The sequence below is a fragment of the Aedes albopictus genome, chromosome 1 (assembly GCF_035046485.1).
Source record: "Aedes albopictus strain Foshan chromosome 1, AalbF5, whole genome shotgun sequence".
NCBI lineage: Eukaryota > Metazoa > Arthropoda > Insecta > Diptera > Culicidae > Aedes > Aedes albopictus.
Genome location: NC_085136.1, coordinates 249,455,500 through 249,520,751, shown reverse-complemented (window position 1 = coordinate 249,520,751; position 65,252 = coordinate 249,455,500). Strand labels below are relative to the sequence as shown.

At 46.3% G+C, this 65,252-nt stretch overlaps 2 protein-coding genes and 2 long non-coding RNA genes across 5 annotated transcripts; 2 read left to right on the top strand and 2 right to left on the bottom strand.

The window, feature by feature from the left end:
* Nucleotides 1–12,119: 12,119 nt before the first annotated feature.
* On the bottom strand, nt 12,120–29,767 carry LOC115257452 (uncharacterized). Its single transcript, XR_009996474.1, has 3 exons — nt 29,022–29,767; nt 26,267–28,949; nt 12,120–13,100 (listed from the first exon to the last, which is right to left on the bottom strand). It is a non-coding gene; the product is annotated as an uncharacterized LOC115257452 (long non-coding RNA).
* Nucleotides 29,768–30,709: 942 nt separating this feature from the next.
* On the top strand, nt 30,710–32,033 carry LOC115257629 (uncharacterized). Its single transcript, XR_003893244.2, has 2 exons — nt 30,710–31,438; nt 31,542–32,033. It is a non-coding gene; the product is annotated as an uncharacterized LOC115257629 (long non-coding RNA).
* A 7,955-nt stretch (nt 32,034–39,988) lies between these two features.
* On the top strand, nt 39,989–43,095 carry LOC109400411 (TATA box-binding protein-associated factor RNA polymerase I subunit B). Its single transcript, XM_019672925.3, has 3 exons — nt 39,989–40,563; nt 40,632–40,823; nt 40,879–43,095. Exons 1-3 carry the CDS (start codon nt 40,169–40,171, stop codon nt 42,842–42,844), a joined length of 2,553 nt encoding a protein of 850 aa, XP_019528470.3. The 5' UTR covers nt 39,989–40,168; the 3' UTR covers nt 42,845–43,095.
* A 17,640-nt stretch (nt 43,096–60,735) lies between these two features.
* Nucleotides 60,736–62,207, bottom strand: LOC109400419 (RISC-loading complex subunit tarbp2). 2 transcript variants are annotated; one of them, XM_029878527.2, is made up of 4 exons: nt 62,043–62,207; nt 61,397–61,970; nt 61,216–61,336; nt 60,736–61,148 (listed from the first exon to the last, which is right to left on the bottom strand). In XM_029878527.2, the coding sequence occupies exons 2-4, from the start codon at nt 61,968–61,970 to the stop codon at nt 60,950–60,952; spliced, it is 894 nt and encodes a 297-aa protein (XP_029734387.2). In that variant the 5' UTR covers nt 62,043–62,207; the 3' UTR covers nt 60,736–60,949. The 2 variants fall into 2 exon arrangements, with proteins under 2 accessions (XP_029734387.2, XP_019528476.3); XM_019672931.3 differs by having other exon boundaries at nt 61,418–61,970.
* Between the last annotated feature and the right edge of the window lie 3,045 nt (nt 62,208–65,252).

Sequence of the window (65,252 nt, the reverse complement as noted above, 5' to 3'; positions counted from 1 at the left end):
TATACTTCCAGGATTTTTTTCATGGATTCCTCCAGGAATTCCTCCGGTGATTTATCCAGGGATTTCTTCAGGAATTCCTTCAGGGAGTACTTCGGGAATTGTTCCAGAAATTCCTTAGGGAATTGCTCCAGAAATTCCTCCGGTATTCATCCAGAAATTCCTTCGGGAATTCCTCCGGGAGTTGCTCCGGGGATTCCTCCAGGGGTTCCTCCGGGGATTCCTCCAAGAGTTCCTCCGGGGATTCCTCTAGGAGTTCCTCCGGGGATTCCACCATGAGTTCCTCAGGGGATTCCTCCAGGAATTCCTCCGGGGATTCCTTCAGGAGTTCCACCGAGGATTCCTGCAGGAGTTGCTCCGGGAAATCTTCCAGAAGTTCCTCCAGGAGTTCCTCCGGGGATTCCTTCAGGAGTTCCACCGAGTAAACCTCCAGAAGTTGCTCCGAGAATTCCTCCAGGAATTCCTTCATGGATTTCTCTCCAGGAATTTATTCGGAGATTTCTCGGGGAATTCTATCCGGGATTTTTAGCAGGATTTACTTCGGGAATTCCTCTAGAAGTTTCTTCGATTCCTCTAAGAATTCCTTCGGGGATTCCTTCAGGCGCTCCTTCAGGGATTCCTCCAAGAATTCCTTCGGAGATTCTTCCGGAAATTCCTCCAGGGATTCCTCCAGGATATTTTTTCAGAGATTCTTCCAGAAATTTCTACAGCGATTCCTCCAGAAATTCCTTCAGGGATTCCTCAAGGATTTTTTTTTTCAGGGATTCCTCCAGGATTGCCTTCAAGGACAGGATTTTTTCAGGGATTCCTTCAATGATTTCTCGAGGAATTCCTTCAGGGATACCTCCGGGAATTCCTTCAGTAAATCTTTCAAGAATTCCTTCAGTGTTTCCTCCAGGAATTCAGGGATTCCTCCAGAAATTCCTTCAGGGATTCCTCCGGGATTTCCTTCAGGGATTGTTCCAGGAATTCCTTCAGGGATTCCACAGAAATTCAATCGCAGATTCCTCCAGAAATTTCTCCAGCAATTCATCCGTGGATTGCTCCAGAAATTTTTCCGGGAATTGCTCCAGAAATTCCATCGGGAATTGCTCCAGGAATTTCTCTGGGGATTCCTCCAGGAAATGCTCCGGGGATTCCTCCAGGAGTTGATCCGGGGATTCCTCCAGGAGTTGTTTCGGGGATTCCTCCAGGAGTTCCAGCGAGGATTCCTTCAGGAATTCTTCCGGGGATTCCTTAAGGAGTTCCTCCGGGGATTCTTTCAGGAGTTCCTCCGGGGATTAATCCAGGAATTCCTCCGGAGATTACTCGAGGAATTCAGGGATTCCTCCAGGAACTCCTCCACGAATTCCTTCAGGGATTTCTCCGAGATTTTCATCAGTGATTGCACCAGGAATTCAGGGAATCCTCCAGGAATTCCTTCAGAGGTTAATCCGGGAATTCCTTCAGGGATTGTTCCAAGAATTCAGGGATTGCTCCAGGAATTCCTTCACAGATTGCTACAAAAATTCCTTCAGAGATTGCTCCAGGAATTCCTTCACTGATTGATCCAGGAATTCCTTCAGAGATTTTCCAGGAATTCCTCCAGAAATTCATTCGGGGATACTTCCAGAAATTTCCTCAGGGACACCTGATTCTTCCAGAAATTCCTCCAGGAATTCTTCCAGAAATTCCTCCAGGAATTCTTCCAGAAATTCCTCCTGGAATTCTTCCAGAAATTCATCCAGGAATTCTTCCAGAAATTCCTCCAGGAATTCTTCCAGAAATTCCTCCACGAATTCTTCCAGAAATTCCTCCACGAATTCTTCCAGGAATTCCTCCAGGAACTCTTCCAACAATTCCTCCAGGAACTCTTCCAAGAATTCCTCCAGGAATTCTTTCAGGAATTCCTCCAGGAATTCATTCAGGAATTCCTCCAAGAATTTTTCCAAGAATTCCTCTTGGAATTCTTCCAGGAATTCCTCCAGGAATTCTTCCAGGAATTCCTCCAGGAATTCTTCCAGGAATTCCTCCAGGAATTCTTCCAGGAATTCCTCCAGGAATTCTTCCAGGAATTCCTCCAGGAATTCTTCCAGGAATTCTTCCAGGAATTCTTCCAGGAATTCCTCCAGGAATTCTTCCAGGAATTCCTCCAGGAATTCTTCCAGGAATTCCTCCAGGAATTCTTCCAGGAATTCCTCCAGGAATTCTTCCAGTAATTCCTCCAGGAATTCTTCCAGTAATTCCTCCAGGAATTCTTCCAGGAATTCCTCCAGGAATTCTTCCAGGAATTCCTCCAGGAACTCCTCCAGGAATTCCTCCAGGAATTCTTCCAGGAATTCCTCCAGGAATTCTTCCGGGAATTCCTCCAGGAATTCTTCAAGAAATTCCTCCAGGATGTCTTCCAGGAATTCCTCCAGGAATTCTTCCAGGAATTCCTCCAGGAATTCTTCCAGGAATTCCTCCAGGAATTCTTCCAGGAATTCTTCCAGGAATTCTTCCGGGAATTCCTCCAGGAATTCTTCAAGAAATTCCTCCAGGATGTCTTCCAGGAATTCCTCCAGGAACTCCTCCAGGAATTCTTCCAGGAATACCTCCAGGAATTCCTCCAGGAATTCTTCCAGGAATTCCTCCAGAACTTTCTCCAGGAATTCCTCCAGGAATTCCTCCAGGAATTCTTCCAGGAAATTCTCCAGGAATTCTTCCAGGAATTCCTCCTGGAATTCTTCCAGGAATTCCTCCAGGAATTCTTCCAGAAATTCGTCCAGGAATTCCTCCAGAAATTCCTCCAGGGATTCCTCTAGGAATTCTTCCAGGAATTCCTCTAGGAATTCTTCCATGAATTCCACCAGTAATTCTTCCAGGAATTCCTGTAGAAATTCCTCCAGGAATTGCTCCACGAATTCTTCCAGGAATTTCTTCAAGAATTCCTCCAGGGATACCTCCAGTAATTCGTTAAGGAATTCCTTCAGCAACTCTTCCAGCAATTCCTCCAGGAATTCTTCCAGATATTCCTCCAGGAACTCTTTCAAGAATTCCTCAAGGAGTTCTTTCAGGAATTTTTCCAGGTCTTCCTCCAGGAAATCTTTTAGGAATTCCTCCAAGAATTCTTCCAGGAATTCTTCCAGAAAATTCTCAAGGAATTCTTCTGGGAATTCCTCCAGGAATTGTTCCCGGAATTCCTCCAGGAATTCCTCCAGAAATTCCTCCAGGAATTCCTCCAGAAATTCCTCCAGGAATTCCTCCAGAAATTCCTCCAGGAATTCCTCCAGAAATTCTTCCAGGAACTCTTCCATGAAATCCACCAGTAATTTTTCCAGGAATTCCTCTAGAAATTCCTCCCTCCGTGAATTGCTCCTCGAATTCTTCCAGGAATTCCTCCAGGAATTCTACCAGAAATCTGTCCAGGAATTCCTCCAGGAATTCTTCAAGGAATTCCTGCAGGAGTTCTTCCAGGAATTCTTTAAAGAATTCCTCCAGGAATTCTTAGAGGAATTCCTCCAGGAATTCTTCCAGGAATTCCTCCAAGAATTCTTCCAGGAATTTTTCCATGAATTTCACCAGGAATTCTTTCAGGAATTCCTCTAGAAATTCCTCCAGAAATTCCTCCACGAATTCCTCCAGGAATTCCTCCAGGAATTCTTCCAAAAATTCCTCCACGAATTCTTCCAGGAATTCCTCCCAGAATTCCTCCAGGAATTCTTCCAGGAATTCTTCCAGGGATACCTCCAGTAATTCGTTAAGGAATTCCTCCAGGAATTCTTCCAGCAATTCCTCCAGGAATTCTTCCAGGTCCTCCTCCAGGAACTCTTTCAGGAATTCCTCCAGGAATTCTTCCAGGAAATTCTCCAGGAATTCTTCCAGGAATACCTCCAGGAATTCTTCCAGAAATTCGTCCAGGAATTCCTCCAGAAATTCCTCCAGGAATTCCTCTAGGAATTCTTCCAGGAATTACTCCATGAATTCCACCAGTAATTCTTCCAGGAATTCCTCTAGAAATTCCTCCGGGAATTGCTCCACGAATTCTTCCAGGAATTCATTCAAGAATTCCTCCAGGGATACCTCCAGTAATTCGTTTAGGAATTCCTTCAGCAATTCTTCCAGCAATTCCTCCAGGAATTCTTCCAGATATTCCTCCAGGAACTCTTCCAAGAATTCCTCAAGGAGTTCTTTCAGGAATTCCTTCAGGAATTTTTCCAGGTCTTCCTCCAGGAAATCTTTCAGGAATTCCTCCAAGAATTCTTCCAGGAATTCCTCCAGGAATTCTTCCAGGAAATTCTCCAGGAATTCTTCCAGAAATTCCTCCAGTAATTCTTCCAGAAATTCCTCCAGTAATTCCTCCAGGAATTCCTCTAGAAATTCCTCCAGGAATTCTTCCAGAAATTCCTCCAGGAATTCCTCCAGAAATTCCTCCAGGAATTCCTCCAGAAATTCCTCCAGGAATTCCTCCAGAAATTCCTCCAGGAAATCCTCCAGAAATTCCTCCAAGAATTCCTCTAGGAATTCCTCCAGGAATTTTTCCAGGAATTCCTCCAGGAATTCTTCTAAGAATTCCTCCAGAAACTCTTCCAGAAATTCCTCCAAGAATTCCTCCAGTAATTCTTCCATGAAATCCACCAGTAATTTTTCCAGGAATTCCTCTAGGAATTCTTCCAGGAATTACTCCATGAATTCCACCAGTAATTCTTCCAGCAATTCCTCTAGAAATTCCTCCGGGAATTGCTCCACGAATTCTTCCAGGAATTCATTCAAGAATTCCTCCAGGGATACCTCCAGTAATTCGTTTAGGAATTCCTTCAGCAATTCTTCCAGCAATTCCTCAAGGAATTCTTCCAGATATTCCTCCAGGAACTCTTCCAAGAATTCCTCAAGGAGTTCTTTCAGGAATTCCTTCAGGAATTTTTCCAGGTCTTCCTCCAGGAAATCTTTCAGGAATTCCTCCAAGAATTCTTCCAGGAATTCCTCCAGGAATTCTTCCAGGAAATTCTCCAGGAATTCTTCCAGAAATTCCTCCAGTAATTCCTCCAGGAATTCCTCTTGAAATTCCTCCAGGAATTCTTCCAGAAATTCCTCCAGGAATTCCTCCAGAAATTCCTCCAGGAATTCCTCCAGAAATTCCTCCAGGAATTCCTCCAGAAATTCCTCCAGGAAATCCTCCAGAAATTCCTCCAAGAATTCCTCTAGGAATTCCTCCAGGAATTCCTCCAGGAATTCCTCCAGAAATTCCTCCAGGAATTCCTCTAGGAATTCTTCCAGGAATTCCTCCAGGAATTCTTCTAAGAATTCCTCCAGAAACTCTTCCAGAAATTCCTCCAAGAATTCCTCCAGTAATTCTTCCATGAAATCCACCAGTAATTTTTCCAGGAATTCCTCTAGAAATTCCTCCCTCCGTGAATTGCTCCACGAATTCTTCCAGGAATTCCTCCAGGAATTCTTCCAGAAATCTCTCCAGGAATTCCTCCAGGAATTCTTCAAGGAATTCCTGCAGGAGTTCTCCCAGGAATTCCTTCAGGAATTCCTCCAGGGATACCTCCAGGAATTCCTCCAGGAATTCCTCCAGAAATTCCTCCAGGAATTCCTCTAGGAATTCTTCCAGGAATTCCTCCAGGAATTCTTTTCAAGGAATTCCTCCAGGAATTTCTCCAAGAATTCTTCCAGAAATTCCTCCACGAATTCCTCCCAGAATTCCTCCAGGAATTCTTCCAGTAATTCTTCCAGGAATTCCTCCAGGAATTCTTCCATTAAGGTTGAAGGATTCGTCATTGATATAACCGTCAACATTGATATTTTGGAAGCAGTTTTCTCGTTCAAAACACATAATATTCGTTATGAAAATGTATTCACTGTATTTCAGATGGAGAGTGGAATGCAGTGAATACATTTTCATAACGAATATTTGTGTTTTGAACGAGAAAACTGCTTTCGAAATATCAATGATGACGATGATATCAATGACGAATTCTTCAACCTTAATTTCTCCAGGAATTCTTCCAGGAAGTCCTCCAGGTATTCCTTCAGGCATTCTTCCAGGTCTTCCTCCAGGAACTCTTCCAGGAATTCTTCCACAAATCTCTCCAGGAATTCTTCCGGATATTCCTCCAGGAATTCTTCAAGGAATTTCTCCAGGAATTCTTCAAGGAATTCTTCCAGGGATACCTCCAGTAATTCGTTAAGGAATTCCACCAGCAATTCTTCCAGCAATTCCTCCAGGATTTCTTCCAGGTCTTCCTCCAGGAACTCTTTCAGGAATTCCTCCAAGAATTATTCCAGGGATATCGCCAGTAATTCGTTAAGGAATTCCTCCAGCAATTCTTCCAGCAATTCCTTCTGGAATTCTTCCAGGTCTTTTTCCAGGAACTCTTTCAGGAATTCCTCCAGGAATTCCTTCAGGAATTCTTCCAGGTCTTGCTCCAGGAACTCTTTCAAGAATTCCTCCAAGAATTCTTTCAGGAATTCTTCCAGGAAATTCTCCAGAAAATCCTCCAGGAATTCTTCCGGAAATTCCTCCAGGAATTCTTCCGAAAATTCCTCCCCCAATTCCTCCCGAAAATTTCTCCCGCAATTCCTCCAGGAATTCTACAAGGAATTCTTCCAGGAATTCTTCCAGGAATTCTTCCAGGAATTCCTCCAGGAATTCTTCTAGGAATTCCTCTAGGAATTCTTCCAGGAATTCCTCCAGGAATTCCTTCAAGAATTTTTCCAGGAATTCTTCCAGGAATTCCTCCAGGAATTCTATCGTTAATTCCTCCAGGAATTCTTCCAGGAATTCTTTCAGGTATTCTTCTAGGAATTCCTCCAGGTATTCTTCCATGAATTCCTTCAGGAATTCTTCCAGGTCTTCCTCCAGGAACTCTTCCAGGAATTCCTCCAGGAATTCTTCCAGAAATCTCTCCAGGAATTCTTCCGGAAATTCCTTCCGGAATTCCTCCAGGAATTCCTCCAGGAATTCTTCCAGGAATTCTTCAAGGAATTCCTCCAGGAATTCTTCCAGGAATTCTTCAAGGAATTCCTCCAGAAATTCCCCCTGGACTTTTCAAGAAGTATCTTCCTCGATGTCTCTAGGAATCCCTCTAGGAATTTCTGGAGAAATCTCCAAAGGAATTGCTGTATTAACAACCGAACGAATTCCTGGAGGAATCCCTGAAGAAATTCCTGGAGGAATCAGTGGAGGAATTCCTGGAGGAATCCCTGGAGGAATTCCTGGAGGAATTCCTGGAGGAATCCCTGGAGGAATTCCTGGAGGAATCCCTGGAGGAATTCCTGGAGGAATCCCTGGAGGAATCCCTGGAGGAATTCCTGGAGGAATCCCTGGAGAAATTCCTGGAGGAATCCCTGGAGGAATTCCTGGAGGAATCCCTGGAGGAATTCCTGGAGGAATCCCTGGAGGAATTCCTGGAGGAATCCCTGGAGGAATTCCTGGAGGAATCCCTGGAGAAATTCCTGGAAGAATCCCTAGAGGAATTCCTGGAGGAATCCCTGGAGGAATTCCTGGAGGAATCCCTGGAGGAATTCCTAGAGGAATTCCTGGAGGAATCCCTGGAGAAATTCCTGGAGGAATCAGTGGAGGAATTCCTGGAGGAATCCCTGAAGGAATTCCTGGGGGAATCCCTGGAGGAATTCCTGGAGAAATCCCTGCAGGAATTTCTGGAGGAATCCCTGCAGGAATTCCTCGAGGAATCCCTGGAGGAATTCCTGGAGGAATTCCTGGAGGAATCCCTGGAGGAATCCCTGGATTCCTGGAATTTCTGGAGAAATTTTGGAAAAATGCCTGCGGACATCCCGGGGGAGATTTCAGGAAAAAATCTCGAAGAAATTCCTTAAGGTATTCCTAAAGATATTCCGGAAGCATTCATGAATAAGCTCCTGAAGGAATTGCTAGAGAAATCTCAGAAAAAATCCCCGAAAGAATTCCTGGAAAAATTCCCGAAGAAATTCCTGGAGGAATCCTTGGAGAATTTCCTGGAGGAATCCCTGGAGGATTTCCTGGAGGAATCCCTGGAGGAATCCCTGGAGGAATTCCTGGTGGAATTCCTGGAGGAATCCTTGGAGGAGTTCCTAAGGAATTCCTGGAGGAATCCCTAGAGGAATTCCTGGAGGAATCCCTAGAGGAATTTCTGGAGGAATCCCTAGAGGAATCTCTGGAGGAATTCCTAAAGGAATTCCTGGAGGAATCCCTAGAGGAATTCCTGGAGGAATCCATGGAGGAATTCCTGGAGGAATACCTGGAGGAATTCCTGGAGGAATACCTGGAGGAATTCCTGGAGGAATCCCTGGAGGAATTCCTGGAGGAATCCCTGGAGGAATTCCTGGAGGAATTCCTGGAGGAATCCCTGGAGGAATTCCTGGAGGAATCCCTGGAGGAATCCCTGGAGGAATTCCTGGAGGAATCCCTGGAGGAATTCCTGGAGGAATTCCTGGAGGAATCCCTGGAGGAATTTCTGGAGGAATCCCTGGAGGAATCCCTGGAGGAATTCCTGGAGGAATTCCTGGAGGAATCCCTGGAGGAATTCCTGGAGGAATCCCTGGAGGAATTCCTGGAGGAATCCCTGGAGGAATCTCTGGAGGAATTCCTGGAGGAATCCCTGAAGGAATTCCTGGAGGAATCCCTGGAGCAGTTCCTGGAGGAATCCCTGGAGGAATTCCTGGAGGAATCCCTGGAGGATTTCCTGGAGGAATCCCTGGAGGAATCCCTGGAGGAATTCCTGGTGGAATTCCTGGAGGAATTCCTGGTGGAATTCCTGGAGGAATCCTTGGAGGAGTTCCTGGAAGAATCCCTAGAGGAATTTTTGGAGGAATCCCTGGAGGAATTCCTGGAGGAATCCCTGGAGGAATTCCTGGAGGAATTCCTGGAGGAATCCCTGGAGAAATTCCTGGAGGAATCAGTGGAGGAATTCCTGGAGGAATCCCTGAAGGAATTCCTGGAGGAATTCCTGGAGGATTCCCTGGAGGAATTCCTGGAGGAATCCCTGGAGGAATTCCTGGGGGAATCCCTGGAGGAATTCCTGGGGGAATCCCTGGAGGAATTCCTGGAGAAATCCCTGCAGGAATTTCTAGAGGAATCCCTGCAGGAATTCCTGGAGGAATCCCTGGAGGAATTCCTGGAGGAATTCCTGGAGGCATCCCTGGATTCCTGGAATTTCTGGAGAAATTTTGGAAAAATTCCTGCGGACATCCCGGGGGAGATTTCAGGAAAAATTCTCGAAGAAATTCCTTAAGGTATTCCTAAAGATATTCCGGAAGCATTCATGAATAAGCTCCTGAAGGAATTGCTAGAGAAATCTCAGAAGGAATCCCCGAAAGAATTCCTGGAAAAATTCCCGAAGAAATTCCTGGAGGAATCCTTGGAGAATTTCCTGGAGGAATCCCTGGAGGATTTCCTGGAGGAATCCCTGGAGGAATCCCTGGAGGAATTCCTGGTGGAATTCCTGGAGGAATCCTTGGAGGAGTTCCTAAGGAATTCCTGGAGGAATTCCTGGAGGAATCCCTAGAGGAATTCCTGGAGGAATCCCTAGAGGAATTCCTGGAGGAATCCCTAGAGGAATTTCTGGAGGAATCCCTAGAGGAATCTCTGGAGGAATTCCTAAAGGAATTCCTGGAGTAATCCTTAGTGGAATTCCTGGAGGTATCCCTAGAGGAATTCCTGGAGGAATCCCTAGAGGAATTCCTGGAGGAATCCATGGAGGAATTCCTGGAGGAATACCTGGAGGAATTCCTGGAGGAATCCCTAGAGGAATTCCTGGAGGAATCCCTAGAGGAATTCCTGGAGGAATCCCTGGAGGAATTCCTGGAGGAATCCCTGGAGGAATTCCTGGAGGAATCCCTGGAGGAATTCCTGGAGGAATTCCTGGAGGAATCCCTGGAGGAATTCCTGGAGGAATCTCTGGAGGAATTCCTGGAGGAATCCCTGGAGGAATTCCTGGAAGAATCCCTGGAGGAATTCCTGGAGGAATCCCTGGAGGATTTCCTGGAGGAATCCCTGGAGGAATTCCTGGAGGAATCCCTGGAGGATTTCCTGGAGGAATCCCTGGAGGAATCCCTGGAGGAATTCCTGGTGGAATTCCTGGAGGAATTCCTGGTGGAATTCCTGGAGGAATTCCTGGTGGAATTCCTGGAGGAATCCTTGGAGGAGTTCCTGGAGGAATCCCTAGAGGAATTCCTGGAGGAATCCCTAGAGGAATTCCTGGAGGAATCCCTAGAGGAATTCCTGGAGGAATCCCTAGAGGAATTCCTGGAGGAATCCCTAGAGGAATTCCTGGAGGAATCCCTAGAGGAATTCCTGGAGGAATCCCTAGAGGAATTCCTGGAGGAATCCCTAGAAGAATTCCTGGAGGAATCCCTAGAGGAATTCCTGGAGGAATCTTTGGAGGAATTCCTGGAGGAATCTCTGGAGGAATCCTGGAGGAATTCCTGGAGGAATCCCTGGAGGAATTCCTGGAGGAATGCCTGGAGGAATTCCTGGGGGAATCCCTGGAGGAATTCCTGGTGGAATTCCTGGAGGAATCCTTGGAGGAGTTCCTGGAGGAATCCCTAGAGGAATTCCTGGAGGAATCCCTAGAGGAATTCCTGGAGGAATCCATGGAGGAATTCCTGGAGGAATCCCTAGAGGAATTCCTGGAGGAATCCCTGGAGGAATTCCTGGAGGAACCCCTGGAGGAATTCCTGGAGGAATCCCTGGAGGAATTCCTGGAGGAATTCCTGGAGGAATCCCTGGAGGAATCCCTGGAGGAATTTCTGGAGGAATCCCTGGAGGAATCCCTGGAGGAATTCCTGGAGGAATCCCTGGAGGAATTCCTGGAGGAATCCCTGGAGGAATTCCTGGAGGAATGCCTGGAGGAATTCCTGGAGGAATCCCTGGAGGAATTCCTGGAGGAATCCCTGGAGGAATTCCTGGAGGAATCCCTGGAGGAATTCCTGGAGGAATCCCTGGAGGAATTCCTGGAGGAATCCCTGGAGGAATTCCTGGAGGAATCCCTGGAGGAATTCCTGGAGGAATCCCTGGAGGAATCCCTAGAGGAATTCCTGGAGGAATCCCTAGAGGAATTCCTGGAGGAATCCCTAGAGGAATTCCTGGAGGAATCCCTAGAGGAATTCCTGGAGGAATCCCTAGAGGAATTCCTGGAGGAATCCCTAGAGGAATTCCTGGAGGAATCCCTAGAGGAATTCCTGGAGGAATCCCTAGAGGAATTCCTGGAGGAATCCCTAGAGGAATTCCTGGAGGAATCCCTAGAGGAATTCCTGGAGGAATCCCTAGAGGAATTCCTGGAGGAAACCCTGGAGGAATTCCTGGAGGAATCCCTAGAGGAATTCGTGGAGGAATCCCTGGAGGAATTCCTAAAGGAATTCCTGGAGGAATCCTTAGAGGAATTCCTGGAGGAATCCCTAGAGGAATTCCTGGAAGAATCCCTGGAGGAATTCCTGGAGGAATCCCTGGAGGAATTCCTGGAAGAATCCCTGGAGGAATTCCTGGAGGAATCCCTGGAGGAATTCCTGGAGAAATTCCTGGAGGAATCCCTGGAGGAATTCCTGGAGGAATCCCTGGAGGAATTCCTGGAGGAATCCCTGGAGGAATTCCTGGAGGAATCCCTGGAGGAATTCCTGGAGGAATCCCTGGAGGAATTCCTGGAGGAATCCCTGGAGGAATTCCTGGAGGAATCCCTGGAGGAATTCCTGGAGGAATCCCTGGAGGAATTCCTGGAGGAATCCCTGGAGGAATTCCTGGAGGAATCCCTGGAGGAATTCCTGGAGGAATCCCTGGAGGAATCCCTGGAGGAATTCCTGGAGGAATCCCTGGAGGAATTCCTGGAGGAATCCCTGGAGGAATTCCTGGAGGAATCCCTGGAGGAATTCCTGGAGGAATCCCTGGAGGAATTCCTGGAGGAATCCCTGGAGGAATTCCTGGAGGAATCCCTGGAGGAATTCCTGGAGAAATCCCTGGAGGAATTCCTGGAGGAATCCCTGGAAGAATTCCTGGAGGAATCCCTGGAGGAATTCCTGGAGGAATCCCCGAAGGAATTCCTGGAGGAATCCCCGAAGGAATTCCTGGAGGAATCCCCGAAGGAATTCCTGGTAGAATTTCTGAAGGAATCTCCAGATAGATTTCCGAAGGAATCCTAGGAGGAATTCCCGGAAGAACTTCTGGAGGAATTCTAGCAGGACTTTAAAGATGAATCTCCGGAGGATATCCTGGAGTTATTTCTACACAAATTGCTGGAGGAATCACCGAAGAAATTTCTGGAGGAATCCTCGACGGAATTCCTGGAGGAACTCCTTAGGAATCCTTGGAGGAAGCGCCGGTGGATTTCCTGAATACCCGAAGCATTTCCTTTTCAAAATCGAAATCATACCATTTTCCAGCAGCTAGATGTTTTCAAAAACTTATCGTGTCCGGTTGCAGCAAACAGCTAGTTGGCCCGCTCAGATTATCACCGGTCAAATAGAGCTGGAGCGCCTCGGATTGCTGGTCAATCTTCCAGTTTGCTGCCGTCCAGATCAGTAGATTCATGCCTGCTCCTGGTAGGGGAGTTCGCTTGTTCTTGCCGATTGTCCCGGTTTCATTCCAAGTCAGTCAGATTGGTAAACAAAGAGTTTCGTCGATTTTTTTCTTTTTTTTCTCTCAAGATCGACTGTCAAAATTACTTTGGTAAAAATGCACTTTTTTCCTTGACCTCATTTCTTGCCATCTGAGTACTAGGCTTAAGGGGTGATACTCACTTCGTAAGTACTGTGTAAAAAGATAGGACAAGAAACGGTCAAGAAACGATTTTCTGTCGAAATTTCTTGAGCGGTACTCAGCTGGAACGGAAAAATCGACGAACTTGATGATCAATGATGATGGTGATGATTGTGTCGATCAAACCAGTTGTCACTTTTTCCTTGTGGGAATAATAGCCTGACCAATTATTCCGCAAGTTAAAGTGACATTTCAGTGACTTGACAGGCTCGCACTGTTCGCGGGTTGTGTACGAGATGTAAACAACATGCCGGCCGCAGCTGCTGTTAAATTTCTATTACTTAAAATTTCTGCCAGAATCTAATCATAACTTCCCGATGGTGATCAAAGGAGCAATCACAGGAACTCTGCCGTGAGCTGTTGCCGGAATCTACCGCTGTATCGGATGTCGGGACTTGTAACAATCAAGGAAAATAAGTGTGGAGAAAAATTGTTTTAGAAAGATGTCTAAATTTGTAAAATCGTGGATTCTCCAGGAATTCCTTCGGTGATTTTTCCAGCGATTCCTTCGGGGATTCCTCCAGGAAATCTTTCGGGGATTCTTCCAGGAATTCATTCGGTGATTTCTCCAGGAATTCCATCGGGATTCTTCCAGGATTTACTTAAGGAATTACTCTAGCAGATTTTTCGATTCCTCCATTATTTCCATCGGGGATTTCTGCAGGAATTCCTTCGACGAATCCTCCAGCAATTCGGGGATTCCTCCTGGAATTCCATCGGGGATTCTTCCAAGATTTCTTTCGGGAATTCCTCAAGCAGTTTCTTCGATTCATCCAGGATTTCAAGGATTACTCCAGGAATTTATTCGGGGATTCCTCCAGGTATTCCGTCGGGGATTCTTTCAGGATTTCCTTCGGGAATTTCTCTAGAAATTTCTTCGATTCCTCTTGGAATTCCTTCGGAGATTCCTTCAGGAGTTCCTTCGGGGATTCCTCCAGAAATTCCTTCGGAGATCCGGGAATTCCTCCAGGAATTCTATCAGGGATTCCTCCAGGATTTCTTACACAGATACCTCTAGATTTTTTTTCAGGGATTCTTTCAGCGTTTCCTTCAGTGATTCCTCGAGGAATTCAAGGATTCCTCCAGGAATTCCTCCAGGGATTCCTCCAAGAATCCCTTCAGGGATTCCTCCGAGAATTCCTTCAGTGATTCCACCAGGAATCAAGGGATTCCTTCAGTGACTCCTCCAGGAACTCCTTCAAGAATTGTTCCAGGAATTCCGTCAGGGATTCAATCGGAGATTCCTCCAGAAACTCCATCAGAAATACTTCCAGGATTTTTTTCATGGATTCCTCCAGGAATTCCTCCGGTGATTTATCCAGGGATTTCTTCAGGAATTCCTTCAGGGAGTACTTCGGGAATTGTTCCAGAAATTCCTTAGGGAATTGCTCCAGAAATTCCTCCGGGTATTCATCCAGAAATTCCTTCGGGAATTCCTCCGGGAGTTGCTCCGGGGATTCCTCCAGGGGTTCCTCCGGGGATTCCTCCAAGAGTTCCTCCGGGGATTCCTCTAGGAGTTCCTCCGGGGATTCCACCATGAGTTCCTCAGGGGATTCCTCCAGGAATTCCTCCGGGGATTCCTTCAGGAGTTCCACCGAGGATTCCTGCAGGAGTTGCTCCGGGAAATCTTCCAGAAGTTCCTCCAGGAGTTCCTCCGGGGATTCCTTCAGGAGTTCCACCGAGTAAACCTCCAGAAGTTGCTCCGAGAATTCCTCCAGGAATTCCTTCATGGATTTCTCTCCAGGAATTTATTCGGAGATTTCTCGGGGAATTCTATCCGGGATTTTTAGCAGGATTTACTTCGGGAATTCCTCTAGAAGTTTCTTCGATTCCTCTAAGAATTCCTTCGGGGATTCCTTCAGGCGCTCCTTCAGGGATTCCTCCAAGAATTCCTTCGGAGATTCTTCCGGAAATTCCTCCAGGGATTCCTCCAGGATATTTTTTCAGAGATTCTTCCAGAAATTTCTACAGCGATTCCTCCAGAAATTCCTTCAGGGATTCCTCAAGGATTTTTTTTTTCAGGGATTCCTCCAGGATTGCCTTCAAGGACAGGATTTTTTCAGGGATTCCTTCAATGATTTCTCGAGGAATTCCTTCAGGGATACCTCCGGGAATTCCTTCAGTAAATCTTTCAAGAATTCCTTCAGTGTTTCCTCCAGGAATTCAGGGATTCCTCCAGAAATTCCTTCAGGGATTCCTCCGGGATTTCCTTCAGGGATTGTTCCAGGAATTCCTTCAGGGATTCCACAGAAATTCAATCGCAGATTCCTCCAGAAATTTCTCCAGCAATTCATCCGTGGATTGCTCCAGAAATTTTTCCGGGAATTGCTCCAGAAATTCCATCGGGAATTGCTCCAGGAATTTCTCTGGGGATTCCTCCAGGAAATGCTCCGGGGATTCCTCCAGGAGTTGATCCGGGGATTCCTCCAGGAGTTGTTTCGGGGATTCCTCCAGGAGTTCCAGCGAGGATTCCTTCAGGAATTCTTCCGGGGATTCCTTAAGGAGTTCCTCCGGGGATTCTTTCAGGAGTTCCTCCGGGGATTAATCCAGGAATTCCTCCGGAGATTACTCGAGGAATTCAGGGATTCCTCCAGGAACTCCTCCACGAATTCCTTCAGGGATTTCTCCGAGATTTTCATCAGTGATTGCACCAGGAATTCAGGGAATCCTCCAGGAATTCCTTCAGAGGTTAATCCGGGAATTCCTTCAGGGATTGTTCCAAGAATTCAGGGATTGCTCCAGGAATTCCTTCACAGATTGCTACAAAAATTCCTTCAGAGATTGCTCCAGGAATTCCTTCACTGATTGATCCAGGAATTCCTTCAGAGATTTTCCAGGAATTCCTCCAGAAATTCATTCGGGGATACTTCCAGAAATTTCCTCAGGGACACCTGATTCTTCCAGAAATTCCTCCAGGAATTCTTCCAGAAATTCCTCCAGGAATTCTTCCAGAAATTCCTCCTGGAATTCTTCCAGAAATTCATCCAGGAATTCTTCCAGAAATTCCTCCAGGAATTCTTCCAGAAATTCCTCCACGAATTCTTCCAGAAATTCCTCCACGAATTCTTCCAGGAATTCCTCCAGGAACTCTTCCAACAATTCCTCCAGGAACTCTTCCAAGAATTCCTCCAGGAATTCTTTCAGGAATTCCTCCAGGAATTCATTCAGGAATTCCTCCAAGAATTTTTCCAAGAATTCCTCTTGGAATTCTTCCAGGAATTCCTCCAGGAATTCTTCCAGGAATTCCTCCAGGAATTCTTCCAGGAATTCCTCCAGGAATTCTTCCAGGAATTCCTCCAGGAATTCTTCCAGGAATTCCTCCAGGAATTCTTCCAGGAATTCTTCCAGGAATTCTTCCAGGAATTCCTCCAGGAATTCTTCCAGGAATTCCTCCAGGAATTCTTCCAGGAATTCCTCCAGGAATTCTTCCAGGAATTCCTCCAGGAATTCTTCCAGTAATTCCTCCAGGAATTCTTCCAGTAATTCCTCCAGGAATTCTTCCAGGAATTCCTCCAGGAATTCTTCCAGGAATTCCTCCAGGAACTCCTCCAGGAATTCCTCCAGGAATTCTTCCAGGAATTCCTCCAGGAATTCTTCCGGGAATTCCTCCAGGAATTCTTCAAGAAATTCCTCCAGGATGTCTTCCAGGAATTCCTCCAGGAATTCTTCCAGGAATTCCTCCAGGAATTCTTCCAGGAATTCCTCCAGGAATTCTTCCAGGAATTCTTCCAGGAATTCTTCCGGGAATTCCTCCAGGAATTCTTCAAGAAATTCCTCCAGGATGTCTTCCAGGAATTCCTCCAGGAACTCCTCCAGGAATTCTTCCAGGAATACCTCCAGGAATTCCTCCAGGAATTCTTCCAGGAATTCCTCCAGAACTTTCTCCAGGAATTCCTCCAGGAATTCCTCCAGGAATTCTTCCAGGAAATTCTCCAGGAATTCTTCCAGGAATTCCTCCTGGAATTCTTCCAGGAATTCCTCCAGGAATTCTTCCAGAAATTCGTCCAGGAATTCCTCCAGAAATTCCTCCAGGGATTCCTCTAGGAATTCTTCCAGGAATTCCTCTAGGAATTCTTCCATGAATTCCACCAGTAATTCTTCCAGGAATTCCTGTAGAAATTCCTCCAGGAATTGCTCCACGAATTCTTCCAGGAATTTCTTCAAGAATTCCTCCAGGGATACCTCCAGTAATTCGTTAAGGAATTCCTTCAGCAACTCTTCCAGCAATTCCTCCAGGAATTCTTCCAGATATTCCTCCAGGAACTCTTTCAAGAATTCCTCAAGGAGTTCTTTCAGGAATTTTTCCAGGTCTTCCTCCAGGAAATCTTTTAGGAATTCCTCCAAGAATTCTTCCAGGAATTCTTCCAGAAAATTCTCAAGGAATTCTTCTGGGAATTCCTCCAGGAATTGTTCCCGGAATTCCTCCAGGAATTCCTCCAGAAATTCCTCCAGGAATTCCTCCAGAAATTCCTCCAGGAATTCCTCCAGAAATTCCTCCAGGAATTCCTCCAGAAATTCTTCCAGGAACTCTTCCATGAAATCCACCAGTAATTTTTCCAGGAATTCCTCTAGAAATTCCTCCCTCCGTGAATTGCTCCTCGAATTCTTCCAGGAATTCCTCCAGGAATTCTACCAGAAATCTGTCCAGGAATTCCTCCAGGAATTCTTCAAGGAATTCCTGCAGGAGTTCTTCCAGGAATTCTTTAAAGAATTCCTCCAGGAATTCTTAGAGGAATTCCTCCAGGAATTCTTCCAGGAATTCCTCCAAGAATTCTTCCAGGAATTTTTCCATGAATTTCACCAGGAATTCTTTCAGGAATTCCTCTAGAAATTCCTCCAGAAATTCCTCCACGAATTCCTCCAGGAATTCCTCCAGGAATTCTTCCAAAAATTCCTCCACGAATTCTTCCAGGAATTCCTCCCAGAATTCCTCCAGGAATTCTTCCAGGAATTCTTCCAGGGATACCTCCAGTAATTCGTTAAGGAATTCCTCCAGGAATTCTTCCAGCAATTCCTCCAGGAATTCTTCCAGGTCCTCCTCCAGGAACTCTTTCAGGAATTCCTCCAGGAATTCTTCCAGGAAATTCTCCAGGAATTCTTCCAGGAATACCTCCAGGAATTCTTCCAGAAATTCGTCCAGGAATTCCTCCAGAAATTCCTCCAGGAATTCCTCTAGGAATTCTTCCAGGAATTACTCCATGAATTCCACCAGTAATTCTTCCAGGAATTCCTCTAGAAATTCCTCCGGGAATTGCTCCACGAATTCTTCCAGGAATTCATTCAAGAATTCCTCCAGGGATACCTCCAGTAATTCGTTTAGGAATTCCTTCAGCAATTCTTCCAGCAATTCCTCCAGGAATTCTTCCAGATATTCCTCCAGGAACTCTTCCAAGAATTCCTCAAGGAGTTCTTTCAGGAATTCCTTCAGGAATTTTTCCAGGTCTTCCTCCAGGAAATCTTTCAGGAATTCCTCCAAGAATTCTTCCAGGAATTCCTCCAGGAATTCTTCCAGGAAATTCTCCAGGAATTCTTCCAGAAATTCCTCCAGTAATTCTTCCAGAAATTCCTCCAGTAATTCCTCCAGGAATTCCTCTAGAAATTCCTCCAGGAATTCTTCCAGAAATTCCTCCAGGAATTCCTCCAGAAATTCCTCCAGGAATTCCTCCAGAAATTCCTCCAGGAATTCCTCCAGAAATTCCTCCAGGAAATCCTCCAGAAATTCCTCCAAGAATTCCTCTAGGAATTCCTCCAGGAATTTTTCCAGGAATTCCTCCAGGAATTCTTCTAAGAATTCCTCCAGAAACTCTTCCAGAAATTCCTCCAAGAATTCCTCCAGTAATTCTTCCATGAAATCCACCAGTAATTTTTCCAGGAATTCCTCTAGGAATTCTTCCAGGAATTACTCCATGAATTCCACCAGTAATTCTTCCAGCAATTCCTCTAGAAATTCCTCCGGGAATTGCTCCACGAATTCTTCCAGGAATTCATTCAAGAATTCCTCCAGGGATACCTCCAGTAATTCGTTTAGGAATTCCTTCAGCAATTCTTCCAGCAATTCCTCAAGGAATTCTTCCAGATATTCCTCCAGGAACTCTTCCAAGAATTCCTCAAGGAGTTCTTTCAGGAATTCCTTCAGGAATTTTTCCAGGTCTTCCTCCAGGAAATCTTTCAGGAATTCCTCCAAGAATTCTTCCAGGAATTCCTCCAGGAATTCTTCCAGGAAATTCTCCAGGAATTCTTCCAGAAATTCCTCCAGTAATTCCTCCAGGAATTCCTCTTGAAATTCCTCCAGGAATTCTTCCAGAAATTCCTCCAGGAATTCCTCCAGAAATTCCTCCAGGAATTCCTCCAGAAATTCCTCCAGGAATTCCTCCAGAAATTCCTCCAGGAAATCCTCCAGAAATTCCTCCAAGAATTCCTCTAGGAATTCCTCCAGGAATTCCTCCAGGAATTCCTCCAGAAATTCCTCCAGGAATTCCTCTAGGAATTCTTCCAGGAATTCCTCCAGGAATTCTTCTAAGAATTCCTCCAGAAACTCTTCCAGAAATTCCTCCAAGAATTCCTCCAGTAATTCTTCCATGAAATCCACCAGTAATTTTTCCAGGAATTCCTCTAGAAATTCCTCCCTCCGTGAATTGCTCCACGAATTCTTCCAGGAATTCCTCCAGGAATTCTTCCAGAAATCTCTCCAGGAATTCCTCCAGGAATTCTTCAAGGAATTCCTGCAGGAGTTCTCCCAGGAATTCCTTCAGGAATTCCTCCAGGGATACCTCCAGGAATTCCTCCAGGAATTCCTCCAGAAATTCCTCCAGGAATTCCTCTAGGAATTCTTCCAGGAATTCCTCCAGGAATTCTTTTCAAGGAATTCCTCCAGGAATTTCTCCAAGAATTCTTCCAGAAATTCCTCCACGAATTCCTCCCAGAATTCCTCCAGGAATTCTTCCAGTAATTCTTCCAGGAATTCCTCCAGGAATTCTTCCATTAAGGTTGAAGGATTCGTCATTGATATAACCGTCAACATTGATATTTTGGAAGCAGTTTTCTCGTTCAAAACACATAATATTCGTTATGAAAATGTATTCACTGTATTTCAGATGGAGAGTGGAATGCAGTGAATACATTTTCATAACGAATATTTGTGTTTTGAACGAGAAAACTGCTTTCGAAATATCAATGATGACGATGATATCAATGACGAATTCTTCAACCTTAATTTCTCCAGGAATTCTTCCAGGAAGTCCTCCAGGTATTCCTTCAGGCATTCTTCCAGGTCTTCCTCCAGGAACTCTTCCAGGAATTCTTCCACAAATCTCTCCAGGAATTCTTCCGGATATTCCTCCAGGAATTCTTCAAGGAATTTCTCCAGGAATTCTTCAAGGAATTCTTCCAGGGATACCTCCAGTAATTCGTTAAGGAATTCCACCAGCAATTCTTCCAGCAATTCCTCCAGGATTTCTTCCAGGTCTTCCTCCAGGAACTCTTTCAGGAATTCCTCCAAGAATTATTCCAGGGATATCGCCAGTAATTCGTTAAGGAATTCCTCCAGCAATTCTTCCAGCAATTCCTTCTGGAATTCTTCCAGGTCTTTTTCCAGGAACTCTTTCAGGAATTCCTCCAGGAATTCCTTCAGGAATTCTTCCAGGTCTTGCTCCAGGAACTCTTTCAAGAATTCCTCCAAGAATTCTTTCAGGAATTCTTCCAGGAAATTCTCCAGAAAATCCTCCAGGAATTCTTCCGGAAATTCCTCCAGGAATTCTTCCGAAAATTCCTCCCCCAATTCCTCCCGAAAATTTCTCCCGCAATTCCTCCAGGAATTCTACAAGGAATTCTTCCAGGAATTCTTCCAGGAATTCTTCCAGGAATTCCTCCAGGAATTCTTCTAGGAATTCCTCTAGGAATTCTTCCAGGAATTCCTCCAGGAATTCCTTCAAGAATTTTTCCAGGAATTCTTCCAGGAATTCCTCCAGGAATTCTATCGTTAATTCCTCCAGGAATTCTTCCAGGAATTCTTTCAGGTATTCTTCTAGGAATTCCTCCAGGTATTCTTCCATGAATTCCTTCAGGAATTCTTCCAGGTCTTCCTCCAGGAACTCTTCCAGGAATTCCTCCAGGAATTCTTCCAGAAATCTCTCCAGGAATTCTTCCGGAAATTCCTTCCGGAATTCCTCCAGGAATTCCTCCAGGAATTCTTCCAGGAATTCTTCAAGGAATTCCTCCAGGAATTCTTCCAGGAATTCTTCAAGGAATTCCTCCAGAAATTCCCCCTGGACTTTTCAAGAAGTATCTTCCTCGATGTCTCTAGGAATCCCTCTAGGAATTTCTGGAGAAATCTCCAAAGGAATTGCTGTATTAACAACCGAACGAATTCCTGGAGGAATCCCTGAAGAAATTCCTGGAGGAATCAGTGGAGGAATTCCTGGAGGAATCCCTGGAGGAATTCCTGGAGGAATTCCTGGAGGAATCCCTGGAGGAATTCCTGGAGGAATCCCTGGAGGAATTCCTGGAGGAATCCCTGGAGGAATCCCTGGAGGAATTCCTGGAGGAATCCCTGGAGAAATTCCTGGAGGAATCCCTGGAGGAATTCCTGGAGGAATCCCTGGAGGAATTCCTGGAGGAATCCCTGGAGGAATTCCTGGAGGAATCCCTGGAGGAATTCCTGGAGGAATCCCTGGAGAAATTCCTGGAAGAATCCCTAGAGGAATTCCTGGAGGAATCCCTGGAGGAATTCCTGGAGGAATCCCTGGAGGAATTCCTAGAGGAATTCCTGGAGGAATCCCTGGAGAAATTCCTGGAGGAATCAGTGGAGGAATTCCTGGAGGAATCCCTGAAGGAATTCCTGGGGGAATCCCTGGAGGAATTCCTGGAGAAATCCCTGCAGGAATTTCTGGAGGAATCCCTGCAGGAATTCCTCGAGGAATCCCTGGAGGAATTCCTGGAGGAATTCCTGGAGGAATCCCTGGAGGAATCCCTGGATTCCTGGAATTTCTGGAGAAATTTTGGAAAAATGCCTGCGGACATCCCGGGGGAGATTTCAGGAAAAAATCTCGAAGAAATTCCTTAAGGTATTCCTAAAGATATTCCGGAAGCATTCATGAATAAGCTCCTGAAGGAATTGCTAGAGAAATCTCAGAAAAAATCCCCGAAAGAATTCCTGGAAAAATTCCCGAAGAAATTCCTGGAGGAATCCTTGGAGAATTTCCTGGAGGAATCCCTGGAGGATTTCCTGGAGGAATCCCTGGAGGAATCCCTGGAGGAATTCCTGGTGGAATTCCTGGAGGAATCCTTGGAGGAGTTCCTAAGGAATTCCTGGAGGAATCCCTAGAGGAATTCCTGGAGGAATCCCTAGAGGAATTTCTGGAGGAATCCCTAGAGGAATCTCTGGAGGAATTCCTAAAGGAATTCCTGGAGGAATCCCTAGAGGAATTCCTGGAGGAATCCATGGAGGAATTCCTGGAGGAATACCTGGAGGAATTCCTGGAGGAATACCTGGAGGAATTCCTGGAGGAATCCCTGGAGGAATTCCTGGAGGAATCCCTGGAGGAATTCCTGGAGGAATTCCTGGAGGAATCCCTGGAGGAATTCCTGGAGGAATCCCTGGAGGAATCCCTGGAGGAATTCCTGGAGGAATCCCTGGAGGAATTCCTGGAGGAATTCCTGGAGGAATCCCTGGAGGAATTTCTGGAGGAATCCCTGGAGGAATCCCTGGAGGAATTCCTGGAGGAATTCCTGGAGGAATCCCTGGAGGAATTCCTGGAGGAATCCCTGGAGGAATTCCTGGAGGAATCCCTGGAGGAATCTCTGGAGGAATTCCTGGAGGAATCCCTGAAGGAATTCCTGGAGGAATCCCTGGAGCAGTTCCTGGAGGAATCCCTGGAGGAATTCCTGGAGGAATCCCTGGAGGATTTCCTGGAGGAATCCCTGGAGGAATCCCTGGAGGAATTCCTGGTGGAATTCCTGGAGGAATTCCTGGTGGAATTCCTGGAGGAATCCTTGGAGGAGTTCCTGGAAGAATCCCTAGAGGAATTTTTGGAGGAATCCCTGGAGGAATTCCTGGAGGAATCCCTGGAGGAATTCCTGGAGGAATTCCTGGAGGAATCCCTGGAGAAATTCCTGGAGGAATCAGTGGAGGAATTCCTGGAGGAATCCCTGAAGGAATTCCTGGAGGAATTCCTGGAGGATTCCCTGGAGGAATTCCTGGAGGAATCCCTGGAGGAATTCCTGGGGGAATCCCTGGAGGAATTCCTGGGGGAATCCCTGGAGGAATTCCTGGAGAAATCCCTGCAGGAATTTCTAGAGGAATCCCTGCAGGAATTCCTGGAGGAATCCCTGGAGGAATTCCTGGAGGAATTCCTGGAGGCATCCCTGGATTCCTGGAATTTCTGGAGAAATTTTGGAAAAATTCCTGCGGACATCCCGGGGGAGATTTCAGGAAAAATTCTCGAAGAAATTCCTTAAGGTATTCCTAAAGATATTCCGGAAGCATTCATGAATAAGCTCCTGAAGGAATTGCTAGAGAAATCTCAGAAGGAATCCCCGAAAGAATTCCTGGAAAAATTCCCGAAGAAATTCCTGGAGGAATCCTTGGAGAATTTCCTGGAGGAATCCCTGGAGGATTTCCTGGAGGAATCCCTGGAGGAATCCCTGGAGGAATTCCTGGTGGAATTCCTGGAGGAATCCTTGGAGGAGTTCCTAAGGAATTCCTGGAGGAATTCCTGGAGGAATCCCTAGAGGAATTCCTGGAGGAATCCCTAGAGGAATTCCTGGAGGAATCCCTAGAGGAATTTCTGGAGGAATCCCTAGAGGAATCTCTGGAGGAATTCCTAAAGGAATTCCTGGAGTAATCCTTAGTGGAATTCCTGGAGGTATCCCTAGAGGAATTCCTGGAGGAATCCCTAGAGGAATTCCTGGAGGAATCCATGGAGGAATTCCTGGAGGAATACCTGGAGGAATTCCTGGAGGAATCCCTAGAGGAATTCCTGGAGGAATCCCTAGAGGAATTCCTGGAGGAATCCCTGGAGGAATTCCTGGAGGAATCCCTGGAGGAATTCCTGGAGGAATCCCTGGAGGAATTCCTGGAGGAATTCCTGGAGGAATCCCTGGAGGAATTCCTGGAGGAATCTCTGGAGGAATTCCTGGAGGAATCCCTGGAGGAATTCCTGGAAGAATCCCTGGAGGAATTCCTGGAGGAATCCCTGGAGGATTTCCTGGAGGAATCCCTGGAGGAATTCCTGGAGGAATCCCTGGAGGATTTCCTGGAGGAATCCCTGGAGGAATCCCTGGAGGAATTCCTGGTGGAATTCCTGGAGGAATTCCTGGTGGAATTCCTGGAGGAATTCCTGGTGGAATTCCTGGAGGAATCCTTGGAGGAGTTCCTGGAGGAATCCCTAGAGGAATTCCTGGAGGAATCCCTAGAGGAATTCCTGGAGGAATCCCTAGAGGAATTCCTGGAGGAATCCCTAGAGGAATTCCTGGAGGAATCCCTAGAGGAATTCCTGGAGGAATCCCTAGAGGAATTCCTGGAGGAATCCCTAGAGGAATTCCTGGAGGAATCCCTAGAAGAATTCCTGGAGGAATCCCTAGAGGAATTCCTGGAGGAATCTTTGGAGGAATTCCTGGAGGAATCTCTGGAGGAATCCTGGAGGAATTCCTGGAGGAATCCCTGGAGGAATTCCTGGAGGAATGCCTGGAGGAATTCCTGGGGGAATCCCTGGAGGAATTCCTGGTGGAATTCCTGGAGGAATCCTTGGAGGAGTTCCTGGAGGAATCCCTAGAGGAATTCCTGGAGGAATCCCTAGAGGAATTCCTGGAGGAATCCATGGAGGAATTCCTGGAGGAATCCCTAGAGGAATTCCTGGAGGAATCCCTGGAGGAATTCCTGGAGGAACCCCTGGAGGAATTCCTGGAGGAATCCCTGGAGGAATTCCTGGAGGAATTCCTGGAGGAATCCCTGGAGGAATCCCTGGAGGAATTTCTGGAGGAATCCCTGGAGGAATCCCTGGAGGAATTCCTGGAGGAATCCCTGGAGGAATTCCTGGAGGAATCCCTGGAGGAATTCCTGGAGGAATGCCTGGAGGAATTCCTGGAGGAATCCCTGGAGGAATTCCTGGAGGAATCCCTGGAGGAATTCCTGGAGGAATCCCTGGAGGAATTCCTGGAGGAATCCCTGGAGGAATTCCTGGAGGAATCCCTGGAGGAATTCCTGGAGGAATCCCTGGAGGAATCCCTAGAGGAATTCCTGGAGGAATCCCTAGAGGAATTCCTGGAGGAATCCCTAGAGGAATTCCTGGAGGAATCCCTAGAGGAATTCCTGGAGGAATCCCTAGAGGAATTCCTGGAGGAATCCCTAGAGGAATTCCTGGAGGAATCCCTAGAGGAATTCCTGGAGGAATCCCTAGAGGAATTCCTGGAGGAATCCCTAGAGGAATTCCTGGAGGAATCCCTAGAGGAATTCCTGGAGGAATCCCTAGAGGAATTCCTGGAGGAAACCCTGGAGGAATTCCTGGAGGAATCCCTAGAGGAATTCGTGGAGGAATCCCTGGAGGAATTCCTAAAGGAATTCCTGGAGGAATCCTTAGAGGAATTCCTGGAGGAATCCCTAGAGGAATTCCTGGAAGAATCCCTGGAGGAATTCCTGGAGGAATCCCTGGAGGAATTCCTGGAAGAATCCCTGGAGGAATTCCTGGAGGAATCCCTGGAGGAATTCCTGGAGAAATTCCTGGAGGAATCCCTGGAGGAATTCCTGGAGGAATCCCTGGAGGAATTCCTGGAGGAATCCCTGGAGGAATTCCTGGAGGAATCCCTGGAGGAATTCCTGGAGGAATCCCTGGAGGAATTCCTGGAGGAATCCCTGGAGGAATTCCTGGAGGAATCCCTGGAGGAATTCCTGGAGGAATCCCTGGAGGAATTCCTGGAGGAATCCCTGGAGGAATTCCTGGAGGAATCCCTGGAGGAATTCCTGGAGGAATCCCTGGAGGAATCCCTGGAGGAATTCCTGGAGGAATCCCTGGAGGAATTCCTGGAGGAATCCCTGGAGGAATTCCTGGAGGAATCCCTGGAGGAATTCCTGGAGGAATCCCTGGAGGAATTCCTGGAGGAATCCCTGGAGGAATTCCTGGAGGAATCCCTGGAGGAATTCCTGGAGAAATCCCTGGAGGAATTCCTGGAGGAATCCCTGGAAGAATTCCTGGAGGAATCCCTGGAGGAATTCCTGGAGGAATCCCCGAAGGAATTCCTGGAGGAATCCCCGAAGGAATTCCTGGAGGAATCCCCGAAGGAATTCCTGGTAGAATTTCTGAAGGAATCTCCAGATAGATTTCCGAAGGAATCCTAGGAGGAATTCCCGGAAGAACTTCTGGAGGAATTCTAGCAGGACTTTAAAGATGAATCTCCGGAGGATATCCTGGAGTTATTTCTACACAAATTGCTGGAGGAATCACCGAAGAAATTTCTGGAGGAATCCTCGACGGAATTCCTGGAGGAACTCCTTAGGAATCCTTGGAGGAAGCGCCGGTGGATTTCCTGAATACCCGAAGCATTTCCTTTTCAAAATCGAAATCATACCATTTTCCAGCAGCTAGATGTTTTCAAAAACTTATCGTGTCCGGTTGCAGCAAACAGCTAGTTGGCCCGCTCAGATTATCACCGGTCAAATAGAGCTGGAGCGCCTCGGATTGCTGGTCAATCTTCCAGTTTGCTGCCGTCCAGATCAGTAGATTCATGCCTGCTCCTGGTAGGGGAGTTCGCTTGTTCTTGCCGATTGTCCCGGTTTCATTCCAAGTCAGTCAGATTGGTAAACAAAGAGTTTCGTCGATTTTTTTCTTTTTTTTCTCTCAAGATCGACTGTCAAAATTACTTTGGTAAAAATGCACTTTTTTCCTTGACCTCATTTCTTGCCATCTGAGTACTAGGCTTAAGGCCCCTTAGCGTGTCAGCTCAAATTTTGCTCTTCTTATTTGATTCTTATTCCAAACAATCATCAAGCACGATAGTAGTTGTGTAGCCTTTCTATACCAATTCCATAAACAAACAAACAAAAATAGCACCTCTTTGTCTCGGTACTTCCAATGTAAACATTTCGAGAATATGAATCATTTGAAAGCAACTCAGGCAGTAAACTACTCTACTTCAATGAATAACAAGGAAACATATCCAGATATCACGAAAAATGTTAGATTTTTTATGTAACAAGCTAGAAATGATCGAATTATTTTGGTACACTCTCTCACTGTTTATGTTTGCTGCAACAGCAGTGCTGGCGGACCGCCTGGTGAAGATTCCGTAAATTATAATGCTTTGCTTATTTCACTAACAATTGTGTTAAAAAAGTTTAAAAATAATCACCCCACAAATTATTTTTGATTTTATGACGCATAACCAATGTGTTTGACTGGATTTTTTAATTGATTTCGATCATTTTCATTGATGCTTTGGCCAGCAGGATCGACATCACTGCGTGCAATGATCGATGATTGTGCGCGCCAAAAGACATCACCGCGCTGCCGTCGTCGTCGTTGGTACTGCGGTGGGTGGTAAACACCGCCAACCACAGTTTAGTGCGGTCGAAACAAATCGTTAAAAATTTCTACTTTCGAGTGAACTAATGCTTAGTAATCGTGATTACTTGGAAAGAGGCTTGTATTTGAAGTAGTGTGAATACATTTTTATGTCGAATATCTCGCGTGAAATTGATTATTTTATAAAATAAGATAAGTGTCGATTTTTTACAAATATGTATTGGTGCAATGTTGTGTAAAGTTGATTTCGGTCAATGATTTTGAAGAAGCCATTTTGCGATGACACGCTAAGGGGCCTTAATCAAAAGTGGGAGTAAAAGTTTTGGGTAAATTTGATTAATATGAATGGCGAGATGCTGTTCTCGACTGTTTATTCAACAGTGTTAACAATTTTGTGCATTTTTGTGCTTTTTTTCAAAGGCGCAAGATCATTGGCGGAACAACCAAACGAAGTGATCAAAATCAGATGTGGAAATCCGCCTTTATTTAAATTATTGTTTTCCAGAAGTGGAAACTCATTTTTGAGCTAACGTCAGGAAAAATCATAAGTTTATGAGTTGTTTCATCAAATTATGCTGAAAAGTGATTTGTTTACATTTTGGCTCTTCCGCCCTTTTCAAATGTTGGTCTAGAATTATACTTGCTGTGATTGGAGGAGTCCATGAGACATTCTTTCCAGTAGTCAGAGCTTGTCCTACCTGTGGCCTTCCTTTCGATTAATTCACATAACACATTTAATTAGTTTTGTTATTTATTTATATAAACATATTATTCATTTGAATACATAAATAATGCAATATGTTCCCCTCTCGAAAATTTATAAATTCTCTCGGATTCTTCGACAGAACCACGGAATGATTCAAGTTCAAAACAAGTAATAATTCAATTATTGAAATTGTCTATTAACAATCGCTAAGATAAAGGAACCTTACGGCGTTAATTCAACTGCGACCGTACTCACTGTTCGCTAAAAGCGCTCCTGCTTCACTCCTTTATTTGTGCAATCATTTCTCCCACTAGATCGAGATCACTCAGCTGCGTCCCTTGTATTACTCGTATTAAAATCGTCCCACGAAGATAGGCAACTGTGACCGGTCGTCATCAATTATTCTTTGGTGAAGAACAGCCGACGCAAGGGAATATCCATACCGTACCGGTAGAGCATCTTCGATTTCTTCTTTGATGCGCATGTCCTGGGTGGATCAGATCGCAACTCCACTGGACCATTTCGCCAAACCGTGCCGATAGTGTGAGCCGTGAAACTGTTCAGTAAACTTTCACTGGATTTCTCCGATTCGCATGATGGTGATTTGAGCGGCGTTGCTTCGATAGGCCATCAATTTTGACACGCGCATCTTTTCGGCACAATCTTTGTGTTTCTTGGTGGGTGGTGGTTGGTGGCTTTTGCTGACGTACCTTCACAGGTCGATACTCCAGAATGCTTCGTGGCTTCGGCGTGGGAGCTTTCTCCGATTCGGAAGTTCGCGAATATCGGACCCGCTCGACTGGTGGTGACGAAGGAATCATCGCGATTCCTCAGGTAGCGATGGACGATCCTTACTAACGCGATGTAACTTTGGCACAAGTTCCGGCGATGAGCGGCCGTTAACAGTCATTGGACACCGGATGCATTGCGGGATGATTGCGTCCACTTTTTACAGTTTTCATATGCACCTCGGGGGGATGACGGCGATGCCGGATGGAAACGCGGACGCCACTCTTTCCAGCAACTGAAAGTGAAAAAGCATTAGTTTTTTAATAATTGTTTTATTACTTTAGTGTTATTTAAAATAAATTTATACCTTTCATTAAATTACGAAATTTTCGTACTCGATTTCGTGAAGAGTCACTTTTTGTTCCCATGCACGATCAGCAGTCAGATCAAAACAAACACTGAACGAAATGATTCAGTTATTCCGATATAACTGACGTGCGTCCTTTTTTCTATTAATCCCGCCAAATCACCTTGAATCTTTTCAAATCTTTTTGAATCTTTTAAATTGATTCCAAAAAGATTACAGTGTCGCACCCCCTGACATTTTTCGATTTTCAATGCCATAATCAATTGTTATGTGAAACAAACGATTTTCTTATTGTCTCAACCAGCGCATCTACAATGGGAACCATTTGAATTGTTCTATGCTTGCCGTAACTGTTTATAATTACGTAAAGAACATGACGATTGATTATGGCATTTAAAATCGAAATAAAAAATATTTCAATTTGGATTTAGGTTTGGAAAATATCAGATAAAGAATGAAGTATCATAAAATTATTACAATTTAGAGATTAATTTTCAAACTTACTAAAAATGTCGCGCAAATAACGGGAAGCTTGGGATGAGTAATTTCTGACCAATTTATGAGTACTTTTTGTAATTTGATGGTTTTGTACAACTTCTAGCAAATCAGAAAGGATTGGGATTTAACCGTTGCCCGCAGACAAACATACGTAACACTCATCGAAAGGGCTTGTAGAGATTTCAAGCTGTAACACCATGAAGGACACCCACCTACCCCCTCCAGCGTTATGACATTTGTGAACAAGCCCTTAGAGCAACATTAACGGCGGCTACTATTCGAGCAACCCGCGCAGCGCTACCATTTTGACTAACCACCCTTTTCCACACCGGTAGCAATCAAATTAATCACCCTGATTCGTATCGGGAGGGCTGTCATATTCGCATAGAATTTTTAGCAGCGCAACTGTCCCGCTACTATATTTGGTCACCCACCCATAGCGCTACTATTTTGCGAGCGCATCCAGCAGCGACCGGTAAAGTTTGCTGCAATGATGGAGGGCTGCCAAACGGGGTTTAGAAGCGCACCGTTAAAGGTGCTCTTAGGAGACCAATAGAGTTTTCTTTAAATATTTAAATATATGAAGCCTAACATCGGACGTCGAGCGCTGGACAGCAGAGCTGGCCCTTAATGCAGCGCAGTATGCCCGCCGTTCGTCCGACACACAGTTTACGAAAAATCTTATTTTCAACTGCATGGATATTTAATATTTATTTATATTTATTTAATAATTTAATAATAATTTAATTAAATTTCATTTTACGACAATTAAGAAAACAAAATGAATTACTTAAATCTTTACCAATACAGTAGACGTTCGCTCGGTACAAACGGTTTAACTGCAATGCTTTTTAAGTGCAAGTCCGCTAAGTGCAACAATTTTGCAGTTATCGCACCGCTATCCGTCAAAATGAAATGTCAAAAGCGATGCGATGTTTTTCGCATGCACTTTTGCTGCAATGCGATGTTTTCCGTATGCACATTGACTGCATTTTGCAGCAACTGATAGTTCTTTGACATCTGTCAGTTGTTGTAGTTATTGAATTTCATTCGGTAAGTGAAACGTAAACATGTTGCACTTATCGAACGTCTACTGTATTGGGCTTTCAATATTGCGGTGATTCCACCCGTTTAGAGCCGATGCACGGGTGTCCTTCGTGGTGTTACAGCTTGAAATCTCCGAAAGCCCTTTCGATGAGTGATACGTCTGTTTGTCTGTGGGCAACGGTTAAATCCCAATCCTTTCTGACTTGCTAGAAGGTGCACAAAACTGTCAAATTACAAAAAAGTACCTACTCATAAATTGGTCAGTGATTCACTCTTCAGAAATTACTCACCCTAAGCTTATGATGCTTCATACTTTATGATATTTTCCAAACATAAATTCAGATTGAAAAAAAAATATTTCGATTTCAAATGTTATAATTAATCGTTATGTTCTTTACGTAATTAACAACAGTTACGGCAAGTATAACAATAGAACAATTCGAATGGTCCCCCATTGTAGATGCACTCGTATGTTTAGGCCGTTCGCAATGCTGTTTTATTTCGTATGGCGAGTTTTAAAATAAAACTGGAACTAAAACAGCACGTCCACAATGCTGAGTTGCAGTTTTATTTTTCGAGCACTTATTTGAAACTCATTTACAACTGCTCGACAGGTTTGTTTTAAATTGTGGTTGATTTAAAACTGGAATTCAACTTTGTTTTATTTTCAAACTTGTCATTCTTGCGTTGTATGTGTGTGCTGTGACGATGTTTTTATTGATTTCAACTGGCAGGCAGCTCCGTCAACAATATGAAAAGTGAAATGCCGAGAATGAATTGCATTATTTCTTTGGCAATTTTGTGCGGGAAGTGATACCCGGTCGTCAGCAGCAGATATCAGAGCACATATTTATCATAGCAGGTGGGTTCAGGTGAGTTCCCTTCCGGGTGAGGTCTTTGGTGGGGTCGCATTTTAGAGGGAGAAATCGCACCCCCTTTGTGGTTGCAACTTTTTAATCTTTAAACGTTCGCTAGATAACGCTGCACTTGGTCCACTCACCATGATCTCTGCGCTTTACCGCTTCCCACGGATGGGTCTGCAGGAGCCGGAGCTTCCCCCGGCAAATGACGATACGGAGGACGACGACCGATCAATCCGGATCGATGCGGGCATATGAATCACCATCACACGCCACCCAGCACACCATCGCCCGGGCTTTCGGTTGGAAAATGGGCCAAAATTGCAGTTGAGCGATTACGGAAATCAGAAAGGGGCGGTTACGGATGCCGCCTACTAGGTCGTTTACATCAGTGTGACGGCAGGAGGAATCGTCGAAAGGAGGAGTGAAATGTACGTTTTTAAACAAATTACGCAAACATTAGAGATTGTGCTTTCTTTACTCCTTGCATGAATTGATCAGGGCTAGTAGGTTCACCATTTTCTCACAAGTTGCAAAGTGACGCATTAGATAGATAAATGAGACACCTTTCCATATTCTTTTAAATACAAACGTTATTCATTATGCATTCCTTCGGCAGTTTCATTCGTTATAAAATAATTGTTTTGAGATTTCCTTCGGTAACCCCTCCAGGAGTTCCTCATAAAGTTCTGCAGGAGGTCTTCAAAAATTTCTCAAAGAGTTCTCTAGGACTCGCTCTAGGATTTCCTGCAGAAGTTCCCGCAATTTTCAGCAAGTTTCATAAACAGATCCTTCTGGAGTTCTCCAGAAGCACCTCAAGGATTCTTCTAGGATCCTCCGTGATATCCTGCGAGTTCGTTGGTAATTCCACCAGGTGTTTCTCGGGAATTCTTTCAGGAGTTCCTCAGGAATTTCTCTAGAAATTCCTCTGAAATTCCTGCGAGGAGTTCCTCCAGAAGTTCCTCGGGAATTTCTCCAGGAGTTCCTCGGGACTTCCTTCAGGAGTTCCTCGGGCATTCCTCCAGGAGCTCCTCGGGAATTCCTCCAGGAGTTCCTCGGGAATTCCTCCAGGAGTTCCTTAGGAATTCCTTAGGGAGTTCCTCGGGAATTCCTAAAGGATTCCCTCGGGAATTCCTTAGGAAGTTCCTCCAGGAGTTCTTCGGGAACTCCTACAGAAGTTCCTCAGGAATTCCTCAAGGTGTTCTTCGCGAATTCTTCCAGGAGTTCGTCGGAAATTCCTCCAGGAGTTCCTCGGGAAATCCTCCAGGATTTCCTCAGAAATTCCTTAGGGAGTTTCTTGGGAATTCCTAGGTATTTCCTCGGGAATTTCTTTGGGAGTTTCTCGGGAATTCCTCCAGGAGTTCTACAGCAATTCCTCAGTGAGCTCCTCGGGAGTTCCTAAGGAAGTTCATTGGGAATTCCTTCAAGAGTTCCTCCAGGAGTTCCTCGGCAATTCCTCCAGGGGTTCCTCAGAAATTCCTTCAGGAATTCCTCGGGAATTCCTCCAGGAGTTTCTCGTGAATTCCTCCAGGAGTTCCTCGGGAATTCCTCCAGGAGTTCCTCGGGAATTCCTCCAGGAGTTCCTCGGGCATTCCTCCAGGAGTTCCTCGGCAATTCCTCCAAGAGTTCCTCGGGAATTCCTCCAGGAGTTCTTCGGGAATTCCTCCAGGAGTTCCTTAGGAATTCCTTAGGGAGTTCCTCGGGAATTCCTAAAGGATTCCCTCGGGAATTCCTTAGGAAGTTCCTCCAGGAGTTCTTCGAGAACTCCTACAGAAGTTCCTCAGGAATTCCTCAAGGTGTTCTTCGCGAATTCTTCCAGGAGTTCGTCGGAAATTCCTCCAGCAGTTCCTCGGGAAATCCTCCAGGATTTCCTCAGAAATTTCTTAGGGAGTTTCTTGGGAATTCCTAGGTATTTCCTCGGGAATTTCTTTGGGAGTTTCTCGCAAATTCCTCCAGGAATTCTACAGCAATTCCTCAGTGAGCTCCTCGGGAGTTCCTAAGGAAGTTCATTAGGAATTCCTTCAAGAGTTCCTCCAGGAGTTCCTCGGCAATTCCTCCAGGGGTTCCTCAGAAATTCCTTCAGGAATTCCTCGGGAATTCCTCCAGGAGTTCCTCGTGAATTCCTCCAGGAGTTCCTCGGGAATTCCTCAAGGAGTTCCTCGGGAATTCCTCCAGGAGTTCCTCGGGCATTCCTCCAGGAGTTCCTCGGGAATTCCTCCAGGAGTTCCTCGGGAATTCCTCCAGGAGTTCCTCGGGAATTACTCCAGGAGTTTCTCGGAAATTGCTTAGGTAGTTCCTCGGGAATTCCTAAGGGACTTCCTCGGGAATACCTTAGGAAGTTCCTCGGGAATTTCTTAGGGAGTTCCTCGGGAATTCCTCCAGAAGTTCTTCGGGAACTCTACCAGGAGTTCCTCAAGGAGTTCCTCGCGAATTCTTCCAGGAGTTCCTGGGGAATTCCTCCAGGAGTTTCTCGGGTATTCTTCCAGGAGTTCCTCGGGAATTGCTCCAGAAGTTCCTCGGGAATTCCTCCAGGAGTTCCTCGGGAATTCCTTAGGAAGTTCCTCGGGAATTTCTCCAGGAGTTCTTCGGGAACTCCTCCAGGAGTTCCTCAGGAATTCCTCAAGGAGTTCCTCGGGAATTCCTTAGGAAGTTCCTCGGAAATTTCTCCAGGAGTTCTTCGAGATCTACTCCAGGAGTTCCTCGGGAATTCCTCCAGGAGTTTCTCAGGAATTCCTCCAGGAGTTCCTCGGGAATTCCTTAGGGAGTTCCCCGGGAATTCCTAAGGGAGTTCGTCGGAAATTCCTTAGGAAGTTCCTCGGGAATTTCTCCAGGAGTTCTTCGGAAACTCCTATAGGAGTTCCTCGGGAATTCCTCAAGTAGTTCCTCGCGAATTCTTCCAGGAGTTCCTCGCGAATTCCTTCAGGAGTTCTTCGAGAATTCCTCCAGGAGTTTCTCGGGTATTCCTCCAGGAGTTCCTCGGGAATCCCTTGGGGAGTTCCTCGGGAATCCCTTGGGGAGTTCCTCGGGAATTCCTAAGGTGGTTCCTCGGGATTTCCTTAGGAAGTTCCTCGGGAATTCCTCCAGGAGTTCCTCGGGAATTCCTCCAGGAGTTCTTCGGAAACTCCTCGAGATGTTCTTCAGGAATTCCTCAAGGAGTTCCTCGCGAATTCTTCCAGGAGTTCCTCGTGAATTCCTTCAGGAGTTCCTCGGGAATTCTTCCAGAAGTTCCTCGGGAATTCTTCCAGGAGTTTCTCGGGAATCCCTTGGGGAGTTCCTCGGGAATTCCTAAGTGGTTTCCTCGGGATTTCCTTAGGAAGTTCCTCGGGAATTCCTCCAGGAGTTCCTCGGGAATTCCTCCAGGAATTCCACCAAGAATTCCTCCGGGAATCCTCCAGAATTTCCTCAGAATTTCTATCAGGAGATCCTCGGGAATTCCTTAGGAAGTTCCTCTAAAATTTCTCCCACAGTTCCTCGGGAATTCCTCTAGGAGTTCCTAGAGAATTCCTCCAAGTATAACTCCAGGAGTTCCTCCGGAAACCCTCCTGGATTTCCTCAAGAATTCCTCTAGGATTTCCTTGGAAATTCCTCCAGGAGTTCCTCGGGAATTTCTTCAGAAAATCATCGGGGATTTCTCCAGCAGTTCTTCGGGAGTTCCCCGGGTGGTCCTCTAGGAGTTCCCCGGGAGTTCCTCCAGGAGTTCCCCGGGAGTTCCTCTAGGGGTTCGCCCGGAATTTCCTCGGGAATTCCTAAGAGAGTTTCTCCAGGAGTTCCCCGGGAATTCCTTCAGGACTTCCACGGAAATCCCAGCAGGAGTTTCTCTGGAATCCCTCCTGGAGTTCCTCGGGAACTTCTCAGGGAGTTCCTCAGGAATTCCTGAGAGTGTTTGGGAATTCCTCCATGAACTCTTCGGAAAGCCCTCCATGAGTTCCTTGGGAATTCATTGGAGATTTCTCTAGAATTCAGACAAGAAATCATTGAAAACGTATAATTATTTGCCGAGTATCTCCTGAAGGAATTCCCGAAAAACTCATGGAGGAATTCCCAAAAACTCTCTCAGGAATTCTTGAGGAACTTCCTGAGAATTCCCGAGGAACTCGCTGAAGAATTCCAGAGGAGCTCCTGGGGGAATTCCAGAGGAGCTACTGGGGTAATTCCAGAGGAATTCTATTGGAACTCCAGGAGCAATTCACGAGAAATTCCCGGAGATATTCCCGAGGAACTCCTGGAGGAATCCCAGAGGAGTTTCTGGGAAAATATCGCGGTGCCCCTGCTGGAATTTCCGCGGAAGCTTTCTAAGGAATTCCCAAAGAACTTCTGAAGGAATTTCCGAGGAAGTCCTGAAGAAATTCCCGAAGAACTCTTGGAGGGATTCCAGAGGAACTCCTGCTGGGATTTCCGCGAAAGTCCTGCAGGAATTCCCGGGGAACTCCTGGAGGAGCTCTATTAGGAATTCCCGAGGAAATTCCGGGGGAACCCCTAGAGGAACTCCCGGGAAACTCCTGGAGGAACTCCAGGGGAACTCCTGGAGGAACTCCCGGGGAACTCCTGGAGGAACTCCCGGGGAACTCCTGGATGAACTCCTGGAGAAGCTCCCGAGGAACTCCCTGGGGAATTCTAGAGGAACCTCCGGGGAACTCCTGGAGGAACTCCCGGAGAACTTCTGGAAGAACTCCCGGGGAACTCCTGGAGAAACTCCCGGGGGACTTCTAGAGGAACCTCCGGGGAACTCCCGGGGAGCTCGTGAAGGAACTTCCGGGGAGCTCGTGAAGGAACTTCCGGGGAACTCCTGGAGGAATTCACGAGGAATTTCTGAAGGAATTTCCGAGGAACCCCTGGAGGAATTGCCGAGGAACTCCTGGAGGAACTATTGAAGGAATTCCTAAGGAACTCCCTTAGGAACTCTCGAGAAGCTCACCGAGGAATTCCCGAAGAACTCCCTAAGAAATTCCCGAGGAACTCCCTAAGAAATTCCCGAGGAAGTACCTAGGCATTCCCAAGAAACTCCCTACGGAATTTCTGAGGAATTCCTGGAGGATTTCCCGAGGAACTCCCTAAGGGATTCCCGAAGATCTCCTGGAGGAATTCCTGAGGAAATCCTGGAGGGTATCCAGAGGAACTCCTGGAGGAATTCCCGAGAAACTGCTAGTGGAATTCCCGAGGAACTCCTGGAGGGTTTCACGAGGAACTCTTGGAGGAATTCCCGAGAAACTCCTGGAGGAATTCCCGAAGGAGCTGCAGGAGGAATTTGCGGGGAACTCCTGGAGAAATTTCCGAGGAGCTCCTGGAGGAATTCACGAGGATCTTCTGAAGGATTTACCGAGGAACTCCTGGAGGAATTCCTGAGGAACTCCTGGAGGGATTCCAGAGGAACTCCTGCTGGGATTTCCGTGGAAGTCCTGAAGGAATTCCCGGGGAACTCCTGGAGAAACTCTCTTAGGAATTCCCGAGGAAATTCCGGGCGAACCGCTAGAGGAACTCCCGGGGAACTCCTGGAGGAACTCCCGGGGAACTCCTAGAGGACCACCCGGGGAACTCCGAAAGAACTGCTGGAGAAATCCCCTAAATAACTCCCGAGGAACTCTCTAAGGAATTCCCTATGAACTCCCTAAGGAATTCCAGAGGAGTCAGGGTGTGAATTCCCGAGGAACTCCCTAAGTAATTCCCAAAGAACTCTTTAAGGAATTCCCGATGATTTCTCTAAGGAATTCCAGAGCAACTCCCTAAGGAATTCCCGAGGAACTCCTGGAGGAACTCCCTATGCATTCCCGAGGAACTCGCTAACGAATTCCTGAGGAAATCCTGGAGAAATTCTAGAGGAACTTCTGGAGGAATTCCCGAGGAACTCCCTAAGGAATTCTCGAGAAACTCCCTAAGGAATTTCTGAGGAGGTTCCTAAGGAATTCCTGGAGGATTTTCCGAGGAACTTCCTGGAGGAATTCCCGAGGAACTCCCTAATGAATTCTCGAGGAACTCCCTAAGAAAATCCCGATTAACTCCTGGAGGAATTCCCGAGACAATCCTGGAGGGTTTCACGAGGAACTCTTGGAGGAATTCCCGAGGAACTCCTGGAGGAATTACCGAGGAGCTCATGGTGGAATTACTTAGGAATACTTGGGGAAGTTTTAGAGGAACTCCATAAAGAATTCTCAAACAACTCCTGGGCGAATTCCCAAGGGACCTCTGTACGAATTCTCGAGGGACTCCCTAGGGAATTTACGGGGAACTCATGCAGGATTTTCTGAGACAATCTTGGAGGAACTCTTAGAGAAATTCCCGAAAAACTTCCGGAAGAATTCCTGAGTATCTCCTGATGGAATTTCTGAGGGATTCCTGGAGGAATTATTGTAGAACTTCTAAAGGAACTTCCGACATACTCCTGTAGAATTTGTCGAGGGACTCCAGGAGAAGTTTTAAAGAAACTTCTGGAGGAATTCCCGAAGATATCTTCGATTTCCTTGAGAATTTTTCGGAGAACTTTTTGAAGAAAACTCATGGGAAACTCTCGGAGGAATTTCTGAGGGGCTCTTGAATGAATTAACGGGGAACTCTTGCAGGAGTTTACGGAGAAATCATGTAGGAATTTCTGAGGAAATCGAGGAGAAATTCTGGAAAAAAACTCCTGGAGGCATTCATTAGAAACTGCTGGTGGAGTTCTCTTGGATATCTTGAAGAAATTCTTAAGAAAGTCCTGAAGAAATTTTCGAGGAACTCTTGTAGCAATTCCCGGGGAACTCCTTGAGGAATTTCCGGATAACTCCTGAAGATGCTCCAGAAGAAATTCCCGGAGAACTTCTAGAGATATTTTCAATGAGCTCCTGAGGAAACTTCCTAAATACATACTCCCGGAGGAATTCTCGAGGAACTCCTAATGAAATTTCCGAGAAATCATTGCAGCAATTCTTGGAGAACTTCTGGAGGAATTCCCAAGGATATCTTGGAGAAATTTTTGAGGAAGTTGTGAAGAAATTATTGAGATACTTCTGCATTAATTCCCGGGGAATCCATGGAGGAATTTCAAGGGAACTCTTGGAGAAATTCCCGAGGTACTCCTGGAGAAATTTTCGGAGAATTTCTGGAGGGATTCCTGATTTCTGATAATTGCCGAGGATTTTCTGGAGGAATTGCCGAGGAACTCCTGGAGGAATTCTCGATGAATTACTGAAGAAATTTCCGAGAAACTCCTGCAGAGTCCGGGAAGCTTCTGAAGGAATTTTCAAGAAATTACTAAAGGAATTCCCGAAGAACTCCATGGTAAATTCTTGAGGAACTGGTGGGGGAATTACCGAAAAACTACTCAATTCCCGGAGAACTCCTGGAGGAAGTCACGAGGAACTTCTGGTGATGTTGCTTGTGAAATCTTCATCAGAAACCCCAGGAAAACTTTTGGAAGAATGCGTATTCAAGTCCATGAAAAACTAGCGCTTCTTTTGATACATTTTGTTCGCTTCAGTTATCCAAGCTTTGCATGATTCGTCAAAGAATCTGAATTAAACCACAGATCTGTGATTATATGTTCAAATTATTGTTATCAACACTTTGATTCATCGATCAACAAGCATTTCCACCAGGTTGTTTCAAAACTGCCAAAACAAGCTTTTCACAAATACATACATATCATTTTCTGCAATTAAAACATAATTTGAAACAGCATTGTCGGTAACGAGTTTCAGTTTTATTTTTGACAGTTTTAAATTTTAAAACATCGAGCAGTTTAAAACAATTTTTAAAACATAGCATTGGGAACGGCCTAACATAACGATTGATTATGGCATTGAAAATCGAAATATGTATGCGTTTTATTGGCGATAGTTTCGATACACCTACGCCAAAAATAAGTCATTTAAAGTCATTTATAAATTAGCGTCATAATTTATAAATATTCCCAATAAGTAATAAATATATTCCAAATACATTAATTTCGGGGGTTTGAAAAATTCTACCCGCCATATAAAACACTTTTACAAAGAATCTTGCAACAAGTCTTGCAATCACTTGCAATTGAGACGGAGGAATCATTTACGAGAAATGCTTCTGTTTACCGCAACCACAAAAGCTGATTTGTATAAAAAATAACGGTCGAATTGAATTTCAGCCAGATCGAATGTCGAACACTGTTGAAAGCTTTGAATGGTCGACAAAAAAGCTCCACTCATATATAGAGTCCCTATAATTAGAGTCTGGCGGACTGTCACTTTCGACCGGAGCCAATCGAGCATGACGTCATAGTGTCCTCACCGATAAATGCTACACCGTGACGTCATGCTCGATTGGCTCCGATAGAAAGTGACAGTCCGCCAGACTCTAACTAGACTGACTCTACTCATATATATGTGTCATTCGTATGTCGATCCCGCCGGCATGCACAGGCTAATAGGCCTTTTCATGTGACAGTTCCGTGCATGCATTTGTTTACAAAGCTTAAACAACAGATGCTAACAAGAAAGTGTCACCTTCATAGAAGAACTGTCAAACGCCCGAAAAATCAGCTGATTTAAGACGTCAAATGAAAAGGCCTATAGCATATAAGCTGCTGCCATCCCCCGGTCTCTGTCAGCAACAGCCAGGACCAACAGAACCAAGAAGAAGAAGAAGAAAAGAGAATGGTTGAAAATAGTAAACAAAAATCAGCTGTGTTTTAATATTCAAAAACCAAAACAAATTGGCACCCGTTCGTTTCACGTGCAGCATAGTTTAGTTTTTTCTTAAATTTTACCGGTAATATTCAACAAAAACCGGCTGCAAATGGATACCTGCGAGGTGTGCGGCCAGCACGAGTTCACGGTGGACGAAGGATTCCACTACTGCGTCGAGTGCGGCACCAAATCGCAACAGCATGGCATCGAAATGGTGGCGGAATTCGACGAACACCTTCCGATGGGCGGAGCGAACGCTGTGGGGGGTGGGACCATCCGGATCAAACCGACCAAGAAGAAGAAGGGCAAACTGCTCACCAGCTGGGAGGTGGTCAACTTCATTCTGCTCGGTTACACCGACCGGCTGGTGTCGATCGGAGCCGGGGAAAACTTCAAGCTGACGGTGCTGCAACTGTGGACGGCTTACCTGCGCCGGTCGGAGGTGGCTTTCTTCGACAAGACGAAACCGGAACGTCCCCGGTTGGATGTGTTCCACCGGAAAACGTAAAGAACCGTATTATGTGGGTTTACGGAAACGGGGGTATCTCATAGATGTGTTCTACACTTTCTAGGGACGCAAATATTATCTACAATCGTAAACTTAAGAAGAAGCGCGAACGGAGGAAAAGTACCGCTTCGAGCGTACAGCCAAGCTCGGCGCCGACTTCCGGTGTGGCGTTGACTAAGAAGGTTCGCTCGGAACAGAGGAGTTTACTTAACGTGGAGTACGATACGTTCAGGGCCTCCCAGTCGGATATTAACAGGTATGTTGTCGCTAGAATATATGCTGTAAGCTTATTCTTAATCACCTTTCACCAGGTCACTGCACGAGCTTTCGGTTCGATCGCTGAACGCAAGTTTGTCCGGAACGGAAAGTGAAACCAGCTCGAAAAGCGGAGGCCAGAAGATAAAGTACTCCCGGCTGGCGAGGATCAAGATGAAGCGAAGACTTAAGATGTCCACGAAGCATATCGATAAGCACGAGAGCGACGTGGAGGATGTGATGAAATGCCACGCGTCTCTGGAACCGAACAAGAGGTTGAATTCGACGCGCCGGTCGGATCCGGAATGTCTGTACCGGAAGGCGATAGCATCGATTCTGGCCCTGGCGTTGAATGTGAGCCGAAGTCCGGTGCAGTTTGCCGATTTGTTGCGCTTCTACCGAGAGGAGCACATTTCATGCACGAACCTTATGCAGTACATACCGGAGGAAGTGGATACCAGCAGCTGTGTGGAGACGCTGTGCGGACTTCAGCGGGGGAGATCTCTGGCCCATACCGACCTGCTCATGGGGGTGCGGCAGATGATGAAGTTTCTAAACGTGAAACCGGTTGTTCCGGATTTCAGCAAGCTTTGTAAGCGGTATTTGGAGGAACTGTGCCTGCCGGATGATCTTATGGTGCTTTTGGATCGATTGTTGGCGGTCTTTCCGCCGAAAATGGAGCACGTTGAGGGTAGGACCCTCCCGAACTACGAAGCCCGGGCAATGGCCTTCATTATGTTCATGTTGAAGCTCATGTTCGGTTGTAATGATTCTACGGAGATGAAACTGTCCAAATCTGCAACGAAATTCAATACTATGCATAAAAACCTGGGACCGTCCTATCGGCAGTTGTTTGTCTTTCTGGAGTGGCTGCGTTACCTGGAAATGAGGAAAGTTATCCTGGCTCAGGTTCACTATCCGACGAATCGAATGGTTGCCAAGGAAGAAGGAAGCGAACAAAATCCGGACTTATTCATTGATTACAATCTACGTAAAAAGCAAGGCGGAGACTTGTTTGGAGTATCAAGCAAGCCAGTTAATCGTAATTGGATGTCCAAATTGAAGGATTTTTCCACAAACGTGGTGGATACTCTTCACCGCCTTAATCCGACCACGAAATCGCCCCAAAGTATCGAATTCGAACCCAGCCTCACTCCGAACCGGTCCTACCTGGAAACTTTCCTTCTAGCGTACAACCGAGACGAAAAGATCCACGTACCGAAGTTCATGCACGAGAACCACGGAGAACGCTCGGTTGTTCCTCTGGTCAGCCCATCGGATCTCAAACAACTCCTCCAAACCAATCATCGAATCACGCTCAAAACGAAGAAAGTGCCAACGGCCATATCCCAGCTGGAATTCATCGATTCAACCGTTGTCAACAACACTCTCTGGCGGGTGATGCAAAACGAATCTCCCTACCTGCTCATCGACGAGTGCGACGAATCCGACTGGACACCCCCGCCCAAGCGCACCTCCATAACCCACTCCCACGAGCATATCCTTTCTCGTATTCTGATTCGCAACGAGGAACAAAGCCAGGAAACCCAGCTGGATCACACACTCCCACTAGATGAAACCGATCAAACTGCCACCGAGTCAATTCTAACATCCTCATCGAACCATGATTTCTTCGGTTCGCCCCAACCATCCTCCTCGCAGGAATCCCTCATCCCCCCGTACCAGAACACAACCCACTCGCTGCTGACCCCCAACTACGACTACTGGGTCCGGTTCTATCCCGTCAGAACGCTCGCCTCGCGGGAGCAATTCGACGAGGAGGTAGCCGTCACCCTGCCGGACAACTTCCGCCTGGTGCTGGAGGAATGCGCCCGAATCGTCGAGACGCACCCGATGGTGCTGTACCAGGAACTGATGACCGTGGAGGCGTATCTGTTCTATGCGGTGCAGCCCGTGGAGCGATTCTTCGATGGCACCGCAGGATGCCCGGTGCAGTTTGCCAGACTCACAGATAGTCATCACATAAATAGTCTGGTCAGCGAGGCCAAAAGGAAATATTGATGCCAAGGGTTTAGATTCGAGTATAGATTTTAGTTTAGGTTATCCAGGGGAACGATAAGTCAGCAGATAATTGTGCTATCTGTTTCTTAGATGACCTGCATGTGTCAACTGACTTTTTTCGGGGTTTTATACGCCAATTTTATGCTGTGTATTTATCAGTAATATATTACATTTCACGCGTTTTAGCAGTTAAGATTTTAGCCGACAATTCTTTACCTGCATGTTAGAAATACATTTTTGTTCAACCTAAACCTAGCTCTTCTTGACTTCATCAGCAGATGACACGCAATCACCAGATAAAGTTGTTTGCTTAGGTGGTACCAAGCTGGTACCCTTACCGATCAGGCTAAGGCCGGGGTGGCCTCCCAGCAGGTACGCAGATCGCGACGATCAAGCTTCCAGTCGGGGAAGCGAAGAAAGCGACTGCTAAGGGCATGGTTGAAGTCGGATGGTCGGAGTGCCCGCTTAGTGTATGTGAGCCGCCGGAAGTGTGCTTCAGGTGTTTCGGACGAGGCCACAAGTCGTGGGCATGCAAAGGCCCGGATAGGAGCAAGCTCTGCAGAAGATGCGGAGTAGAAGGCCACTTCGTCAGGGAGTGTAAATCGGCGCCAAAGTGTCTGATTTGCACGACGAACAAGGGCCATGTGACGGGTGGGCCTAAGTGCCCAAGCATAAGTGGACGTAACGGCCGAAAATGACGCAAGTCACACAGTTGAACCTGAATCACTGTGAAGCCGCGCAGCAGCTGTTGTGGCAATCCGCCTCGGAGTCGAGTATAGACATCGCGCTTCTTTCGGACCCATACCGCATCCCCCCCAATAACGGGAACTGGGTTGCGGATAAGGCCAAAAAAGCGGCGATCTGTACGACCGGTCGGTACCCGGTCCAGGAGATAATCTCCACGACGTGCGTCGTCTCGTCCATGCTAGATTTGCTGTCAGTTCTCGTCCATGCTAGATTTGCTGTCAAGCGCACTAGCTGGACTGAGCCCCTTGGTCATCGGTGGGGACTTTAACGCGTGGGCGGTCGAGTGGGGCAGTCGCTCTACGAACGAGAGAGGTTGGGCTCTACTCGAAGCTATGGCGGGATTGAACGTTGAGATCGCGAATGTCGGCAGTGTAAGCACTTTTAGCAGAAACGGTGCGGAGTCCATCATTGATGTGACCTTCTGGAGCCCAGGGCTTAACCCTAGCTCAGACTGGAGAGTTGATAACGGGTACACGCATAGTGATCACCTGGCGATTCGATATCGAACAGGGCGGTAGACGGCAGCAGTCGAGGATAACCGACACTCACCGAGGATGGCTAACCTCGAGTTTCGATAAGCCGGCATTTGTGGAGCGGATGCTCATGGAGCAGAATACAGACTTCTTGTCTAGCGACGGTCTAGTTGGTACCTTGAGACGAGCGTGTGATGCGGCAATGCCGAGGCGATCCATACCCAGGAATGGACGAAGACCGGTGTACTGGTGGTGTCAAGAAATCGCGGAGCTCCGTGCATCTTGCCACAGGGCAAGGAGAAGGATGCAGAGAGCCCGGACCGATGAGTCGAGAGCGGAGCGAGAGGTGGCATACAGGGCGGCAAAGCTGGCACTGAACAAAGAGATCAAGGCGCGTAAGCGGGCGTGCTTCAACGATCTCTGCCAGACGGCCAACACAACCCCCTGGGGAGATGCATACCGCGTAGTCATGTGCAAAACGAAAGGCACATCTGCACCACCGGAACGCTCTCCCGCGATGCTGCAGAGGATTGTGGAAACGTTGTTCCCGCACCACGAGGTGAGACCATGGGCACCCACACCGCAAGACCATCCTGGTCCGAGTGAGGTTCCCCCAGTGACGAATGATGAGTTACCGCAATTGCGAAATCACTTAAGCTGAACAAGGCCCCGGGCCCGGATGGCATTCCGACGGTGGCTATTAAAGCGGCCATCGAAGCTAGCCCTGACATGGTCAGATCGGTTATGCAGAGATGCTTGGATAGAGGCGAGTTTCCGGAGAGGTGGAAAAGGCAAAAATTGGTTCTACTGCCCAAGCACGGGAAGCCACCAGGCGACCCGTCGGCTTATAGACCAATTTGCCTCTTAGACACGGCCGGGAAACTCCTAGAGCGGATCATTCTGTCAAGGTTATTGGTCTATACCGAGAGGTCGGACAACGCGGGGCTATCAGACAGCCAGTACGGGTTTCGCAAAGGTAGATCGACAGTGGATGCCATTAGGTAGGTGACTGGATTGGCCGAAATTGCGCTGCAGAAAAAGAGAAGAGGCATACGGTACTGCGCGATCGTAACGCTAGACGTAGAAAACGCCTTCAATAGTGTAAGCTGGGCCGCCATAGAGAGCGCCATAACTCGCTTAGGTGTCCCGGCTGGCCTAAGGCGTATTCTGGGTAGTTACTTCCAGAACAGGGTGCTGATTTACGACACCGAGGAAGGCCAAAAACAGTACAATGTCACTGCTGGTGTACCGCAAGGATCCATCTTGGGTCCGGTACTGTGGAACGCGGCATACGATGGAGTACTGAGGCTAGCACTACCACCGGGAGTAAAGTTGGTTGGCTTCGCTGACGACATTACCCTGGTGGTATACGGTGAGTCGCTCGAAGAGGTGGAATTGACGGCAGCGCATGCGATTGACATAGTGGAAAGCTGGATGAGGTCGAGGCAACTGACACTCGCACACCACAAGACGGAGGTGGTGGTGGTGAACAACCGCCAGTCTGCACAGCAGGCTGTGGTCACCACGGGCGGGTGCTCGATCGAGTCCTGTCGCTCACTGAAGCTTCTTGGAGTCATGGTCGACGACAAGTTGAGCTTCAGTAGTCATGTCGAGTATGCTTGTAAGAGAGCGAGTGTAGCGGTTATGGCATTGTCTAGGATGATGTCAAACAGTTCGGCAGTTGTCTCGAGTAGGGTTACCATATTGTTCACACATGAAAAGAGTACATTTAAGAATTCTGATAAAAGAGTACAAAAGAGTACAGCAATCGAGTAAATATTGATTTCTTTCTATTTTTTTTTCGATTAAATACTGTTTGACACTCTTGAAGTTTTCAATATTTAAATTCTGTAAACCAGGCCTGCCCAACCTTTTTCGGCCGCGGGCCACTGGTGAAACTGCATACCAGTCGACGGGCCACAAATAAAAATTCGTTAATAATACATTATTTTTTTTATCTTTTCTGAGCATGGCTAGATAATAGAAAAGAACTTTTTTGCAGTTTAATGTTTCTAATGAAATTTGAAAGGTTTTTTGATTTCTTGCAAAATATTGGAGCTTGACAAAGTATTTAGGAAGTTTCAATAACATGTTTCAATGTAGTACTAGACAGAACTATTGAATGGCACAAAAAAATCTCTGAAATCTTTAAAAATTGTGATTAAATTTTTCATGTTTTTCCTAAATTAGGTTTATGATGTAATCTTTCTATTTTGTTTTACAATCTTATCAAGCGAATTTTCACATTACACATTATTTTATTGTTAAGAATCTTTTACTTCAATTCTGTAGGACACTCAAACCAAATGCTTGCATATTTTTAAATCTTTTAAAAATTTTACAAAATATACTCTAAAAAGTCATTTTATTTTTTAAGATTATTAATATACATTTCGATTGAAAAAGGAAAATATTCAGAATAATCTCGGGCTAAATTCTATCAGTTTTGTCCAATCGTGCCGCTGGCCGCACAAAATGTTCTCGCGGGCCGGATCCGGCCCGCGGGCCGTACGTTGGGCAGCCCTGCTGTAAACCATACTTGACACATAAAGATAGGTAAATTTTCTAACGAAGTGAAAATCTTGTTGTATTAAGTTGTGTCGTCTACTTAATACATCACTGGATAGTTATCACAGCAGTTTCTAGTCTCACATTTTTTCAGTATTCATGCCAACTATTGACCAATACAAATACGTGTGTGTTAGTAATTTGTTTTCAAATTCCTTTCGTTAAGAATTAGAGAGAACTGTCAATTATTTCGTTCTTCCGTAGATGGGTTTCGCGAGACTTTTTTATTTTTTTTTTTTGTGAAACGGACCTAGTGTGATGGCTAAAACACGTGACGCTTACGCCGAGGACCTAGGATCGAATCCCAATCCCGACAAACTCGCAAAATGTGAGTTCTTTCTTCGGAAGGGTTAAAATCTCGTTAATACTGATTATAAATTTCTTTTAAGAGCTCAATGGAAAATGTAACTGACTGCTTCGTTCAAGACAGTTTAAAAAACTGATACTGCTTTCAAAACATATTACAGAAACGAAATACTTTCGTTATTATTTACCCTTCCGATTATTGCACGTCAAAGTGAAGCCATTTTTGCAAAACAAATTAATTAACGACAGTTTTAATCATAATCTGAATGAATTAATGTGATTTCGATGGAAGAAAAGGAAAATAAAGATGGCCTTTCTTCTGCAGATAAGACCTATCGTTGAGTGATTCTAATTTGTAGCATACTGTTTTTTACTACTTGTAAGGTTATTTTGATTGATATGTATATTTCATCAGAAAAATGTAATTTTGCAAAAAAAGAGTACAATTGGGCCCATTTTACCAAAAAGAATAGTACGCTCAATTTATAGCTGAAAAAGAGTACATGTACTCTAAAAAGAGTACGTCTGGTAACCCTAGTCTCGAGTAAGCGGAAGCTGCTCGCGTCAGTAGCGGTGTCCATACTACGGTATGGCGCCGCCGCATGGTCGAACGCGCTCAAGCTGCAGAGGAATGTTGACCGACTAGAGAGTGTACATAGGCTGATGTGCCTCAGGGTGGCCAGTGCATACCGGACTGTCTCGAAAGACGCGGTATGCGTGCTAGCGGGCATGATACCGATAGCATTGGTGTTGGCCGAGGATGTTGAGTGCTACGAGGAAAGAGGTACGAGAGGTGCGCGACGAAACGCTAGAACTTCGTCTATGGTGAAATGGCAAAGAGTCTGGGACTCTTCAACAAAGGGTAGGTGGACACACAGGCTCATACCGAGCGTGTCCCGGTGGACGTGTAGGCCCCATGGCGAAGTGAACTTTCACCTGACACAATTCCTGTCGGGCCATGGGTGCTACTTGCACAGGTTCGGGCATGCAAACTCACCCTCATGCCCGGAGTGTGCAAACAGGGCGGAAACGGCGGAACATGTGCTCTTCGAGTGCCCGCGTTTTGCGGAGCAGAGGTCGAGCATGTTAGAGGTATGCGGCAGGGATACTACTCCCGATAACATTATAGAGAGGATGTGTACGGGGGTGGACGAGTGGAATGCCGTGTCGACCACGGTATCCACAATCGTGCTCCACCTCCAGAGGAAATAGCGGGCCGACCAACAGTTAGTCGAGTTGGCCCCCTAGAGATATGCCGAATGTGATGGCTGACAGATGAGCGAGAGTGCGAAAGCAAAGTCCCCCCCTCCTCTACGAAGTAATCCCTAACGGGCGTGCCGCGGAGCAAGGTCAGGTAGTGCAGAATGTGGTTTTCCTACGGTGTTGCTAACCAACAGGTTTCCTCATTCTATAAAAAAAAAAGCCGGGGTGGCCTCTGCTGTTCATAGTAGCCGTCTCCAGTAGGGCCCATATAGCCGAGGCGGTAAACGCACGGGTATTCAGCATGACCATGCTGAGGGTGACGGGTTCGATTCCCGGTCGGTCCAGGATCTTTTCGTAAAGGAAATTTCCTTGACTTCCTTGGGCATAGAGTATCTTCGTGCCTGCCACACGATATACACATGCAAAATGGTCATTGGCAGAGGAAGCTCTCAGTTAAAAACTGTGGAAGTGCTCATTGAACACTAAGCTGAGAAGCAGGCTTTGTCCCAGTGAGGACGTTACGCCAAGAAGAGGAAAGGAGAGAGAGGAGGAGTAGCCGTCTCCATTCCACTCGGTCCATGGCTGTTTGTCTCCAGTTCCGCACTCTGCGTAGGGTCCGCAGATCGTCCTCCACTTGGTCGACCCACCAAGCTCGCTGCGCTCCACGTCTTCTTCTAGCCTCCCGATTTTCGCGGTGTGGACGATGATTAGTTCTCTCAGCAGCTGATGCAGCTCGTGGTTGATTCGCCTTCTCCAAGTCCCGTCTTCCATCTGCACTCCGCCGTAGATGGTACGCAACACCTTCCGTTCGAAAACTCCAAGGGCGCGTTGGTCCTCTGCACGTAGGGTCCATGTTTCGTGCCCAATGCGCCTCTGAATTTATCTGCTGGTGTCGTTGTCGTCGGTCACCAGTGAGCCCAAGTACACGAATTCTTCAACCGCCTCGATTTCATCACCGTCGATATGAATTCGGGGTGGCGGGCACGGTGATTCCTCCCTGGAGCCCTTTGCCATCATGTACTTTGTCTTCGACACATTAATGACTAATCCGATTCGCCTGGCTTCACTTCACTTTACCTGGCTTCAAATTTACGAGCAGCTAACGGACTTCGTGAACATCGTACCACTCGTGTTAATCCCCGCTCTCCTTATTACACCCTCTAACACAATGTTGAACAGCAAGCACAAAAGACCAGCACCTTGCCGTAACCCTCTGCGAGATTCGAAGCGACTCGAGAGTGTCCCTGATACTCGAACTCTATACGCACATCACTCGATCCATCGTCGCCTTGATCAATCGTATCAGTTTATCCGGGAATCCGTATTCGTGCATAATCTGCCATAGCTGTTCTCGATCGATTGTATCATACGCCGATTTGAAATCGATGAACAAGTGATGTGTGGGCACGTTGTATTCGCGACATTTCTGCAACACCTGGCGGATGGCGAACATCTGGTCCATTGCAGCACGTTCACCCATGAATCCAGCCTGATATTGCCCCACGAACTCTCTTGCAATCGGTGATAGACGGCGGCATAAAATTTGAGAGAGTACCTTGTAGGCAGCGCTCAGTAGTGTGATCGCGCGATAGTACCCGCAATCCAACTTGTCGCCCTTTTTGTAGATGGGATACACGATACCTTCCATCCATTCCTCCGGTAATGCTTCCTCCTCCCAAATCTTGGTAATGACCCACTGTAGTGCTCTCACCAGTGCTTCTTCACCGTATTTTAGAAGCTCGCTTGGTAGTTGATCTGCTCCAGCGACTTTGTTGTTTTTCAACCGGCCAACCTCCTCCTCAATCACTTGGAGGTCTGTGGCCGGAAGTCTTTCGCCCTGTGCACATACTCCTAGATCTGTTACAACGCCACGCCTGGCTGGTGATAAGAAACACGATGATGTTAACTAGTACACGGTTTATTCAGAAAGAGAAAGAGTTCAAATTATCATAGCCTACTATTACTTATGGGTCTATTACTAATTCTTATTTCTAACACCCCCTCTTAGACCCAGTGTGGATCGATGCTTCAGAAAAGCTGGACCAGGTAGGCCCTTCGTGAAGACATCCGCCAATTGATCTCCAGTCGGGATGTACTGAAGCTTTATGACGGCATTCTGGATACACTCTCTGATGTAGTTGTAGCGTATGTCCAAATGCTTCATCCGCTTCTGGTCCCGGGGTTCTTCGGCAATGTGTATACAGGACTGGTTGTCCTCGTGAATCACCAAAGGAACGTCCAGATTCACTCCAAACTCGGTGAGGAGATTCCGCAACCAGATTGCTTCGCACGATGCTTGACTGAGGGAAACGTACTCCGCTTCTGTAGACGACAACGAGATCGTCGCTTGCTTCCGTGTAGTCCACGATACTGTGCTACCATAGACTTGGAACATATAACCACTGGTGGAGTGACGGTCGTCCATGTCACTGCCCCAGTCCGCATCCGCAAATCCAACGAGTGAATCGGCATTAGTGTTGCGTTGATATTCCAGGCACAGATGCTTGGTCCCTTGAAGGTATCGCAACACGCGTTTGAGGTGGCTCCAGTGCTCATCGGTCGCCCCATTCTGGAAGCGGCTCAGGAAGTGGCTCAGGAAGTTTACCGCGATGCTAATATCCGGACGAATCGACAACATCAAATAGGTCAGACAACCTATTAGCTCTCGCTTTAACAAAGCAGAAATGTATTTAGTTTGATTCAATCGCAACGTACCTTCCTTCATGTTGTACTGAATCCGCATGCCCAGGAAGTTTTTCAGCTCCTGCATGTCATCCATCTCAAACTCGTTCTTCATCTTTCGTTTAATCCGTTCAATCTCTTCCAAGGAACTTGATGCCAAAACGATATCATCGACGTATAGGACCAGGTACGTCCACACGCCGTTCGCTTTCCTCGTGTACAGGCAGCTGTCGTACTGTGAGCGTTGGAACCCGAGCTTCAGGATGAAACTGTTGAAACGCTCATTCCAACTACGAGGTGCCTGCTTCAGGTCGTACAAGGATTTGTTCAGCCTGCACACCTTGTTCCCCCTCTCAAATCCTGGTGGCAGCTGCATGTAGACGGTTTCCGTCAAGTTTCCGTTGAGGAACGCCGTCCGCACATCCATCTGGTGCAAATGGAGGTTCTTCTGCACCGCCACCGCCAGCAGAGTTCTGACGGTTGTCATAAGCCACGGGAGCATATGTTTCCTGATAGTCGTAGCCTTGTCGTTGGGAACACCCTTTGGCCACGAGCCGAGCTTTGTACCTGTCGATTGAACCGTCATCACCGTATTTAATTTTGAATACACACTTGCAGGGAACCGGTCGAACACCAGTTGGTAGGTCCACCAGATCCCAGGTACCATTCTTCTCGAGCGCATGCATCTCGTCGTCGATGACACGCTTCCATTCTGGCCAATCGTCATGCTTCCGAAGTTCATTGATGTTGTCCGGCAATGCTTCGACGCAGTTCTCCGCATTCAACGCAAATGCCATGCACACGTCGAAGTCGGAAAAATGAGCCAAGGTTGCGACCATTCATTTTCAAAGATTTACATTCATTTGCTATTATCTCAGTTCAGAAGCATGCTATCGAAAAACAATGTATGAATGAATTTAACCTTGTAGTTTTATCTGAAAGTTTGCCGAATAACATTGGGGTCGCAAACGTATACCAAAGTCGCGAGCGATCTGTGAAGGCAACTATCCACGCGCTGAATGTAAATTACATTCACGCTGTGGAAAGTTGCCTTCACAGCTTGCTCACGACTTTGGTATGCGTGTGCGACCCCAATGTTATTCGGCAAACTTTCAGATAAAACTACAAGGTTGAATTCATTCATACATTGTTTTTCGATAGCATGCTTCTGAACTGAGATAATAGCAAATGAATGTAAATCTTTACAAATGAATGGTCGCAACCTTGAAATGAGCAGGTGGCCTGCGAAGCCGATCGCTTCGTCGAACTGGAACTTCGTCATCCTCGGCGCTTCCGAACTCGTCAGCTGATGAATCGCAACCACCAGCAGCTCCATCTTCCGTTTCTTCGATCGCCGGTTCGGAATTTGGTTCAGCATTCGCTTCACGTTGCAGATTTGGCCGTTCTTCCAACGGTTCTAGACGGTCGGACACCAGGTGGTCATTAGTGTGCACTTCCACGCGACGCTTCGATTCCGACTCTTCAACGACTAACGTCCCGAGCGATGGTGATCTTCCGTCGTACAGGATCCCATACACATCCTCTCTCTCTCTCTTCTTGGCGTAACGTCCTCACTGGGACAAAGCCTGCTTCTCAGCTTAGTGTTCTATGAGCACTTCCACAGTTATTAACTGAGAGCTTCCTCTGCCAATGACCATTTTGCATGTGTATATCGTGTGGCAGGCACGAAGATACTCTATGCCCAAGGAAGTCAAGGAAATTTACTTTACGAAGAGATCCTGGACCGACCGGGAATCGAACCCGTCACCCTCAGCATGGTCATGCTGAATACCCGTGCGTTTACCGCCTCGGCTATATGGGCCCTATATGGGCCAATATCCGTTGACACCGTATCCGACTAGGCAGCAAACTTGACTCTTCGCATCGAGCTTTGTCCGCTTCTCCTTGGGAACGTGACAGAATGCCGTGCTTCTGAAGACTCGCAGTCTAGACACATTTGGCTTGTGCCCAAACCACATCTCGTACGGGGTTCTATTTTCGACCAAGGCAGTAGCAGGGCTCCGCTTGATCAAATGTACTGCGGTCAGAACCGCTTCGTTCCACATCGACCGCTTGAAGCCCGCATCGTCTAGCATCGACCGCGCTCGTTCCATGATGGTCCTCTTCATCCGTTCTGCGACGCCGTTCTTTTGCGGCGTTTATGGCACAGTTGGCTCCATGTCGATTCCTGCTTCCTCACAAAATTGTACAAAATTGGCATTAATGTACTCACCGCCTTTGTCGCTCCTCAACCTAGCGATTCGAGTTCCAAAATGTACCGCGGCCATCGCTGCATATTTTCGGAAAGCGTCGAGCACATCCCCCTTGGATTTCAGCACATACACCGCCGTGAAGTGCGTGAAGTCGTCGATGAAACTGACGAGCACCTTCTGACCGTCCCAAGAGGCTGGTGTGAGCGGTGTGAACGGACCGCAGACATCCGTGTGGATCAATTCCAGCGGGCGCGTTGTACACACTAAACGCTTTCAGCAATATTTTGCTGAATTTTGCCGAGCTGAAGGGTCCAGCAAAATTTTTTGCTGAACTTTCAGCAAAGTTTGCTGAATTTCAGCAAAACGTTACTGATGATCAGCAGAGTTTACTGAACAAATCAGCAAAATTTTGCTGAATTTCAGCAAAATTTTTGCTGAAGCCTTCAGCTCGGCAAAATTCAGCAAAATTTTGCTGAAACCCTCAATCGAATTTTGGTGTGTACGGGGCTAAACTGCTTCGTCGAACGGTTGCCTCGTTTGCTTCCCCATCATGCATGCCTCACATACCCCTCCATCCGGTTTCAAACTTCCACTGCCAACATCGATGCCTTCGACCATGCCACTTCGGATGAACTTCACCAATCCAGCATTTCCAATGTGGCCGTACCTGCGGTGCCACAACGTCAGCTTGCTTCCTTGATCAGCTGCCATTTCGATCTTCGGTACATCCACATTCAATTCGTACAGCCGGCCCTTCCAACTAGCAGTGCAGACCACTTCAGAGCCACGTGTGATTCGTGCACCATCCTTGCCGAACGTGGGCTGCAAAACGGTGAGTCAATAAGGAGAGCGTCCAACATAGCTCTGGTCCTCCCTCATAAGTTCCTACCTCATGCTTCCACGGGTCAAACGCTGACAAAGACCGCCAGCTAAGAGTTGTGTGCTTAGCTGGTAGTGCAGCCTGGGCACTGTTATCCTTCTGACTTCAGCTAGATTGAGGAGGTACGACCCGAGCGTCTGTTCACCAAGGAGGTGCGGCTCGACACCACCCAGCATACAGTCCGCTACCCAGTCGCCAATCTGACGATTGCGACGAAACCCGTTCGGCTGAGACGATAGCCGGCGCAGTTATTCGGAAATTATTTTCCTGTGGCTGTCCAAGAGTTTTGTAAGTGAGTACACCGTGTACATACTATTGAATCGAAGTAAATCGCGCGCGAGTGAAAGTTTGTAAGTCCGATTTTTCGAAGTCGAAAGTAAGTCGCGCGCAAGTGAACGAAGTTTAGGCTGTGTTTCGCTGACGTGTTCGAACACGTTCAATTCCTGCGTGGTGCGAGAGGCGCACCACCGTTCCGGTTCAAGTGAACCAATAGTGAGTGTAACCGAACTTTCAACATCGAAAACCGCGCGCGAGTGCCACAGTGAGCAGTCCGATATTTTCAACTCGTGTTAGTCGCGCGCGAGTGTGGTGATGACGTTGGATCGAACACCAACGAAAAGTGAAAAGTCACAATGACGGACATCACGACGCTAGTGCATCAACGTGGACAGGCCAAGGCGCAGGTCACGAAGATCCGGAAGGCGTTGGAAAGTATGGCAGGAGCTGGGTCCACTGCTCCGAGTACGGCGATGCTGGCTGTGTATTCGAAGAAGCTGGACCGCTTCTACAGTGAGTACCGTGAGCATCACAACCAAATTGTTGCGGTCATTCCCGATGACCACCTGGACGAGCAAATCGAAGCGTATTATTTGTTCGAAACGCAGCACACTGAAACCTGAAACGTGTGTACTGTTGGAGACGATTGTGCAATCCCTCAACGAATACGCACAACCTAGAGCACAAGCGAATACGCAGCAGCAGCCAGATGCTCCTTGTATCATCGTACAGCAACAGCCGTTAAAGGCACCGATTCCCTCCTTCGACGGGAAGCCGGAAAACTGGCCGCGCTTCAAGGCCATGTTTTTGGATGTCATGCGCACATCAGCCGACTCAGACGCAATCAAGCTCTATCATTTGGACAGAGCTCTGGTCGGCACAGCTGCTGGGATAATCGATTCTCGCACGTTGAGCCAGAACGATTACGAGCACGCGTGGAAGATACTGGAGGACAGATACGAGGACAAGCGGGTCATAGTGGACGTCCACATCAACGGCCTGCTGGCACTTCCGAAGGTACATCGAGAGAACGCCAAGGAACCCCGAGCGCTTATTGACGAGGTCACTCAACACGTCGATGGGCTGGCTCTGATGAATGAAGAGATGACCGGATTTTCGGAGCACTTTGTGGTCAACCTTCTGGCCGCGGCGCTGGACAAGGAGACGAGGCTTCAGTGGGAGGCTACTATTTCCCACAAGGAGCTGTCGGAGTATGAACACACCATCGAGTTTCTGAAGAAACGATGCGCTGTGCTGGAACGTGTGGAAGCATCGTTGGTCAAGCAAGCTTCTACATCGAAGGCATCGGTTCCTGTGAAGAATCCTGGACACCAACCGAAGAACGCAACATCGAAGTCGTATGCTGTTACCACCAAGGACCGGACGTGTGAGCTGTGTGGAACCGGAAGCTATCCGGTCTACAAGTGCCTTCAGGGAGATGACCGTCGCTCACCGCCAGGCCAAGGTAAGAAGCATCAGAGCTTGTTATAATTGCACTACTAAAATGACCCACCATTTGAGTAGTGCGTGTTCTTCCCCGTATTCGTGTTCTAAGTGTAAGGCAAAACACCATACTCTTCTCCATCTCGATAAGAATGATGTTCAGTCCACTTCGAAATCGGTTATGCAGTCCGCCCCACAGACAGATCCGTCCACCTCGAAATCTGTTGTGCCAAATGTAAAATCCAAGTCTGTTTCTGGTGAATCTCAGTCCGCTCCAACGGTTTCGTGTTCGATGCAGCAGATGCCTCGTGTATGTAACAGTTTGCTCATGACAGCGAGAGTTCAAGTGGAGGATGTGAATGGGAATCTAAAGTCTTGTCGTGCCCTTTTGGATTGTGGTTCTCAGGCACATCTTGTGTCGAAACGTTTGGTTGAATCGTTGAATCTGCCGTGTTTTTCCACCAAAGTTGATGTCATAGGTGCCAATGGTCAGCAGTCCTCCATCTCAGAAATGGTTAATCTTGAATTGCGTTCGTGTTATTCTGACTTCCGCGGTCAGTTGCAGTGCCTGGTTGCGGGTAAGGTTGCCGGTTCGATGCCGTCAGTACCGATCGATATCAAACGATGGAATCTCCCTCGTGGTCTGTCTCTCGCAGATCCAGAGTTCTACAAGCCAGGTGATGTTGCTTATTGGAGTTAAATTGTTCTTTGCGCTTCTGATGCCGGGACAGTTTAAGATAGCTGAGAATCTTCCTGTCCTTCAAGAGACTCGTTTAGGATGGGTCGTTGCCGGTTCCATTGAAGATGTTGGTTCTCCACGCGTTGAACAGCATTGTTACACGGCTAGTCTTCAAAATCTTTCTGAAACGATGGAAAAGTTTTGGTCAGTTGAATCAGTGGATTCATGTGAACTTCTCACCGGGGAAGAGCAGTTGTGCGAAGAGATTTTCTGTTCCACAACTCGCCGCCATCAGAGTGGTCGCTATATCGTTCAGTTGCCCTTGAAAGAGTCGGTTTCCCAAATGGAAAGTAACCGATCTATCGCCCTACGTCGTTTCTTTATACTGGAACAGCGGTTTCAGAAAGACCCTGAGTTGAAAAAGCTTTATGTTGAGTACATTAACGAATACAAGAGCCTCAACCATTGCGAACCAATCGATGAATCGACACTGTTATAAATATGTTATAAACTAAATTCGGTGTTCAAAAGACAACAACACAAGACGACCGAGCCCGTTGGTGGTTACATATCAACTCACTTTATTACATTTCATTGCGATCTCTTAGACCTAATATAACATTTACTCTCACGCATTATCTCTATTTTCTCAGAACCCATGTAGTGGGTTTATGTATTTTACCGAGTGCAGTTGTACTGACACTACACACAGGATCCTTCTAACCTTGTGAAATATTAGCTTCCTCACCATGCGGTGTTGAAGCCGAGCAGCTCGTCAACGAAGTTGAGAGTTGTGTTTGATGCTTCGTCGAAGGCAAAAGGTCCTTCGTTGAATGACTGTTTGATGATTGGTCCAGTGGTTCAAAACGATCTGTTTTCCATAATCCTTCGTTTTTGCAAACATCGCTATGTATTCTCCGCCGACAGTACCGCCAAATTCAGGTAGACCGTATACACACACACCATTGCTTCGAATTTTCTGGAGAGAAAATCCTACCGATCTTGCTTTCGATGAAAGCACTCGCTATCCGTTTGCCGCTCAGATTGTTCTTGAGGATTTTTATGTTGATGATACCGTGAGTGGTGCTGAAACGGTTGAAGAGGCTATTCAATGTCGTGTAGAGCTTACAGAAATCCTTAGCTGTGGAGGATTTCCGATCCACAAATGGTGTTCTAATGAACCAGCCATTTTGGAGACCGTTCCAGAGAAGGATAGGGAACAGTTTCTGTCGTTTGAAGATTCAGACATCAATCAGGCCAGGGATGGGAACACTCACTTTCAAAGAGTTACACTCATTTGAAATTTTCTCAGCTCAGAAGCGTGCAATCAAAAAACGACGTATGGACGACTTTTGCATTGTGGTTTTGTCTAAAACTTTCCCGAATAGAGTAGAGGTCGCACAAGCATACCGAAGTCGTGAGGGAGCTGCGAAGACAACTCTCCACGAAGTGAATGTAAATTACACTCACCTCGTGGAGAGTCGCTTTTATAACTCTGTCACGACTTTGGTATGCGTGTGCGAACCCTACTCTATTCGGCAAAGTTTTACACAAAACCACAATGCAAAAGTCGTCCATACATTGTTTCTTGATTGTACGCTTCTGAGCTGAGAAAATCGCAAGTGAGTGTAACTTTTTGAAAGTGAGTGTTCCCATCCCTGAATCAGGCTATCAAGACGCTAGGCCTGCTTTGGGATCCAGCAGAGGATGTTTATAGCTTTCGTTTAGATCTCCCTAGTCTTGGTAGCTGTTCACCCACTAAACGAAACGTCCTGTCGCAAATTGCGAAAATCTTTGACCCTCTGGGTCTAATTTCGCCTGTTGTTGTTTTCGCGAAGATCATCATGCAGCAAATTTGGATGAGTAAACTGAAGTGGGATGATGTTTTGGATGGTAAGTTGCTGCAAGCATGGATTATGTTTCGGGACACTTTGAATCACATACACGAGATCAAGATCCCACGGTTTTTCGGTGCAGTTAATCCCGTTCGTTATGAAATTCATGGGTTTGCAGATGCGTCCAGTGTTGCGTATGGAGCGTGTCTGTACATTCGCGTAGTCACTCAAGATGGAGTGAAAGTGTCGCTTGTGTGTAGTAAGTCGAAGGTTGTTCCAATCAAAGGATTGACAATCCCTCGGTCTGAGCTTTGCGTTGCCTTGTTGCTTGTTCGATTGTTCTTGAAGGTGTATCCGGCTGTGAAAATGGAGTTTGAATCCGTGCATTTCTGGTCGGACAGTCAAATTGTCTTGGCGTGGTTGCGGAAACCTCTACCGCAACTGAATCTGTTCGTTCGCAATCGAGTATCAGAGATCGTCGAAGGTTCGTCTGGTGCCGATTGGAATTACGTCGAATCTGTCGAAAACCCGGCTGACGTCGTTAGTCGTGGTCAACCTCCTCAGTTGCTTGTGACGAATGAACTCTGGTGGGATGGGCCACAATTTTTGCGTAGTCGTACCTATCGAGTTGATGAACCCGTGCTTATTTCCGATGATGTACTTCCGGAATGGAGTCCAGTTATCAATACCTCTGCGGTGTCCGTGCCGGAGCCTCTCCCAGTGATGACGGCCTTCGGTTCTTTTCGAAAACTACTACGTGTGATAGCGTATGTGCGAAGGTTTGTAACGAATGCGAGATCCGCTAAGTCGCAGCGAATCACGTCGCGATATCTAACCGTACAGGAAATGCGTGAGTCGATGAATGTGATTGTGAAGTACGTCCAGAAAAGCGAGTTTGCAGATGAGATCGGTCGTCTTGAATCGAAAGAACCGTTGCGTCGTCTGGGTAACTTGGGTGTAATGATGAGAAACGATATCTTGAGAGTTGGTGGTAGGTTGAGGAATGCCAGTCTGCCTTTCGGTGCGAAACACCAGATGTTGCTCCCGGACAAGAATCCAATCGTCGAATCACTGTTGAGGACGCTGCATAGAGAGCTGTTGCACATTGGTCCGTCCGGTCAAATCGCTTAGGTACGTCAGAAGTTTTGGTTATTGAATGCTAGATCTGTGGCTCGAAAGATCATTCGTAGCTGTGTTACCTGTTTCCGTTGTAATCCGCAGTTGTTGCAACCGTCGATGGGCGATTTGCCAGAGGCGCGTGTTGTTCCTGCACCACCGTTTTCCAAGTCCGATGTTAACTTTGCTGGTCATGTCTTTTCGCCCGGGGAGAATGTCCGCGCACGGAGCGTACATAATGTAAATATGTGTTTGTGTTTCATGTCATCCTAAATAATCCTCACCCGTAACATTAACACCTCCAAAATCCCAACCAACTAATCCCGAGTCGACCGCGGGTTAATTCGGTCCCCCCCTTACTAACACCTGTGTATGTGTCTATAATGTTTGAACGCGCACTACCAGTGCCATTTGCACTTATCAATAAGTTGATTCAACCAAGAGGCTGAAAAAGCTGAACCAGCAATGAAGGAATAAACATCGTTAAAGTGAAACCCTTAAGACTTTTCCTTGGACAGCCGAAACAAACCAGCCTTTTACAAGACTAACCACTTGAGTTATTCGAAGTCGTCGAGCTATCGCCTGCAGTATTTGTTCCTGCGGCCCTCTTCAGTGGGAAGAGCCGGCTATCCTCCGTCCAGTGTCCGTGATCGGACAGGAAGAACGACATCGCGAAGCGATGGAAGAGCTGTACCGCGCCAAGGACACACGAAAGTTCTACGAGATGCTGAACCGCTCGCCCAGAGGCTTTGTGCCGCAAGTCGACATGTGCCGAGATAATCACGGGAATATTCTCACGAGCGAGCGTGAGGTGGTCGAGAGGAGGTGGCAGCATTACGATGAGCACCTCAATGGCGACGTTGCAAACACCGAAGGTGGCGCGGTAACAGATCTAGGAGTACGTGCGCAGGACGAAACATTTCCAGCCCCTAACCTCCAAGAGATTGAAGAGGAACCTGAAGAGGCCGGTTGAAAAATAACAAAGATACAATTACAATTACAATTACAATTACAAAGTCGCTGGAGCAGATCAACTACCAAGCGAGCTTCTAAAATACGGTGGAGAAGCACTGGTGAGAGCACTACACTGGGTCATTACCAAGATTTGGGTGGAAGAAGTATTACTGGAGGAATGGATGGAAGATATCGTGTGTCCCATCTACAAAAAGGGCGACAAGTTGGATTGCGGGAACTATCGCGCGATCACACTACTGAGCGCTGGCTACAAGGTACTCTCTCAAATTTTATGCCGCCGTCTATTACCGATTGCAAGAGATTTCAAATTGGCGAACAATACAATCGAGAACAGCTATGGCAGATTATGCACGAATACGGATTCCCAGATAAACGGGATAAACTGATACGATTGATCAAGGTGACGATGGATCGAGTAATGTGCGTAGTTCGAGTATCAGGTACACTCTCGAGTCCCTTCAAATCTAGCCACTTGAATAAAGAAACAAAAAAAAATAGATTTACATAATGTTTAATTTCAAACGCGAAATTCTTAATCGGGAAAAACAATTCACTTCATCCCTTTTAGCAGAAAGCAACATAAATGTCTTTCTATGTAACAGAACATGAATCGAAGCCACATTTCGAAGAAAAACTAGAAGTTACAAAGTTCAGTATCGAAGAATGTCAGTGGGAATCACAGATTCCCGATCATAGAACGACTTACGATTCATATGGTGGCATTTTTTGACATCGCCAATCCCTTTTCTGTGGATCTCCGCTTCCATTGCGGCTCGAAAATATCGGCCAGGGTCTGTTCGCTCTGCCGTTTAGCTCCCCTCTCTGGTTCCGTATTTTCGTCCAAGCACGTTCCATCGTCGTCTGTGTTGGTATCGTCTCTGGGCGATCCGACATTCTCATCCGTTGTGCTACAGGAAAAAATAATTGATTGATACATTATTCGACCGTTTTGTGGCCACAATGCAAATGCCCTACCCATTCCGTGAGTTGGAGTCATATGCGTGGGTGTCCCAGAAGGCATAACCTGCCAGCTTGTCGATCAGTGCCTTGGCAGCAGCTTGCTTCGCGTCTTTTTTGGATTTACCTATTCCCACGGCTTAAGTTAAAAAGAAAACAAAATGGGTAACTGAGTCTAACCACCTACATTTTCAATTACCTTCAAACACTTCCGCCTTACCTTCCTTGTCCTCGTACCATACCCGATAGTGAAACGTTTTCTTGTAACCATTTTTTTCGCATTGTATGAAATCGTACTGGGGGCGGAGTTCTCTGCGACACAACACCTCCTGCAGAACCGAGATCGGCGTTTTTCTGCCGAGTACTTTTCTGCTTGCAGTACAATTGAGTCCCAGCTTGTCCATCAGAATCCTGGCGGCAGCATGCTTCGCTTCCTTCTTAGATTGGCCCCATCCGATGGCATCGCCATCCGGGCAGGATACACGGTACCGGAAGGTAGGCGAGTGGGAACCTCCTCCCTGGATCGGAAGCAATTCGTAGTGCGGTATAACTCCCTGTCTGCCGAGCAGCTCATACAGAAGCGAAACCGGCATTTTCGTCGTGTTGCTCTTACCGATCAACGCGACCTTCAGAGCTTCCTCAATTGGCAAAGCGGCGCCTTTCGTCGGAACCGGATGACTGGGATCCTGTGCTCCGGTCGATACGTGTCCATCATCGTCAGTGCACCTTATTTCGTTGGCGTTGGCCGGCGGTGGTGAATTTGCTTTACCCATCTGCAGTTGGTTGAGAACAAAGGAAATCAGGATTTTTGTTTTGCACTTTATTTCACACAAAATAGCACATACCTTTGGAAAAGCTATTATTCCTGCTTTTGGAATAATCAAGACACTTCCACCAACAACAAAAAATCTCAGGATTATGAAATTTTAGCAGCGAAATCCACAAACGGACGATACTTTTCTCGCGTCGCGTGGTTTCTGATGCTGAGCCGACTGATTAGGGGTGTCAAAAAGGCCGAAGACGATGTAGTAACTAATTACCTATTTTTGGATAAACTGACCTTAGTGTGCATGAGGAAAAGAAACAGTGTGACCCTGTGACTGAAAGAGAAATCCATCAACAGGGTGGCCCACGCTTAAAACTCGAAGAATGCCATGTATATAAATCAATATTGCGGCAACATTTTGAATACAGTCGACTCTCCATATCTCGATGTTCTACATCTCGATATATCTCCCTATCGCGATGGTTTGATCGGTCCCTTCAATCTCCATACATTTTTCTTCTCTACATGTCGATATCTCCTTATCTCGATATCTCCCTATCTCGATGCGATCTTATTCATTTTCGTTCTAGATTTTCTCTCCATATGCCGATATGCCCATTTTCAAAGGTTACTAGACCTGGTTTCCTAGGTGCGAACATTCTGGGAAGGCGAAGTGACATCTGTTTGTTGTCGGTTTTTCCTAGTTACGGAGGTTTTTTCAATCTAGTGTGCATTACAAATTGGTTCTTCAGTTCGATCTCTCCCTATCTCGATGGTCCCTTCAATATCGAGACCTGGAGAGTCGACTGTAGGACGCAATCAGTGAAGTACAAGATTGAAAGTAATAAGCTGGATTTTTGTATGGAGAGATGATCAATAGGACACATCGGTGAAGTACTAGATTTGTAGTAATGAGCTGAATTTTTGTATGGTGAGAAGGTCAATGGGGCATGTAAATAATACGAAAGCAAGTGAGATGATCAATTCTCCATTTCTACAATGAAATGGTGTAAACAGAGTGGGTTATTATGATTTCTTTACAAATTTGATGCTGTTTGAGCAAAAGTTTGGATAAATGTGTTGTTGAAGTTGCAAGAAAAAATAATACAACAGCACAGTTATCCAATACTTGGGGTAAGACACTGTGCTGGAGAGTACATTTTCCTTCACAGAGTTGCTCAGGATTTCTCCGGATTGCTCCCCTTTTGCTTAAGTATTGCCTGATACTATCGCAAAAACAAAACAATATTGCCCGATATCTCGCTTTTCTTGCAGTTTTAGGGGTGTTTTTCAACAAATTTCGTCGATCATTGGTGAAAAGAGTTACTCAGAATTTCTCAGAGTTACTCTCGTTTGCACAGTGTCTTGCCCCTAGATCCAATAGTGGAGCGGACCTGGTGTGACGGTTAGAACACTTGACTATCACGCCGAGGACCTGGGATCGAATCCCACTCCCGACATACTCACAAAATGTGGGTTCTTCTTTCGGAAGGGAAGTAAAACGTGGGTCCCGAGATGAACTAGCCTAGGGTTAAAAATCTCGTTAATACAGACAAAAAAAAACAGTTATCCAAACTTTTGCTCAAACAGCATCAAATTAGCCAATAAATCATATAACCCACGCTGTTTGCACCATTTCATTGTAGAAATGGAGAATTGGGTTCTTTAGGGGTATCCGAATTATTCCATAATCGGATTCTCCGCCCCAAAATTAGTCTAAATCCAAAATTTCATATTTTTGGAGTCCGGGAACTATTTTTAAAATGCATTTAAGGACAAGGTATTTGGAGTACATAGCTCAAAATTTCTAGAGCACCGTTTTTCAGAACCGTTGAACGGATTTGGATGAAAATGCATCACGCTAATTGTTCAGTGGTTGTCAACAGCGTGATGCATTTTAATCCAAATCCGTTCAATGGTTCTAAAAAACGGTGCTCTAGAAATTTTGAGCAATGTACTCCAAATACCTTGTCCTTAAATTGATTCTATAACATTCCCCAGAAAACCATTCCCCAGAATACCAATCCCCAGAATTCCATTCCCCAGAAAACCATTTCCCAGAATGTACCATTCCCCAGAATGTACCATTTCCCACAAATCCATTCCCCAGAAATCCATTCCCCAGAATGTACCATTCCCCAGAAAAGCTTAATATACCCTGCTAAAAAGTTTAATTCGATACACAAACAGTAAAATGTTGATCATAATGATATGTTATACCCCGGACAGACATGTGATACGAGTATGATTCCTGTACAACGGTACGCAGTGTCAAGAAACTTCTAACAAGACTGACTTGAACTGAGAGAATTTTCAGTATGGCACTCATTTCAAGCGCAATTGTACAGTGATTCTTGTATCACATGTGTGTCATTTATAGGCAAGGATTTTAACATTATAGTGTTATTACGAGCAAATATCTATTTCTTATACGGTATATCTAAGGGCAAGACACTGTGCAAACGAGAGTAACTCTGAGAAATTCGGAGTAACTCTTTACACCCATTTTCACCAATGATCGACGAAATTTGTTGCAAAACACCCCTAAAACTGCAAGAAAAGCGAGATATCGGGCAATATTGTTTTGATTTTGCGATAAATCAGGCAACACTTAAGTATAAACGGGAGCAATCCGGAGAAATTCTGAGCAACTCTGTGAAGAAAAATGTACTCTCCAGCACAGTGTCTTGCCCCAAGCGGTATATGTAACAAATTAAGGTAAAAATGTATACATACATATTGTATTTTTTACGAATAATTAGACTTTGGCGACGAAATTGAACTCGCCCTAATATGGTACTAACCTAACATTTATGACACATTTTCGCCTTCTTTCCCCGATTCAGGCGAAACCAGCTGATTTTGTTATGAAAACATAAACAGCTGGTAGTCGAGAACAAAAAGGATGAACGTAAACATCGGTGAACCAGCTGGTTTTGTTGTGTAAACATGACCAGCTGGTGGACCGAGAACAAAAGACCTTAATGGTAAACATTGAGACGGCCGGCGAAAACAGTCACATTATCGGGCGAGTCGCAGAAACCCTGTGACTGAGATTGACAGCGAAATCGAAAGCGAAATATGAGTACGACGAAATTATCGCATCAAAGTCTAAGTCGAAAAAAAAATCACAATAATGACACGGAGAGAAAATCTAAAGTTATAACAACAACGTATTAACTATATTACAAACGTAACACGTTTGTAAATTAGTTGTGACGTATGTAAAGTAGTTTTAAGAATTTTCCATGAATTGGACAATGCAATTCTTGGAAAATTCTTCGATTGT

Bases quoted from the DNA above. Each gene is read 5' to 3' on its own strand.
- LOC109400411 (XM_019672925.3), top strand. From the start codon at position 40,169: ATGGATACCTGCGAGGTGTGCGGCCAGCACGAGTTCACGGTGGACGAA. The intron at 40,564-40,631 runs GTAAAGAACCGT...TACACTTTCTAG, and splicing joins GATGTGTTCCACCGGAAAAC to GGACGCAAATATTATCTACA. The intron at 40,824-40,878 runs GTATGTTGTCGC...ACCTTTCACCAG, and splicing joins TCCCAGTCGGATATTAACAG to GTCACTGCACGAGCTTTCGG.
- LOC109400419 (XM_029878527.2), bottom strand. From the start codon at position 61,970: ATGGGTAAAGCAAATTCACCACCGCCGGCCAACGCCAACGAAATAAGG. The intron at 61,337-61,396 runs GTAATTGAAAAT...TTTTAACTTAAG, and splicing joins TAAGGCGGAAGTGTTTGAAG to CCGTGGGAATAGGTAAATCC. The intron at 61,149-61,215 runs GTAGGGCATTTG...TTTTTCCTGTAG, and splicing joins GACTCCAACTCACGGAATGG to CACAACGGATGAGAATGTCG.